Source organism: Podarcis bocagei (genome assembly GCF_964188305.1).
Source record: "Podarcis bocagei genome assembly, chromosome: 2".
Taxonomy (NCBI): domain Eukaryota; kingdom Metazoa; phylum Chordata; class Lepidosauria; order Squamata; family Lacertidae; genus Podarcis; species Podarcis bocagei.
Window position 1 is genome coordinate 45,382,793 of NC_138126.1, and position 72,089 is coordinate 45,454,881.

A 72,089-nucleotide genomic window follows, 5' to 3' on the forward strand; every position below is an offset into this window, starting at 1 on the left:
CTCCATAAAAATATTGCATCACTGGACAGAGCGGGAAGTCATTCACCAGTATAAGCTATTCACACATTTGTATACAGAGGCCATTTTTTTGGGAGTAATTCCACCCCGCCTCCCCAACACGACCACTAGCATGCTGTTAGCCCTAACCCAGCATGGAAACAATTTGTTTTAAATTAAGAAAGTCATCTGATAGTGAAGGATACGGAAAAGGACTACAGCCTTGCATCTCACATGTGAAGACTGCTGCCCAGAAATTGCAGCTGGCCACTACACTGCAAACTGGGACCAGTTGCTGATATCACCACTGACTTCTGGCCCACTTCTGAGCAAAATTCAAAAGTTTAACACCTTAAATAGCTTGGGGCCTAAGAACTTGAGACCGTATCTTTTTCTTTCCCATCACAGAACCCAAAGTAGCATACATGGGATCAGGTCCGTCTTTAGCATATCCGGTGCCATTGTGCAAAGATCCCTCTGGCGCCCCCCCCTTCCCAGAGTTGTCGACCTATTTTTAGGGCTGGAGGAGGCGGGCAGCGGCTGGAGGGCAGCTCCTCTGGAGGGGAAGAGGCGGAGGCTGGAAGTGGTGTCTCCCGGCTCAGCTGGCCACTTTGTGCCATGGTGGCCACAGCAGGCAGCACACCGAGCAAGCGGGCCTGCGCTGGGCGAGTGAGGGCACGTGCGCCGCTCCCTCTGAGCGTTGGCTCGGTTTTTTCCCTTTTAGCCTTCTGGTGCCCTGCAGAATTCGGCGCCCGAAGGCTAAAGGGGGGGGGGGACCGATCTAACGCTCGGCGGGAGCGGCGCACACACCCTTGCTCATTCAACACGCTCGTTCAGTGTTCCCCGGACTCTTGCCTGGTGCCCTCCAGAACTTGGCGCCCTGGCACCCCACGCCACTAGCCTCTATGAGTAAGAAAGGCCTGCATGGGGTTCCCAGGAGATTTCCCGTCCAGGTACTGACTGGACTTAGACCAGCTTAACTGCAGCAAGATGGCAGCTTCCTCTGCCTCTGAACAACACCCTGGGACCATAAAGTAAGATATTTCTCCAGGGCACTACGCCAGCTGACTCTGAAGGAAAAGGTCTTGTTTGGTTGTGGTGTCTTCTTTGTGGAGCTCGCTTCACATGTGATACACAAATAAGACAAACTGGCCAGTTTTGGGGTTTTTTTAACAGCATGCAGATCAATGTGGAGACAGGCACCCAAACATTAGAGTATGATGTTTAGGTACATGTTCCATTTAGGTACAGGATGTTTAGGTAGCCCTGCTAATAACGTATAATCTTAGTCACTAAAGGACTAATGATTGAAAAAGACCAAACAGTTTTTATTGCCCCTTTTCTAATTAATTGCATAACTCTCAATAATCCTGCTTGCCTTTGCTTCTCACCCAACAGCAACTCAGTTTATTGTTAAGTACATGGAGCCAGAGGAATCGCAAGCTGGCCTTGGAAGCAGCAAAAGCCCCAAGGACCCAGCATTTATTTGTATGCACATTTAAGTATCTGCCTGTCTAGCAATCAGTCAGTCCATGTCTCCTTGAAATCAAGGGGTTTTAAATACTCCTGATTGGGGATATGTATAGAACACGGCTCGTAGTGAAAAGTATGCAGAATGTTTTATTCAAAACACTTTGAAGAGTCAGGCTAATTAAGTATTTGACCTACTTTACTTAACCACCAACATATGAGTGAGGGGTGCTCCCAAGAGCAACACTTTCTCTTTTATTGAGTGAAGAATGGCAAGCGGGGGAAGAAAGGTAAATACACACACACAACGTATTTTTTGCATATGTCCCCAGAAATGGCGGGAATTTCAATCGTTTTCTGTAAGCTCAGATAAGCACCAAATATGATAATTCAAAATACCGGTCAGTCCTAATATATTCTCTACCCGCGAAGAGCAAGGATTAAATTTCTCATAAATAAGAACATTTTACATTTGTGTGAACAAAGGGAGCACTAGAAGAGTTTTAACGTATGTCAAGAAGAGGACAGAGGAATCTGTCAATCTCAGAATCTCATTTTTTAAAACAAAATATTAAGTTCAGTTCCTCACATTTTTGCATCAGTTTGCAATTTTTTAAAGGCCTCATGTAACTTCAGCTGCATCTTAATACGAATTTCTCCTAACATCTGTATGCAATGTTGCCTGCTGTGCGCATTTCTGCAGCTGCTTTCCCTAATACAAATGATCTCCGTAAGTTATTTCCACTAATATATGCAACTTGTGCAGACTTTCCCCTAACATGCACATTTTGGCACACATTGTTAAGTTGGAGATCTGCATCACAAAATTCAGAGAACTCTAAAGAATAGCTTTGGTTTGGTTTGCATAGTCTTTCATGAAGTGCAAATTGGATCCAGACTGAATTTCTCCCCCATCTTTAGTCAAGTATTAATTGATGAAAGCAGAAATTCTAGATCCTCCAAACATGGGCTTTGGTTCAGAGTTCTGCAAGGCTCTGACGTGTGCCAAAAATTACACACAAGCTGGAGAGGCCCTGTTCTTCTCAACATTCCAGCTGGTAGAAAAACAATCACCCCAACATGGAAGGAGTATATTGAGGAAGGACAGTTGAGCCTCTTGTGAGAACTGTACAACAATAATAGAACCATAGAATTGTAGAGTTGGAATGGACCACAAGGATCATCTAGTCCAACCCCCTGCAATGCAAGAATCTCAACTAAAGCATCCATGACAGATGGCCATCCAGCCTCTGCTTGAAAATCTCCAATGAAGGAGAGTCCACCACCTCCAGAGGGAACCCATTCCACTGCCAAACCACACTTACTGTTGGAAAGTTCTTCCTGATGCTTAGTCAGAAGCTCCTTTCTTGTAGCTTGGATCCATTGCTTGAATCCATGCATCTAAAGCATAAAATGTCCTATGATAATATTTGTAAATCCACAGTGAAACTTCTAAACTTTTACTTCGTATATGGAAATGTCATTCTAGAGGGGCATTGTGTATATGTATACATGTGCATACTTCTTAAAGTGCAATGGAGGAAAAAGATACACATTTGCCATGCTAGTTGCTCAGTTACATGACATCTGATGTCAACAACTAGCTCTCAGATAAGAGAAACCTACCGGTAACTAAGTTAGCATTAAAATATTTGCTTCGTTCTTTCATATGTTCATTCTTTCATATATGTTGGCCCTGTAAAAGAGTATTGGGAAATAATTCATAATGAATTGGGGGAAAATGTGTAAAAGTACTTTTTTGGGGGGGAAAGACTGAAATTCCCAGGTGTCAAAAAAGGCTATTTATGTATACCACCACTGTTCTGTTAGCCCAAAAATGGAAAACAAGTGAGGTCCCAACTAAAGAAGAATGGCGACTTAAACTGATGGAATATGCGCAGCTTGCAGACCTAACATAAAGAATAAGAGAACAAGAAGAACATATGTTTAAAGAAGATTGGAAAATGTTTATTGAATGTATGGGGGGGTAATTGTGTACACTTGAAAATGTTGGCAGCAGTAAGATAAATTCAACAGTGTAAACAAGCTTTGATGGATGTAATAATGGAATACTGAATGGTTTAGTTTATGTAAAATATGCAGGGATTTAGGCTGTGCAAAATGAACCATTGAAAGAGAAGAAGGGAAGTCATTAACATTTTAAGGTTGTTTAAATGAATATTCTAAAGTGTAAAACAGGAAATTTAATAAAAATTATATACCAAAAAAATAATATTTGCATGGACAGAGGTTAGAGGAGGGGCGGAAGAGAAATTCATTTCAGTTTGCATTGGAAGGGGAACCTACCTATGTCACAGTCATCCTTCAAAATCCACACTTCTCCACATTTTGTAATGTAGTTCACCAGCCAAATAACATGTGTAAAATGCAAGTGCTAGGCTAGGGCAAAGTGCATGAATAATGCATATGTTAGTGAAAATAGCATTTAAAAATGCATTATTTACAAAATCTCTGTTTTACCTGCTTAGCTTTTGTGTATTTTTACATTCTTTCATTGGCCTTAGGTTGTGTTTTTGTTTTAATGGATATTGTTTTTTACATTGTACACAGTGTACAGCACACATGGAATTTTTTTCTTTTTAAAAAAAGAATTCAAAAAATGATATTAGGGAAGATTGCTTTGCAAAAAAAAAATACCTATATTAAGGGAAATTGCTTTTCATAAATGTGTGTAATAGAAGAAATTCACACTAAAATGCTGATGAATTTTCATGAGGACTAAAAAAAAAGTTAAATGATATGGAAATATGGAGAGTTATATTTCAGAGTGGAAAAATAAGGAAGTGTGTGTGTGTGTGTGTGTGTGTGTGTGTGTGTGTGTTTAAATACCAAAACTGAAAGAGTCACTCATTCCTCCTGGAAGGCACAGTGCAGATGCAATGGTGGTGGTAGAGATGAATGCTTTCTTCCCTGCCATCACTGTTGCAAATAATCCTCTGTGACATACAGTTGGATTCATTGCAAGTTTCTTTCTTTGCATTGTTGCTCATAGAACATAGAAGGCTGTCTCATACAGAGTCAGATCAGTGGCCCATCCTAGCCCAAGTAAATAAGACTTAAAGGGTGGGGGCAGATGGCTATTCTCTCCAGAAATTTTAACACGATACACTGTATGGGCCAAAAGTTGACTATCTTAAAAAAAAAGGAGAGGGCCCTATTGCTAGATGCATCCTTAAAAAATGGATGGTGAATTTGAATTGTGGGATTTTAGAGTTGGAAGGGAACTTGGAGTCCAACACTTTGCTCAATGAGGAATCTATGATGCAAGATGCAACTACAGCATCCATGACAGTGAAGGACAGTCCACCATCTCCCCAAGCAGTTTGTCCCACTGTCAAACATCCCTTACCATTAGGAAGTTTCTCCTGTGTTTAAATGAAATCTGCTTGCTTGCAATTTCCACCCATCAGTTCTAGTCCTCTGGAGCTACAGAAAACAAATCTAGAGGCTTGATAGGATGGCTAAGTGAACCTTTGGCAGACAAAATGATCTATCCCCATGCTTCTCCTCCTACCCTGTTCCCTGGATATTCTTATTCTTGTACAAAGCCATGAGATTTCTTTGTTGTATCACCTAAAAGGAAAGCAGGGCCCAACCTGGCGAAAACAGAATAAATGATGCAAGGAGGGAGATGTAGATAAAGATAGGAAAAGAGGTGGTAAGGGAACACCTATGAATTCAAATCTCTAGGGCCTGATGAGCTGCACCCAAGGGTACTAAAGGAAATTGCAGGTGTAATCTCAGAGCCTCTATCTATAATCTTGGGGAATTCTTGGAGAACATGTGAGGTCTCTGCACACTGGAGGCAAGCAAATGTTATCTCCATCTCCATAATGGGAAAGAAGACACAGGTATCTACTGATCAATCAACTTGGCAACAATACCTGGAAAGGTCTAGAACAAATAATTAAGCAGTTGGCCTGTGAGCACTTTGAAAAGGATGCTGTGATTACTAAGACCTAACATGGGTTTCTCAAAGCCCATGCCAGATGAATCTCACTTTTTGATAGAATTACAAGCTTGGTGGATTAGAGGAATGCTATGAATGCAGTGTATCTTGATTTCAGTAAGGTTTTTGACAAAGTCCCCCATGATATTCTTGCAGAGAAGCTGGTAAAATGTAAGCTTGACAAAGTTACTGTTATGTTGATTTGTAGCCTGTTTTGCTCCCCCTCCATCTTTTTCATAAGATGTGAAGAATTATGTATAATTCATTAACACATTTGTTTTAAGTTTCACACTGGTGGAAAGGGGAGGGAGAGGTGGCAACATCTAAGGTGCTAAGTAATATTAATCACAGTTTCCTGTGTGTTCAATTCTGCTACATGTTGTAAGTTATTAGAAGCCAAGCCTATTTATGAATCAAACAATGTTTCTGGTGATGAAAGATGGATTTGAGATCCTGAAGATGAAGAATGGGCAGTGGGGATGGGGGTGAGTTTTTAGATTTTGGATGCAATTGTGGAACTTACTTACAAGCTCATAAATCCCATTGACACAGTGGTATTTATGAACTCAAAAGTATCAAGATTGCAACACTAGATTCTATATATTTTTGCTAAAATACACAAACAAAATAAAGCTATAGAGTATGTCTTGCAAATATTGAGTCATAAAATGCCATCATCAATCAAATGCAGAAACATTTCTTATATTCTGGATGCATTTGCAGTACACAAGACGTGTTACATAGTCAATGTGGTCTCCTGGGTGGAATTTTATTCTTTGAGGTATGGATTCATATCCTTTCTCTGAGAAGCACCCACACTGGCTGGCCTTGAGCAACTGGTCGGCCATAGTTCAATGCGAGACTCTGACACAACATGCATTGAAAACTTTGTGAGAAGGGGGCATCTGACTCCCATCTCAGAAGATGCTCTGTGAGCATGGAGGCATTCCCTAATACTGAAGGGTTGGGACATTCTCTTTGTCACACACAGCTCGCTGTGACTCCGAATTGCAAATTGATCATCTTTCAGGGTAACTTTGTTGCCACCATGTATAAAACATGAATAGGAAGTATCTCAGTGAACAAGATAAAAAATTGTAAAGAATTTTACACTTTGTTTCCAAATTATAGGGGTCCTTACAAATGAGGCTTTATGAGCACCATGGATTAATATGAATTCATTTTATAAGTCGGTTACCTTGGAGAATTTATAGTGTGCCTCTATCCACACCTGAAGAACACGTCTTCACATTAATTAAAATGAAAAGCCGTTAGCAAAGGACTGCAATATTAAAGGGGAGCTCGTACCTTTATGATCTTCATAACACAATGATTCTCGCAGTCCAGCAGTGTGAACCTTCCCAGACCAAGATAAAAACAGTTTGAGCCTCCAAAAATTAATTAAAAGTAATAAAAGTAATTGTCAGGGAAAGAGCACCATTGTCTTTCCCTCCCACCATTATTTAATATGTGAGAACACACATGGACTTCCTCTTGTCAGAAACTGATTTGGTGAAAAACGGTGCTCCTGCCCCAAATAGGTACTAGGCAAAATCTTAAATGTTTCAGAACTGATTCCTACAGAAAACCCTTTGTTCCCTTTGAGGCTCTTGCTTCCCACTCTTTCCACCTAGTGTGCTGATTCATGCACAGCCTCACTTATGAACATCCTCCTCCTTAAACTGCATAAATCTGAAGCATGAACAAAATCTGTGACAATTTGTTGCAGGGAACCACAGGCTAGCTGTGGACAAAGGACACATCTATTTAAAGCACTGTGATGTAGATTTAAACAGTTGTGGCTTCCCCCAAAGAATCCTGGGAGCTGAATCCAATGCCTTCTGGGGATTATGTATATTGACTGAGAACCATGCCCAATTCCCTCTTCATAGACAGATATGTGTACATTCTTGGAGAGATTTGGTGAATGCTCACAATGGCCATTAACTGCTCAACTTACATCACTTCACACACACACAAACACATTATATTATCAAAAACAAGCACACTCATCTGTGCATAAAGCTGCAAATGTTGTTTGTATATACTGCACTTGCTATTAATTAAAAATGCTGTTTTTTATGAAATAAAATCAAAAAGCCAGAGAGACATTGCTGATAGCATTCCTTGACTATTTCACTCTTCTATTGTGTGTATTTCCTCCCTTAGCTCTCTGGGAAACAGTTGTGTTGCTAGCTCTGTATTTTACTTTGGTTTCTTCTTGGTGTGCTAAGCCAATCTGAGCGAGATTTCTTGTCAAAATAAAATGGTGCTGTAATTGTACCCTGATCCTAATACTTCCATGAAAATAAATTTCATTGATTTTCATGAAACGTCCAGGGTTTCTTAGCATCATTCATTTGTCATTCCAGCATGAGGCTAAGAAAGAAAGAAAAAAGAATAATGGGTAATGTGTATTAAGGGGTGTTGAAAGGTGAGCTTTACACAGTGTGGCGAGTGGGGCAGAAATATGGAGTAAGGTCCTCCATCTCCTAGTTTCCTTGTAGTTTTTGATGGCTTTAATAAGAACAATCAACGACACGTTTTGGAATTCGGGTGTGAGTAAAGGGAGATTACAGCTGGCATTTTGAGGAGAGTTAGAAATGCTTAAACAACACAGGGCATTTTCTGGTCCTCCTCCTGCCTCTAGCTCATGTGGAGGGAGCAGATAACAGTGGCAAGAGGGTGTGCAGTCTACTCTGCCACAGAACGGCATGCTTTCTGGAGGGGTAGGGAGGAGGGGGAAGAGAGAGCGGCCATATGTGCTTCTGAGGCATCTCTGGCTGCTTTGAACCTTATCAACAGGGACTGTGCAATGTGGTTTCTCTTCTCTCTCTCTCTCTCTCTCTCTCTCTCTCTCTCTCTCTCTCTCTCTCCTTCAAACTCTTCAAGCAAAACCTTTACGTGCAAGGAATCTCAGAGCGACAACAGGCCGGGAGATAGTGAAGAGAGCCAGGGAACTCAGAGATAGGAGCAGCTTTGCTTTCATGAAAAGCTGGGGTGGAGAGAAGGTAGGAAGCCCGACCGTGCTCCAACTTTCTTTCCTGAAAGTCTGGGCTGTTGATCATTTAAGGCAGCACTCTTTAGGGAAGCTTTTAATGTTTAACAGATTACTGTATTTTAATACTTTGTTGGAAGCCGCCCGGAGTGGCTGGGGAAACCCAGCCAGATGGGCGGGGTATAAATAATAAATGATGATGATGATGATGATGATGATGATGATGATGATGGGCCACAGTATTTACCTGAACGCTTTCTCTTTTTTGGAAAGGAGAAAGTTACAAGGAAGGATGTCAGAGAATTCTGACAGAAATGGAAACAGGAGCAGAAATTTTCGATGTTTGCTTATTTGTCCCACATCTGAGACAGAAATCAATCCAGTGAATATGGTTAGTATTTGCTGCTGCTGCTGTTGCTTTCAGTCAATATGTAATTGATTAAGGTCCCCCACATCAGCACTGTGGCCCCTTTCTATTGAAATGAATGGAGTGGAATAACGGAATGATAAGGTACTTTATGTAGGGTATGTAATTAGTTACGTAAATTACGTAAGTTATGCAATTTTGACACAGCGGACAGTGAGACAAATTACATAGTCTTTGCTGGCAGATGAATCGCAGTGGAATGGAAACAGTGCGGCATGCAGTGTGAACACAGGGCAGAATGGAAAACAATGCTTCCTTACATCCCTTTGTAAAAGGGTGTGGTGTTATTTGCAGATGGGGTGTTCACAAGCTGCAAATGCCTCTTCATGTGACATTACGCTGTGAGGATGTTGAGTCGCCTGAGTATGCACTGAGTGTGCCAAAAGCGGTGGTAGGGGGGCAAGCTTGTGACATATACACCCCTGCACATTTGCACCAAATTTCAAGTCCAAGGCTCTTGAGTCCAAGTTGGACTGCTCCCCCAACCCTCTTCACAAGCTCAGAAAAGGGAGGGAAGCAACCATCAGCAAATGGAAACATAGGAAGTTGCCTTACACCAAGACAGACCATGGGTCAATCTAGCTCACTATTATCAGCAGTGACTGGCAGTGGCGTTCCAGGATGTCAGGAATGGGTCTTTCCCTAGCTGAAGATGCCAAGATGCCAAGGACTGAACATGGCACCTTTTCTATGCAAAACATGTGCTGTGATAATGAGCTGCAGCTTTTCCCAGCTCTCTGCCCAGGGAGCTCTCCATGCTGCCTGCTTCTTGGCTGCTGAGGTGAAAGGGACGACACCATAATGTCTAGTGCCTAGGCTAACAGGCCTGCCTGTTAGAGAACTGGGCTCTCTCCCATTTCTAGCCACCTCTTTCCTTGCAAACAAAAGTCAGGGGTGGGCTTTTGTGTTTTTCCTTTGCCTGAGAAGGGGCAAAATTCTTGCAGATGGTGTGGGTTTCAAACGTTCTGTGCAAACATTTGCAAACCTTCTCACTGTTTTGTCATCACTCATGAAGAATGCTTGCAAACCCCCAAGTTGTTTTTTGAGGCAAACAGGAAAACACAGGTGGCAGCAGAATTTCTACGGGGAGGGTGTTTATAGCCAAGATAATAAGGTATTTTATTTTATTTTATTTTATTTTTACCCCGCTCATCTGACTGGGTTGCCCAGCCATTCTGGGTAGCTCCCAACATATATAAAAACATAATAAAAGATTAAACATTAAACAAATTTCCCTATAGAGGGCTGCCTTCAGATTTCTTCTAAAGGTTGTATAGTTACATTTGATGTGAGAGTGTTCCACAGGGTGGGCACCACTACCAAGAAAGCCCTCTACCTGGTTCCCTCTAACTTATCTTTTTGCTATTGGAGAGAATGACCAATCCATGATGACGTGCTAAGAAGGGTCTTCCTGACGGATTTCAACTCCCAGGCACTCCTTCCAGTATTTAAGCTCTAAGAAATTTAGGGCATTGTAAGTTATCAGCAAGAACTGCAATTCAGACAGGAAATGTATTGACAGTCAGTACAGTCCCTTAAGGGCCAGTGCAGCATGCCTCTGCTTTGACAAGTTGCTGGGCATTGGTGGGGTTTGATGGCACATGTTGCTCATGCTATGAGTGGAAGGTAGGTGCAGGCAAGTTACTATGCCAGTCTGGAACTGGTGCACTGTTCAAGCCCCAGTTGAGTCTGATGATGTTAAATGACAGCAGTGTGGCTGGTTCAGGGTCCCGTGAATCCCAGGCTGGCTCACCCCTCTCTGTCCCCACACCAAGAACACCTGATTTGGAGACTTTCTGCAGCCTACTGTCAGCAGCACTTCTGCCCACATGTTTGGCTAGCAGAATGGGGAGTACTACACTTGTGGAGTGGCACTGACAGCACTCCACAGGAGGAGGACAGCAGGTCAGGGGGAGGGACACCTCTGACGGATGCAGCCCAACTCAAAGGGAGTTCGGATTCAGCCATTGTTCTCGGGAGTATGGGATCAAATCTCTACATTGTTTTTGTCATTTTCTTTCTTAGTTTCGCCATGCTTTGGTATGTTTTTTAAGCATATCTGATAAACAAGTGTTGACTCTCAGAATTCTAACAAGAGTCTTCTGTCTGCCAAAGTGTAAGGTTAAGGAAGGAATTTGTACAACGTATGCAAAGATCTGATGCTTTAAATTTAGATGTTCTTTACTCTCTAGAGAAGAGACTGGGAATCAGCAAAGTTTAGGTTGATCAACCTTTTCTTATTTATTCAGTTTCCTACTCTCTTGTTCTTGGATTTTTCTACAAATCAATAGACATTCTGGCAGCAAAACTGAATGTTTCATTATTAAATGTTCATAGACAGCATCCTTATCAAGTAGGCTGGAAATAGTCATTAAATAACAACTTGAAACTAAAGAAACCTAAGTTCTTCCACTAGTTTTTACTCTCCTTGCCAACCCCAAAGCAGCTGTCAGAACCACCAACCTTTCCCCTAACCCTGTAAAAGAAGCTCAATATTGATGTTCCTTGGGAGTCATAAGCTCAAAGTTCCTACTCTCCAAGACTGTGCTTTCAACATACTGATCGATGGGTTCATAAATAACTATGGTGCACCAATCGGTGATGTGTCTGGTCGTGCCTTAGCACAATAACCTTACTCGGTTGATTTGGAAAAGAAGTGGTCTGTATTGTTTCTTCTAAAACTAGACTAAACTAGACTAAAAGGGAAGAGGAATCGAATTAGTATTTTTTTTATTATTATTATTAGGAGCTATTTGTGAGTTTACAGTTTGTATTCATCCAGATTTTGAATGCATGCCACCATGCATGCATGGATATATGGAGAAGCAATGTTTCCATGGAAGTGACTAGGCAATTGCTTAGGGAGCTGGGTAGCTGAGAGACAGAGTCTTTATTTATAGTTTATAAGAAATACTCATACCCCACATATTACATCCAAATAGGGATGGATTGTTTTTCAAAGGTTTGGAAAAGGGCATGGAACCCAGAATGGTCAAGGGGGTGGAGCCATTACCCTATGAAGAAAGGTTAGAAAATTTGGGACTTTTTAGTTGAGAGAAAAAATCAAGTAAGAGGGGACATGATAGACAAGCATAACATTCAGAATGGCATGGGGAAATTGGATCAAGAGACACCCAATGAGGCTCAGAGTTAAACTATGGAATTTGCCCCCAACAAGAGGTAGTGATGGTCACCAACTTGGATGGCTTTAAAAGAGGATTAGACAAATTCTTGGAGGGTAAGGCTTTCAATAGCTACCAGCCATGATGGTTGTATTCTGCACCCATGGCTGGTGCCAGTAAACCTCTGAAAACCAGCTGCTGGGGACTGCAGGTGGACTGAGTGTTGTTGCACGCAGGTTCTGCTGGCAGACTTCCCATGGGCCACTACTGGACTAGATGGGCCAGTGACCTGACCCAACAGGACTCTTCTTATGTTCTTTCAGTTCATAAAATGGTTTGCAACCAATGTCAGAAAAAACCAATAAAAACCAATAAAATAATTTTGCACACTTCCCCATTCTCCAAGCTGCGCAAGATTCCAGGGGTTCTAAGCGCTTGCCCAGGGTTCACGTTTCCTTTTGGAATGAGGCAGAGTGGAGACTGTGGTGTCTTTAGGATATATGGTTTATTTACACACACACACACACACACACACACACACACAACCTGAGCCTGTGATGGAGGGCTTCACATCATTAATACCACAATACAGTAGTGCTTCTCCCATAGCCACGGTGACAGTACTGCACCTGCTACACAGTAATTTACCGCAATTTTATTTATTTATTGTGACATTTCTATCCCACTTTTTCCTCCAAGGAACTCGAGATATGGTGGCAGGCCCAAGGCCATCCAGGGAGCTTCATGGCTGAGCAGGCATTTGAACTTTGGTCTCCAAGGTCCTAGCCCTACATTCTAACCACTACACCACAATGGTTAAACCCATGTAAATTTTTGATTCTTCCATTTCTGTTTCTAGTGTGTTCCAGACAACATTGGGGTGTTTTAGCTTAAGACTAGTTATTAGTATAATAGTTGGGTTCTCATCCCAAAGTAGAATGATATATGCTGCTTGGGTAGCTTAAAAAAAAAATGCATTTACAATGGTACCTCGGGTTACACACGCTTCAGGTTACATACGCTTCAGGTTACAGACTCCACTAACCCAGAAATAGTGCTTCAGGTTAAGAACTTTGCTTCAGGATGAGAACAGAAATTGTGCTCCGGCGGCGTGTCGGCAGCAGGAGACCCCATTAGCTAAAGTGGTGCTTCAGGTTAAGAACAGTTTCAGGTTAAGTACGGACCTCCAGAATGAATTAAGTACTTAACCTGAGGTACCACTGTATAAAACTTAGAACAAATGTACATTCCTGTAAAGTAAAAAGTCCTTTGAAAATTAATATTATTCACAAGATATTGGGAATCAGGACTTGATTAGGAACATCAGGATCAACCCACAACCACACCCTCGTAAGAATCTTCTTTCAGAAGAATCTTCTTTCATTCTGATCCAGGTCTCTTTTTTATCGTTCCAGCCACCAGCTTTGTTCACTAGACCCTTATCTGGGAATGGAGATATAATTATTCTGTGCATCCTTCCTGATGTCCTAATGTCTTTGAGGCTAAAGGCATTGCCCATTATACACAGAGCAGATCTGTCAGAGTTAAATACCCTGTCCATTTTCCATTTTTCTTTCAAATACCAGAAGTGATTGCACCACATTATGGACTAATCATCTGTCAAATTTAATTTATTAAGTTGAATCTGTTATAATGCCATGTAAATGAAGAAGAAGAAAAATGTCACATCCAGACTTGGTAATTCTGGAAAGCATTTCACAGGCTGCTAATAAAAACAGCATTGGATCTTCAGCCAATATGTTAGCCTGAAACAAGGTTCTCCTCATAACTCCATGTGAAAATGAAAGCCAATAATCAGGGATGGGCAGATTTTTCCCATTCTATTCCTCCAGCCATTCCGCCTGCATTCCAGTTTTAACTATATTTGTTGGAAGCCACCCAGAGTGACTGGGTCAACAACAACAATAGCAACAACAACAACTTCCTTGATTTAATTATACCAGTAGAATAGCATGCTGCAGCTGTCCATTCCTTCAGATCATTCCCACCACCACCCCCACCTTTGTTTCTGGATGTGCATGGATGCATGAATGAAACACTGCAAAACAACAACAACAACAACAACAACAACAACAACAACAACAACAATAATAATAATAATAATAATAATAATAATAATTTATTATTTATACCCTGCCCATCTGGCTGGGCCTCCCCAGCCACTCTGGGCGGCTTCCATAAAAACCCAAAATACAATAAAATATCACACATTAAAAACTTCCCTGAACAGGGCTGCCTTAAGATGTCTCCTGAATGTCAGGTAGTTGTTTATCGCTTTGACATCTGCTGGAAGGGCGTTCCACAGGGCGGGCGCCACTACCGAGAAGGCCCTCTGCCTGGTTCCCTGTAGCTTTGCTTCTCGCAATGAGGGAACCGCCAGAAGGCCCTCGGCGCTGGACCTCAGCGTCCGGGCAGAATGATGGGGGTGGAGACGCTCCTTCAGGTATACTGGACCGAGGCCGTTTAGGGCTTTAAAGGTCAGCACCAACACTTTGAATTGTGCTCGGAAACAAGCCAACTTGATCATGCATATTATGGATCTAAGATATTCTTGTGCACAATTGCAGAGCATCTGATTTCTGCCAGCTGAGACCCTACCTGCCCACGGACTGTCTCGCCTCTCTGGGGCTACCCCTGCCAGTCAGTGTAGACAATGCTAAGCATTAACAAAAAGAATCATTTTTGTTGTTGTATTGATTGGAAGTCCTCACTTAGTCCCTAGAACACAGGAGGTTGTATTAGACTGAGCCAGACCACTGATTGATCTGCCTCAATATGGTCCCTGCACTGACTGGCAGCAGCCCTATGGCATTTCAGACAGGAATCTCTCCCAGCTCTACTGAGAGTTGCCAGGGATTGAACTTGGAACCTTTTGCATGCAAAGCAGAGCTCTGCCACTGAACCACAGTCCTTCGCCTACCAGCCTCAAATTCAACACAGCTCAAAAGATCCAGCCAATAATTAAATGCTGAAGTTCTGATCCTAAGTCTGTTCCTTCTCTTTAAGGAAATTCATTTACTTTATTTTTGTTTTTACTTAACATGATTTGTATACTGCTTAATTGTTAACATCTTTAAGCAGTTTGCATAAAACAACCTGCTTGCATCTTGGATGTGACCACATCTATTTAATTATTTTAGATGTATGCTCCAAACTATCTCAGGATGGGGAAACAGAGATTTAACATAGACAATGCATCTATGCTATAAAATGTGCTAAGCTTAAAGTGATCATTTTTATATACCCATAGACATCCAACAAATATCAGAACTAACAGAAAGGGTGTACATATTTCCTGTAGATATTATAACATTAGGGATTCTGCTCCATATTTTAAACAGAGTAGTTCCAGTCCAGGATTTACACAAAACTTGGGAACGCAGGAGCCTAGGTGTGTGGGTGGGGAGCAGCTGCAGTTTTCGCTTGGGCTTTTCTGTGTTAGAGTTTGTTCTCAATTAAACAATTTGATCACCATCCTGCATGTAAAGATTACATCTTACACCTCCAAGAAGCATGGTGAGTTGACGTTCGTCATTAAGACGCACTTGGTTGATCTTAAAGATCATGTGTCAGAGGGATCCTGTTTGTACTTTTAGGCTGACATTTTAATAATCCTCTGTCTTGCGGATGTTTCTTTCCCTTGCCTTCAACACCTGGGGGAAAACCTGTTTGTTCGCTTTGCTCTCTCACTAATGTACAAACGGTTTGCTCATTTAACAACCAAGTGTACCAATTTCCTTCTATCAAATGTTGGAAGATATCAGTCTGTTTCCAATTTGGGTTATTGAATGCTGAATTCTTGCCACCCGGTGCTGAGTTTTTGCATCCTTTCCTCTGAGCTCAGTTATAAAACTTACCCCATGCAGCATTTTATATTTGCTCCTGCTAATTTCCCGTGCTACAGAATGGATGCCCATCTTGACAAGATTAGTATAAATCAGCATTAGTTATTTTGAAATCCACACAGTTGATGCACGCAAAACCAAATTTGTCCCAGAATGAGAACTAACTATATTCTATATTCACACATTAACACTGAAATCTTATGCATACTTACCAGGGAGTAAGCCCCACTGGACAAAGTGGTACTTACATCCAAGTAAAGAGGCATAGGATGGGGGGGGAATCAAATATGCTCCCCAAGAGATGAGTAACCTCTGGCTCTGGCATCTGTGAACAAGCTATTAAAATGACTGAAGTAAGCCAAGCAGATGTCCATGTAAGAGTGAATTTAAGTTAATTCCTTAAGGTAAGGATCTGCTGCCCAGGGTGATGCTAGTCCCTAAGTTTTAGAAGAATTTCCTGTATTATGGATAATCTTGCATAGGGATATTTAAGACGTCAGAATGGAAAAAAGTGAAGCATAACCTATATTTATCTGAATTTGGATTCATGCATATAAATCAGGATACACAAATTCTACACAAATCTGTGTCCTCTTTATAATTAAATTTTAACTTGTTATTTACTTTGTATACGGCTTAATTAGACAGAGTTGTTCCACCTGGCCCTTTGGCTTGGAGCCAATTTGATTCCCTCCCCCTCTTTCTTTTTTATTTTTCCTTTCTCCTCCTGTGATGAGGCTGCATTTTAATATTTCAATGTTTCAATATTTTAATGTTGTATTTTAATCTTGTTTTTAAGTTGTATCCATTCAACTTGTTTTTATTATTGCTTGTTAGCTGCCCTGAGCCTGGCCTTGGCTGGGGAGGGCAGGGTATAAATAAAAATTATTATTATTATTATTATTATTATTATTATTATTATTATTAGCTTCTCAGGATGTGCAAGTGGCCACCCCTATAGGCCCCATTTTGGGGAAGCCAACATGATGGCTGGATGCTGTTGAAGTGAAAGCCCTACTACCAGCAAAAGCCATTTTGGATCGGGACCTTCAGCCATCTTCCGATCCCCAGTTTGGATACTTTCATTTTATGCTTCTGGGTAACACTGTCATCTCTGACCCAACAGTGTTGGCAGGTTTTTGAATCACAGCATGAACCTGCAAAAATCTGTTTTAGCAGACGTGGTAGTAGGTCAAGGATTTATTCACACTCATGAACAGAAATGCCCCTCCCTTGCATCCTTCAACACTCTGCAAGAATGGGGGGAGGCACCTTTCATATCTGTAGCTGGAGTCAGCCTGGCAACAAGGAAGCGCTCAACTTTCATGTGAGAAACAAAATATAAATAAACAAAGACACCAGAAATAGCAACACAAAAGCGACACCCACCAATGCAGACACCCACCAATAGCAACACCCACCAATGCAGACATTTCCTTACGGGTTTGGAATAATGTCCACAAACGGCAGCTCAGGATAGACTAGAGAGAGATGGGTTGTACTTATCAGGCAGGGCAAGGAGAAACTGCTGGCCCATGCAGAGAGGAGGAGGGAGGGGAGGTGAACCAGATGGGACCTAATAGGTCTTTCCCATCTCTGATTTCTATGATGTACAGCACATAAAGCTAGAAGCAGCAACGGTTGAAATCGATGCTGAGCCAGAACTGAGCAGAGGGTTTTTAATCAATCTCAAAGGCCATTTATTGTGAAGATTCAACAAAGCGACAGAGATTATCGCTACGACACAAGGAGCCAGGACATGGAAAGCAAGAAAAGAGCACAGAGAGGTTCTCTTGGGAAGGTCTGAGTGTGCTGCCTTGGCCCCTTTCTCAGACTTAATTGCAACACCGAGGGAGTGGAAATAAAGATTTTGGGGAGGGCATAATTTCTTCCCAATTCCTGATTGCTAAGGATTTCAGAAAGGGAAGCATTTCTTTCTGTCACAGGAATGGGAAAGTTACAACACAACAGCTTGGTAACCTACACACACATCCACACACCACTTACAAGGTTCTGATTTGTGATTGGAGATCAAAGTAAATTATAGCAATATCATAACTTTATGCCAGACTTCTCCAGCCTGGTGTCATCCATATATGTTGCTGGGCTCCAACTCCCATCATCCCTGATCACTGGCCATGTTGATTGGGGTTAGGAATGGATGAATTTGTCATTTATCCAAGTTCAGTCTTCTACATTTCTATATTGCTTTGCAATATTGCTAATCTTTTTAGTGTACGTTTCTCCTAATACACACATTTTTTTGTATGCAAGTTTGCCTAATATACTCATTTTAGAAGCAATTTTCCATAATAGAATGTATTTCCCCATGTTATTTTCACCAAAATATGCATTTATACTCCTTTGCCCACGTTGGGAAACTGCATCGCAAAATTCACAGCAGTGTGAACATTAATGAATGGCTGCTTTTCGGTTTACGTCTTTTTATGGAAAGTGCAGGTTATGTAGCTTCACATGTGGCACCCCTCAGGTGAGTGGGGGGTCATGGGAGTTGTAGTCCATCAACATTTGGACAATAAATTTGACCACAAGTGTATGAATAAAGGTTTCATTTAAATCTAGGAGAAGTCTCGCCCTATTTTCTCAGTGGTAATTGGCTGGACTGAACCTTTTGTTGTGTAACGCTATGGAGAATGAAGAGGCAAAGCTTCTCATGACATGATTACTAGGTACGTCGCAGTTGAGCTTCGGTGGTTTTAGAAGTGTCATAATTACATTGATATGGTATTTCTGAAGAAAATATCGGCAAATGAAAGAGGAAAGGTAAGAGTTTCCAGAGTTGTTAGCAGGTAAGAGACTCTAATGCTGCTCCTAACTGTGCTTCTTCCACACTTGGGAACTCTCAAATCTTCTGTTTCTTTGATATTTCTTTGCTCAAAGTTGAAAGACATTGCTTTCATCCATAAAATACTAAGATATGAAATGCATATTGACACTAGAGCTGTCTACATTTGTTCTCCTTCTCTCATAATGCTAGAATATAGAGTCACCAAATAAAATTGAGTGGCAGCAGGTTCAGGACACACGATGCATAATCAGTTTATGGAATCCACTTCCCCAAGATCTGATAGTGATAGCTAGCAAGCTAGATAGTTTCACAAAAGGGCGAAACACATTCTTGAAGCATAGCTTTATCAAAGGGTCTTAGCCTTAGTAGCTAAATGAAACTCGGATGGGCAGATCTGCCTATTTTTTACAGTACTTTTGCAAGTTTTTTCACATTCTGTTCGGCGCCATTTTCACATTAATCTGTAAATATTTTTTAAAACCATCTTGAAATATTTAAATAGCACTTAAATGCTGTGTATTTGTCTCTTGCTTCAATTGTCTCCTTTGTGCCATATTCGAGAGATACCGTTTCAGTTTCTTTCTGTTTTCAGACTGTTGGCATGTGGTTCTTTGAGAAGTTTGTTTCTTTGTTGAAATGGGTACAGGAATGTACTGATTCATCACTGATATGTTGTATGTCTATGATTCGACTTGTGCTCTTCAGGTTGGCTCAATGTGTTGTGTTATCTGCTCTCGCTTCCCTCTTGCTTATTGTGTCACCATTGTGCTCTGAATTGTGTGGTCTGTGGGAGTTAAATATATGTAGCTGGTTCTGCTATATGGCTGGAACATAAGCATACACAATGGTTGCGTATCTTGGGTGAAGAGGATTCAGATGTGGGTGAAAAGGATTCAGATGATTAAAAAAAAAGATCTTAAACGGTTGTTGTGTATAGCCTACATTCTTATAAAAATGGCAGGGTCCTCGGGCACCATAAAAACATTTTTCAAAAAGAATAACCACCACAGTGTTGACAAGTTGGATACAAGGAGCCATGACCAGAAATAAACTTGGCAAAGGGGAGCAATCCCATGCTCTCCTTGCAAGCCCCACCACTGACAGTGCCTTCCATGACCCCAAAGCTTCTCCAGAACAGCATGGGATAGGGCACAGAGGCTGCAATAAATGCTCCAAAACAGGCAATGGCCCTCCATGCATGGAGGTCTCTACTCTTGGAAGGTACTTCTACCTGAATTTTGCCACTACCAACACAAAGCAGAATAAGGTGGCAGTTGCAGGAAGTGGGGGCACTGAGGAGCAATGGTGAGGTGTTGGAGAAAATATCTATGCATTATGTGACTTGCCCTAAATCTGTCAGGGATTCTTTAGCTGTGATTCCTGAACTGCATAGGGTTAGACGAGACGATCCTACTTCTATGATTCTGTGATTCTATACTGTTGAGTCTTGCCCCGTTTTTGATGTCCGCTACTTGTTTATAATTCATTCAAATGAACATTCTGTTACCCCCTACCCCCAGGGAAGAAAACCATCATGGATCTACCACACCAATGTCTGTGTCATTTTGTGATGAGGTTTCTGGGACCGGTTCTCATTTCCACAGCTAGAAAACCAGGGAAGCTGCAACAGAAAAGACAGAGAGAGCACTCCCAGTTCTGACATCACTTGACAGAACATGTCTACTTGACTGTCTGCTTGACTCACTGACAGCTATCTCTCTCCTTGGAAGGGTGCTGGGGCATTGAGTGGGTGGACTGCACAAAACTGAAAATGGCTGACCCTTTCCTTCTGAGATTGAAATCATCTCACGTTTCCTCACACTAATAAGATACCCTAACCTGCTGCCTGCCAGCAGAAATCCTCATTAAGCCACCTTGAGGAAGAACATCTACTGAAAGTTTCTTCATCTCTTCACACTTTCTGAAAGACATCCAATTAAGTATACCTATGCTGTCATGTGCCAATGATTCACCTTAACTCTCAGCACAAGGTACCCACTTCTCCAAATGTGAACCCTGATTCCCACTTGATCAATCAACTCCTCAACGGGAAACCAGTGGTAGCGTCACTTGACTCGAAATCTTCACTGACAGCTCTCAGAAACATATGACAGGTTTCTCTCAGCTTTCTAGAAAAAGAATTCAAATGTTAGAAACACTGTAGAGCTATAGTATATTGTCCTAGAGTTTATAGGAAGCTGTAGTAGCCTCCTGTGAAGATAGACTCTTTAGGGGGGGGATGACAACAATCCTTTAAAATCAGGAAGTAATTAAATTAGGGACATCTGGCATGCACCTGGGAGGCCTTTCTGCCAACTATGGGGGGGGGGATAAGTTTCTCTCCTGATTTTGATTTAAATGGAGACAAATTGCAGTCCTGTAACTTTTAGATCCTGTATCTTTCAGAGTTGCATAGAATTGAGAAATACATTAGGCATGGATTTCCCATCACAGTGCAGGGGTGAAAGAGCCACACCTATTTTAATGTTCCTTTAAGGTAATTATTAAAGGTAGAATACCCCCTTCCCATATCCTAGCAATCTTACATCAGCATGGGAAAATAACAGAATTCATTGGGACCTCTGCCCGTATGCTTACAATATGTGCAGGAACAAGAGGAAGTGGGGAAACTATTTAAGGGCTACTATGTTTTCTTTAAATGTGAATCAGGAAAAGGTAAAGATGACATGAAGGCCCTGTCTCCACACAATATGGACCTCCCAGCCCTAACCTGGATGGTCATAAAACCTCAGAGCACCTTACAGAAAGTGTGGCACAGTCTAAGACTAGGACCTGGGAGACCAGGCTTCAAATCCCCACTTGGCCCTGAGGCTCACTGGGTGACTTTGGACCAGTCATTGCTTCTCAGCCTAACCTACCTCACAGGGTTATTGTGGGGATTAAATGAGGAGGTGGAGGACCATGTAGGCCATCTTGAGCCCCTTTAGAGAGAGAGAAAAGTGGTATATAAATGCAGTAAATAAATAGAATTTTGAATAAATAAAATTATCAGTAAAAACATATAAAAACAAATATTTAAAATAATCAACAATAATTAAAATCGGCAATAAGCCAAAACCTGATGAAAGCATTTGGCAGCTTCTATATGTCTGAATAGGCTTGCCTAAACAAAGATGTTTTGAGTCAGCACCAAAAAGAGTTAGGTGCCTGCCTGCCATCAATAGGCCGGGAATATAGAAGTGCCCCCTCTTTGCTTATGTGATTAAAAGCCTCCTCAAGGACATTATTTTTCAGCTAGGCTTTCAACCTGCTGAGCATAGATGTTTTACCAATCCCTTGATTTGAGTCTCTTTTATCTTCTGTGACATGTTTCTTCTCTGCATTTTAAATCTGGGTTATTAGGTGGGCAGAGTGTGCCTAAGAGTCACTGTGGTGAAGGAAGAGCTGCTGGTAGAGCCACGGCCACCTCCATTGCCCCACCAGTTTGCTGCAGTCAGGGTGGGAGGTGAGCGGGCAGCTATTCCTTCTTCCCTCCTGCCTCTGCACCATCCCAAGGATGGCATATATCTCTGTGCCATTCCAGAGGATGTGTCATGGAAACATAGAGGCCTACCCATAACACTCCTTCAATGCACTCAGTTTTTCCTTTCACCTGTTGCAGATATTAATATTGTGCAGTTTGGAGCAACTGAAAGCATAAGAACTGACTCCTTTTGGAAATAAAGCATTTTCCAGGCCCATAAAGATATTATTCAAATTTTACTAGCAAACTTTCTTCATAACAGAATGAAAACATCAAATGTACATAAAAATACCTGTACAATGACTTGTGCTGTCCAGCACAGGCTCAGCATCTTAGAAAGTTTGAAAGGTCTCTGTCTCTCTATCCATAGCCTGCATTCCTGCCTTCATTGGCCTTAGGCTGTTTACTCTCCCTTCAGGAAAGTTTCACTTGATTGAGTTTGGGAGACAAAGACTAAAGGAAAGTCCCTTTCAAAATGGAGATTTGCAACTCAATACCTTCATCACATGATCTAAAGTTACAACACTCACATGTTAACTACCAGAGAACAACAATCAGTTACTTAATCATCAACTTAGAAAGAGCTCAGTGTGCTCTACTTGGCTTTAGTACAGCTTCATGGGAAAGCAGCATGTTAAACTTTCTGCAATAAACCTTTAGCCATTTTTCATTTCAGTGTCAATTAAACAGTCATACTTAACATTCCAATCGCTGGAAAATGGATGGAACATGCACTGATGGAACATGCACAGCAGCCAAGCTCTCTGTCCACGTGCTGAGGATATGAGTTGCATATGAGTTGCCCTGCTAGTAGTCCTCCCTCCCCACCAGTGGAGTAGCACCTCCATGGCTTCCTGAGGACCTTCATAAAAACAGCCTCAAGGTAGTGATAGGATTGCTTCTGGGCTTGTTCCTTAGATGCTGTAAGGCATGGGTAGGCAAACTAAGGCCCAGGGGCTGGATCCGGTCCAATCGTCTTCTAAATCCGGCCCATGGACGGTCCGGGAATCACGTGTTTTTACATGAGTAAAATGTGTCATTTTATTTAAAATGCATCTCTGGGTTATTTGTGGAGCATAGGAATTTGTTCATCCCCCCCCTTCAAAATATAGTCCAGCCTCCCACAAGGTCTGAGGGGCAGTGGACCGGCCCCCTCCTGAAAAAGTTTGCTGACCCCTGCTGCAAGGCTCCCTCAACATTTATTTATTTATTTATTTATTTATTTATTTATTTATTTATTTGATGAAATAAACCCTTTCAATAAATAAAATCAACAAACCAGAAGATTTTATTGTGGTTCTTTTGGGCACCAGCCTGTTGCTCAGTGCCTTCCTGGGACAGTGCTTCAAAGCACCACTCCACACACGGCGCTTGTAGCAAAGCCAAAGGTTAGCTGTCAATAGATAAATTGTGAAGGCAATGGAAATTGGTCTTGCCAGGCAGAACGGTGGGCAGAGTAATGCTATTTTCCCTTTCTATTCCCTGTTCCGTTCCAACGTGTGTGTGTTTGCATTTTTCATCACCACTTTCATTTCAAAAACTTTCATGCCTCGGCAATGAAGAATGAATAGTAGAAATAAGCTGCTTGAGAAGTTGAAAAGGGGAGTGGGGTGGGGGAGAATCCAAACAACAGAAATAGTCCCTAATCTTTCTTTAATGTATCTCTTCTTCTTGCTTCCTTTTTCCCCTCTAGAATGGAAGAGAAAGAGGAATAGAGGGCAACGGAAGAACCTTGCTGAATAGCCCAACTATAAAAACACAACCACAGTTACTAAAAGCCCAATCTATTTTCAAATGATTTGCTCTAATGGAATGTTGCTGTACATCTTTTGATGAGACAGGAGTCTATTTAAAAAGACAGGCGCTTTCAAATGTGCTTTTAAACCCCGTCTGTCAATTAGAACAACATCAAGGGTTCAGTGGCTGGGAAAAAAGATGACAGTAATGAAGCGCTGGGAGGGCAACAAGAGAGAAAAGACATGAATCCAGTGGCCAGAGAGAGGGAGAGAGGGAGAGGGAGAGAGGAGAGAAGGGGAAACAAAACTGAATTTCAGAAAGGAAGGCAGGGAGGAAAATAAAGCGGAAAGGTTTTGCATCACAGGTAAAACAAAGCTTCTCGAGTATTTGTTCCCCCTCAAAGAGATATAGCTGGGCAGAGAACAAAAATATTTTATAGTAACTACAAAAGTCTGCTGCTGCCAGCTAAAGTGTGTAGTCCTCTACCCAGAGGCAGAACTTCATTTCAGACCAGTCTTCCTAGAGCTAACATAGGAGGGTGTCGCAGAGCACCTGGAAAGTAGCTTTCCTTCACCACTGGGTCATCACAAAGCACCCTCTATGCATCTGCTGTCGGGAAATGACTCAGAACTCTTGAACCCCACTGCCTCTTACTTTGGAAATTAAGAAATAGGGCCAATATGAAAGGGGAGAAATCTCAGCATCTTAATGGATACCGACAATTTCCCTTCCAATGGCTTTACTGGAATTGCCAGTGTTTAAATTCAATGAAGGGTGGAAAAATAATGTTAAGAAAAGCTCATTCAACTTTAAAAACAACAGCAAAAGTCCCATTTATATGTGTCTTGTCTGCTAACATTTTAGGTATTTGAGAGAGAGAGTAGGTGCAGGCCATTTTTTTTGGGGGGGGATGATAGAAGTTACTAGGGAACCTCCAACATTGTGGGAGTGAACTTCTACTGATGCAATGGGACTTCCCTCTCCCCTTCTCCTCTCTTAAGTATCACAGCTTTGCTATGGAGGGTCCCCTCAATCCTCTGGAGCAGATTTAGGGTTACACAGGGGAAGGGGGAGGTCTCACTGCATTAGCAGAAATCCCTTCTGCTGACAGATGGAAACTGTGTGCAACCCATCAATAACAAGAGAATGCATCCCCTTCCCGAGCATGTTACTTCTTTGGTGAAAAACTAGCAATCTGCTCTGTAAGACACAGCTACTGTATAATGAATTTGTGATGGTGGCATGGACAACTTATTTAGATACATGGCATGCATACATACAAAACTGTCTTCTGGATGAGATTGGCATCTCCTGGCCACTGAGTTCAACAGGTAGGCACACACGAAAGTCAAGATGGCAACATGTTATGTTATTTTCACTAATATGTGCATTTATTTATTTTTATTTTCCCACCTAATATACTGTCAGGATGCTGTCAGCAGCTCCCAAGGAAGTACAAACATAAGGGAAGGTTTATTACCATCCCTTTTTATTCAGTAATTACAGAGAGAGGCTATAGAACCCAGCCTCTTGGATAACGGCATTGTCCCAAGTGAATTTCGACCCCCCGACTCTCCCACTTGCTCATTCATCACTTCTACGGGTGCTGTTATATGCCCTCTGTCTTCTAGCTCTTTGCTCTCCTACTTTCAAGGCTCACCGGGTTCGGGGGGGGGGGTTATCTGGAAGGCTTTCCAATGACACCGTGTCCATCAGCTATCACCTCGCTTCCTCCTCCTCCTCTCCTATTATTTCCCAACTTTGCCCTTCATCTGCCTCTGAGCTGTGACCTCCCGCAAACCACTGTTGTAAGTCTATGCTGTTTTCCTCTTCCTCCTCCCTGGAAGGGTCAGGGTGGGGAGGCGATCTCTACCATTCCTCCTCTGTCTAGTCCCTGACATATACACATTTTTGTACATATTTTTGGGTTGTAGAACTGCATCGCAAAATTCAGAGAAGTGCAAATAATTCCTGCATTTCACGTTAGTATTGTTTCAGGAAGCATAGGTTAGGTAGGATTGCAGTAAAATGTGGACCATTTCTCTCATTTCAATAATAATAATAATAATAATAATAATAATAATAATAATAATAATAATGGAAATGTCTGCCAGTCTTCATCAGGAAGCTGTTCCAACCCTGCCCTAACAATTTAAGTTTGTTGTTATCGATTATTTTTAGATGCCATTTGTATTTATTTATTTGTTTGTTTGTTTGTTTCACAACGTTTATATGCCACTCGATTTCAATAAAATCTCAAATGGTTTACAAAAATAAAAAATTAAAATTATCTGTAAGAAATCAGTAAAAAAAATCACAACCCCTTTTCACACTGTATCATCTCTTTCCTAAGTGGTTGAAGCTAATTCAAGGCCTCTGCAATGGATTGAAGCCTGCACTTTTCTTGATTAACTAACAACCTAGGTGAGGTAAGATGGGCCCAGATTATTGTTAGATTTCCCCTTTTTTGGGGGTGGGGCTCAGACACAGAAGCAGAGTCTCTCTGCCCTTGAGTCTGAGCCCCTCCCTGTGGAAAAGGGTGCCTCGCTGGCTGCAGCAACAGGCACCCACAATCCTGAGGGCAGGTTGGCACCCCTGCCCTCCAGTGTTCTTAGAAACCAACCATGTTCACACACACAATCAGAAATGTGTGTTGGCAGGGGATATTTATCATTTACAAAACTATGGACCTGTATCCAACAGGAAATAAAGCATTGTTTCAAACAACCATGTGTGGGCAGAAGGACATTTCATGTACAATTAAACGTTCTGTTCCTCTCCTCTCCCTGCATGGCCAATAACCTTCCCCAAAATCTTTTTTGGGGTTCTCCTAACCCTCCAGAGCAGATTGTGGGGGTTGCAGAGGAAAAGGAGAGAAGTTTTGTCACATGAGCAGAAGTTGTTCCTTTCATGTGATAACTTCACCCGAGTCAACCCAAAGTGTCTTTTAAAAAATAAAATCCAAAAGCTGAGAATACAAATGGAATTACAAAAACTGGATAAGAGATTCATGAGTTCTAGATTTCCATCCCTGTACTAAGTAATAACAACAGGACACCCACAAATTACTCTAAGCTTTCCTTTGCTGGGCTCTGATTTAATCTCTCCTTTTAATTAGTTCCCAGAGCTGCACATTATTTATAGGTTGTGTTTCCATGTGCCTTGAAAAGGCTGAAGCTCTAACCTATCTTGCTTAGACAAACTAATCCCCCATTCCTTCCCACTCTGTTGTATTCGCACCACAGACACACAAGAACTGCCTTATCACATGCTGAGTTGTTTATAAAAAGCAGAACATGATTCCTCCAGACTTAATTACAGTCATTTGCCCAGGTTTTGGCATGTCATGATCTCAGTCAGCCCCGCGAAGCCTTCTCTGGTGTCTGAGTGCTATAAATATTTGCTTTACAGGTGGCTCTTCAACACATCTAATAGAGATTTCCTTGTATTGTTGATCACTGGGTGAAACTGCTTCCAGACACTTTGTTCTTCCAGTAGTAGAAGCAGTAAAACTGTTAAACTGGGAAGGAAAGGGCATTTAACAGAAGAGAAGCCAGCCAGCACAGGGGAAGGGTGGTGTAACTGTGGCTAATGAAAACTGTATGTGTGAAGGGGGACTAAATGTGGGGCAAAAGAAGCAGCAATTCTGACAGAGACCAGGCCACATGGGAGCCACTTCCTCAAGATGCTCTTTGGTTGTTATAGAGGAGTGAGCTTAGAGGGATATGTGATCTCACTTTGTTGCATTCCTCACCCAATCTAGGATTACACTTCATGCACCTGATGAAGTGAAGTGTGGTTCATGAAAGCTTATATAATAATAAATATATTAACAGAGTAATTCCAAGCCCTGACTTACCATTGCAGAGTTTGGATGAGACTGAGGTGTCCCTCCACCCAGCTTTGCCCAGTGGCCACTGGCAAGGGGAGGGGCTGTCTCTGCCCCTTCATGCCCCTGCTCAAAACTGTGGGTAGAAGCTACAACTGATGGTAGCCCTGCTGGTGGTTGCTAGCATAATCCCCCAAATGTGCCATTCTGGAGTGACAAAGGGGCAGAGCTGCGCTAGTGAAGGAATGTCTGGATCCTAAGCCAGCCCTGCTGCTGGCAGGTTGAGATGAAGGGCCCAGACCACTGAGCTGGCACAAGAGGAATAAAATATATTTGTCTTTCCCCACTCACTTCCACCCTAGCTGGCCTAAGTTTGACTGCTCTGTTAAGCCCCACTGCTGCCATGATGAGCTAAGAATTTCATCCTTAGTCTCTGAGGCTCAGTTGTGTTTGCTACCCCAGACCAATACAGCTATGCTTCTGGAAAGTTCCATATGTATCTGTGAATGATCAGCACAGCACTGAGTCGCATCATTAGGCTTCTTCACATACACGGAACAATTGATGATAACACAGTTGCTACTATCTAAGTCAGGGGTTAGGAACCTTTTTCAGCCATGGGCCAGTCCACCGTATCTCAGACCATGTGGTGGGCTGAACTATATCTTTTTGGGGGCGGGGGGGGGGTGAACAAATTCCTATGCCCCACAAATAACCCAGAGATGCATCTTAAATAAAAGCATACATTCTACTTATGTAAAAACATGCTGATTCCCGGACCGCCTGTGGGCCGGATTTAGAATGTGATTGAGCCACATCGAGGCCCCGGGCCTTAGGTTGCCTACCCCTGATCTAAGTCAACACCACGAATGATGTGTGGGACATAGGAGCATGGCGGGGAGGGAGGCATGACCCAGAATTCCCTGGAGCTGACATGCCTTCCAAGATACTGTTATACAGAGCTTTTTTTCAGCCGGAACTCACCAGAAGTTTGTTCTGGCACCTCTCAGATAGGTGCCATTGCCATTATAAGAGAAGAAGAGAGGCGGTCATGGTGAGTCCTATGTGCAGGTTACATGTATGTGTAAATAAAGTCATATATCCTAATGGCACCACAGTCTCCCTTGACCTTCATTTCAAGAAAACCAAACCCTGGGTCACTGGGGGCTCTTGGACATTGGGATGTGCACAAAAATATTTTCAGTTATTTGGAGTTTCACAAACCTTGTTTCCTAAAGGTGCCTATGATTACAATTCATTTTGGGGTGGGGCGTGTCACGTGAATTGGCCAACAGCTCCACAGAGATTCCATTGCAAAGTGACTGCAAGGGTCATTTTGTGTGGTAGGGGAGAAAGAGCTGGACCATGAATGGCTCATAGCAGAATGGATTTCATAGTCTTTTTTCCTCTTCCCTGGGGGACCAAAACATACACATGCCATTTGCTCTGATCAAGGTGCTGGGCCCGAAACCAGGGGATGTAGTTCACACCACACCTTTGTTGCCTGCCGTCTGTGAATGCAACAGAGAGCTTCTTTAATCTCTTTGTGCCCCAGAGTCTCTTCTGTAAAATCAGGGTAATAGACTTCCCTACTGTTTTGTGCAGATATACATTTCTTCATGTTTGTGAGTCACTCAGATATCCCAGTAATGAGGCCCATAGAAGTGCTCTAGACAGAGCAGATGCGTTTATGGAACTGCGGCACAAATCCCCAGTCATCATTACCCAGAAAAAAACCCTGCTGTTCCTTTTCTATTTATGTTTCTTTTCTCTCTCTTCCCACCCACCATCACAGTCCCCCCCCCCAGTCCACAACTTACCTCTCTGTGATTCAAACCATAGTCTTTAAAATGTGCATTATATTGACATTTATATAGTACATTTCTTACACTTACTCTCAAAGCTTTTTACAAAGCTATGAATTACATACCTGTCACCCACTGAATTCATTCATGCAAAAGAGAGGCAGTCATTACATGCTTGGCAATAAAACTCATAATGCCACCCACCATTGAGCTTTTATATGTGCACACCAAAGATATAAAGTTACCTCCGTGCCCTTGACACCATGAATACATCAGAGGAGGATAAGCACATAGGGAGTTAATGATGGACGGGAGGGACAGGGTCTCTAGCCACTCTGAGATGTGAATATGAAGCATATATTTATTCATAAGCGGCTATGGGTACAGGTTTAAAACTGTCTGATTAATGGCCAGGTGCCTTTTCCTAAATTGGTGAAGGCTACTGAGCATGATACACTACTTTGCTTTTATATCTCTCCCTTCAATCAACAATTCCAAAGCACTTTGCATGCACTAATTAATCCCCATGTTTATGTACGTGAAGATATCATTCGCTTGCATTGAGACTAGCTCAAAGCTAAACACTGAAATAGGGAAGGCAGGTGGAAGAGGACTGCATGATCAAGAAGTGGAACCAATCCCAGGCTCTGGCCAGAGTGAATGGGGTGCAACCTCAGAGTAGGTCCGAGAGATAACTCTCTCTCTCTCCAGCCCATCCCACGGGCAGAAATTAAGGACCATTCCCCAGCACCATATCATTGTTTGTGGTTACTTCACCTACTTACCCTCAGTTAAAAATGGCCTTACTGCAGAGTCACTGGTTAGCAGTTCTGTCAAGTTCTGTTCTCAAGTTATTGTACTGTTGCAACTTTAGGTGTTGTTAGAGCAGGAATATTGGACAGGATCTATAGTCAAACAGGGAGAAACCCGTAATGGCCCAGAAGCACCGACTTTCACCCAAGATTGTGAGGGCCCAGCATGTGGCCAGGGGCAGAGGAAGGGGGGGTGCGGTAGGTGCGGGCTGCCCCAGATGTCACCACTGAGGGAGGTTGTGACAAAATGCTGGCTGGCACTCACTGCTGGGCCTGCAGCGCACCCAAGCCACACGTCTCTCCTAGGAGAGATGCAGTGGCTGGAGCGCTTGCAGGCACTGCGCTGCCCAAACAGTCTGCCCGCTGTCTCACCCTCAGCTGTAGGGCAGCTGAGTGGGAGGAGGGAGGCAGACTCCAGAGGCCCTGCAGTGCGTGCTGCCCCTTGGCACCCAAGCGGCTTCTTCTGCCGCTGCATGTGGTGGCATGTGTGTGTGTGTGTGTGACATAATGCGTGTATCATGCATCACGTGTGTTTGACACAATGTGCCCAGCATGCAACATGTGAGCAACACTGCATCATCGGGAGAAGGTCAAGTGTGGAGCCCAGCATGGGGCAGCTTCAATGCCCGGAGGCTCCTCCTCTCTCACGCTCATGAGAAGCCAGCCACTGAAGCTGCTCCACACTCAGCTCTGCCCTCCTCCTCCTCCACCCCCTCAACATTGAGGGGGCCTGGCCCCTTCCTAACAGATTTTGGGTGGGCTGAAGACAGCTTGGCCCTGGAGATTTAGCCTCCCTGGCACAGCCGCAGCTCTATTTCAAAGAGTTGAAGTTGGTCACCACAGACCCAGTTTCCACGCAGGCGCCACTGGAATGGTCTACGCTGGGGTGGAACCCTAATACCCAGCAACTTCCAGTGCCCAGCCAATAGGCTAAGCATGAAGTTTCAGCCAAAAGACAGGCTTCCCTCTGCAGAATCCATGCTCTGTGGTAGCACTAACCTTTATTACGACCATAATCAATAAAGCAGTGGGCATGTTTGACCTAATATCAGTGTCTTGTGGGCTTCTCAGAGGTATCTGGTTGGCTACTGCGAGAACAGGATGGGGCTTTAATCTGATCCAGCAGGGCTCATCTTATGTTTTTATCTACTGCAGCTTGTGCAACAGGGCCTTTCTTTCCTCTACAGTTCCCTGCAGCCCTTCCACATGCCCCCCAATTCTACGCTATGCAGTTGCTTGTGTGAATCCATGTTGATACCATAGTGTCCAGATTTGGCTCCTCAAAGAAAAGCCCATCGAAACTGTAGAGCAAAATTTGTTGGGAAATTACAAATAATTGAATGATTAATAATTGACCATTTGCAGGCTCGTTTTGCAAGTTTAGTTTGGGTTAGCTATGGTGTTTGATGAAAACAGAACAGTATCAATAATTCACATATCCATCAAACACAGAAATATTAATATAACCTCTAGGAGGAGTTCCAGGTTTTTTTTAAAAAAAACTTTTGATATTTTCATTTATTTTATTTATTCACAGAGCAAAACCTTCTAGTGAGGACAACAAATAACAGGTAAATAATCATCTCACCACAGGCATATTGGTTTTGCTTCCAAGTGTCCAATAGTTTAAATTGGTGATCAGTGGGTCCAACCATTTCCCTGAGAAACTTCAATGCACTGTATCTTGTGGCCTCAGACCAGTTTATTTGAACGATCACTTTGCCCCATACATACCTACTCAATTGCTTTGATCTATGGAACTTTCACTTTTACAAATGCCACATGTTTGTTCCACATCTGTGAAGACTTGATCTTTCAGTGTGGCAGCACCTATGCTTTGGAATGCCCTGCCCTCCCTTTGACAGGCACCATTTTTTTAGATGCCTGCTAAAAAAGAAAAGAAAAACTGCTTCATTTCAGCAAGCCTACCCAGACAACAAGTAGCTATGCATACTTGGTTTGGGGGGTTTTTTTTGTTAATTGATAATAATAATTATTATTGATAATTATTTTATCTTTTGATTATGCAGTTCACACATTTTGCTAAATAAAATTCAAATAAAGAATACCCATCAACAATGCACCAAACATTCTGTGAGCTTCAAAGCAGATGGGCGTTTTCGTCATTCCCACAAAAGACTGCTGGGTTCTCTTCCGAAAATCATAATCTTGCCGTAACCTTTCTCCAGATGCAGTGCGTTTTAGGGCCAATAATTGAAAGTTATGTTCCAAGTAGTTCTGTGTTTTCCTAAAGGGAACAAAGGTACACTTTAATTCTGTAGACCTATAAAGAGCAACTTCTGTTTTATATGCAACAGCTTTCAAACATGTCAACTAAAAGACAAGTAACAGATGGGTGATGCCACTATAAGGACCCAAGGAAACAAAAGGTGACTGAAGGATGGGAGCGAGGGAAAGATGAAGTGCCGGAACTGAGTTCCTGCTGGGGCGGGGGAAGCCCTGTATATATAACTTTTAAAATGGGGAAAGATAATGAGATGGTCTCATCATTACAGTGGCATTTTATACAGCTATATTCTTTAATCTCTCAGTAATTTCCATGTTATGTTTCAAGGGATGGGATTCTCCTTGTTCAGCAGGATAGGGCCCTCATTTTTTAGTACCTTCTCCACGCTAATTAGCTGCAGGCAGTCTTGAGGCCATCTCACCAAAGGGAATGAGCTATGTGTTTCTGGTGCATTTAACTACCACAGTGGGCATACGTAGAAGGCACTAGACCTTTTACATGCAAAGCATGAGTCCTACTAATCAATTACGGCCTTTCACTCAGTATATACTTCTAATCCTTCCTCTTCCACTGCATTTTCATAATATCTGATGCTGAGGTTGCCTTGAGATAGGAATAAGTCAGTGGTAGGAGTGATACATTTGTGGGCCGGCAGTCCCCCCCCCCAAAAAAAAACATTGTCAGTTAGAACAATGTGTCCATCCCCCACATCTCATTCTCTTTGAACCACACTGAGTATGTGTGTAAAGAATTATTTCTTTCTACTTCACTTCCAAATTAACATTTTCATTTCCATCTGTCAAAATGTGGGGCTCTCTGAGATGCAAGATATTGTCTTGTTAGTGTTCCTGTCATAATCATTATATCTCCTCTAATTCTTACCCTTTACAAGCTGCCAATGGTACTGAATGCTGAAAAGCTGATAATAACTGATCCAAGTCTCAAAACAACAGCCACCATTCTAGGGGAAATCTGATTAAATATCAGATACTTTAAAACATACTTTTTAAGCTCCCAGCGGAAGCAACCAGGTTTGAATCTTATGGTATTTATGTTATTTGCAACACATCAGAAATTGCCTATATATATATATTAGGGCCCTCAAAGTAAGAAGTGTCTTATCACTGGTTTTCATATCAATAGGATATGTTTCTCAAGAAACCTTCATCTGAAACCTTAATTGGAAACTAAATTGTAGTTTTTTTGGTCAGAGGACAGTGGCAGACCTTGGAATCTGTGTGGTACCAAAATTCAGTGCCCCCCCCCCCGCTGCCGCCTCTCATGCTCTATTCTAAATCTTCATTGTGGCGTCCCTGAGGCCCTGCTCCCCTAAATCCACCTTTGACTGTAGAGGAAGAGGAAGTTCCATTGTGTGCATGGGAGTCTTGTGCAATCAGAGCTGCAGCCCTGAATATAACCCAGAGTCGGTACTTGCATTCCAGTACAGGTTGAGTTTGTGGTCCAATGAAAGGAGCAAACGTTTTCAAGTATCATCCATTGCATCTACACAGGGGAAGGGTTCTCCTTGTTTTTGAATTTTCAGTTATTGATTTCCCTAGAGAAGAGTTCCACCACTAGCATTTTTAGTAGCTAGAATTGGTGCCGTTGGTCTTGAAAGAAACACCAGGAAGACAATAAAGTGAAGACCTCCAGCTTGGAACTATTCTACACAACATTTCTATCTAGGCATGGAGGAAATGGCTTATCTTCCGAATGTAGAACCTGTTTTCTATGGAAGAAGGTAAGGGGCAATCAAAACTGCAGAAAGCAGGTAAAACCAGCTCTAGTTCATATGATGACAAGTTGCAGGAAATGAAAGGGGTAAAAGTGAAGATTTATGGGAGAAATGGTGAGTGCAATTACTACGTGTGCTGTATTGATTTAAGAGGATTGTACTGCTCCCAGATAGAAATGGCTTTTATGCGTTTGGGCCTATCCCTGACAAAAACACTTTCTTCTCCGTTGACAAGGCCTTGTTGCTATGGAAATGTACGGCTGGATACAGGGGCACAGGCACGTTTTGATAACACAGGCCTAATGGATGTATTTTTGCAACATTCACAGCTCCTTTCTTCTTATTTTCTCCTGAGCAGACGACCATTTCTTCTATTTGTTGCCACTTGATGAAAAAAATGTCTCTCTCTAATCTTTTAATTTAGCTTAGATTTCCTTCTCCTTCCGAGCAATGCAGTCTGGCAATTAAACTACTTATCTAGAGACTCCATGCTGGGGCTGGTTGCCTGTTGCCTGTTTTTCCTGTCTGTGAATCTTCTTACAGATGCCTTCTCATTGTCATCATTCTAAAAGCATCATACGTCTTCTGGCTTCTGTTTCATGAAGGGTATGAAAGACCAGCCATATTATCAATTTGTCCCTTGACATGGGGACATTCCCAGGGGAACTGAAGGAAGCAGTGGTGCGTCCACTCTTAAAGAAAACTTCATTAGATCCCTTAGACCTATCCAATTACCGCCCAGTTTCAAATCTTCCATACCTGGGTAAGGTAATTGAGAGAGCGGTTGCTGAACAGCTTGGTAGGTTTCTGGAGGAAACATCGGCATTAGATCCATTTCAGTCCGGTTTCCGTCCTGGTTTTGGGACGGAGACGGCTCTGGTTGCCCTAACAGATGATATCCGTAGACAACTGGATCGAGGCGGGTCAGGACTGCTGATCCTTTTAGATTTGTCAGCAGCCTTTGACATGGTCGATCATGATCTTCTGGACCATCGCCTTGCAGACGTGGGGATACAGGGCATAGCCCGTAACTGGTTGTGCTCTTTTATCTCTGGTCGGGGACAGAGGGTGGCACTAGGGAGGGAAATGTCGTCACGCCACTCCTTGGTGTGTGGAGTGCCGCAGGGCGCAATTCTCTCCCCAATGCTTTTTAACATCTTTATGCGCCCTCTTGCCCAGATTATCCGGAGCTTTGGGCTGGGCTGTCATCAATATGCTGATGACACTCAGCTCTATCTACTGATGGATGGCCACACCAACTCGGCCCCTTACACACTGACCAGATGCTTGGAAGCTGTGGCTGGATGGTTTCGTGGGAGCCGATTGAAACTAAATCCTTCGAAGACAGAGGTCCTATGGCTAGGTCGGGATAGCATGGGGATGAGGGACCAACTCCCTTCTCTTGCGGGGGCCCAATTAGTGCCATTGCCTTCCGTTAAGAGTTTGGGTGTAATCCTTGACGCCTCCCTTTCCATGGAGGCGCAAGTCACAGCAACAGCCAAGGCGACATTTTTCCACCTTCGCCGCATCAAGCAGTTGGTCCCTTACCTTTCCCGCCCCGACCTGGCCACAGTGATCCATGCGACAGTCATCTCCAGGCTTGACTACTGTAACTCGCTCTACGCGGGGCTGCCCTTGAAGCTGTCCCAGAAACTCCAGCGGGTACAGAATGCTGCAGCGAGGCTCCTCACAGGGTCTCTGCCATGGGAGCATATTCATCCAGTGCTTTTCAAGCTGCACTGGCTCCCGGTAGAGTACAGGGTCAGATTTAAGGTGCTGCTTTTGACCTTTAAAGCCCTTCACGGCCTAGGACCCTCGTACCTACGGGACCGCCTCGCCTGGTATGCCCCACGGAGAGCCTCAAGGTCCATAAATAACAACACCCTAGTGGTCCCAGGCCCTAAGGAAGTTAGATTGGCTTCAACCAGAGCCAGGGCCTTTTCAGCACTGGCCCCAACTTGGTGGAACGCTCTGTCTCATGAGACCAGGGCCCTGCAGGATCTGATCTCTTTCGGCAGGGCCTGTAAGACAGAGTTGTTCCGCCTGGCCTTTGGCTTGGAGCCAATTTGATTCCCTCCGCCCCCTTTTTCTTTTTTCTTTTCCTTCTCCTGCAATGAGGCTCCATTTTAATATTTTAATGTTCCATTATTTTAATGTTGTATTTTATTTTTGTTTTTAAGTTGTAATCACTCATCTTGTTTTTATTATTGCTTGTAAGCCGCTCTGAGCCCGGCCTTGGCTGGGGAGGGCGGGGTATAAATAAAAAATTATTATTATTATTATTATTATTATATTTCTGATCTATAAAGATGCCAGCTAAATCGTAAACAATATCACGATGCCCTACGTGTACTGTTACACAACCTTTGACATGTGCTTTGCTTCTTCATGAAAGATCAGTTCCTCAGAATACTGCAGAAAGCAAGCAGGGAGAGGGGGGACCAGCTGTTTATATAGGATTTGGTGGCCAGCCAACTGCCCTCCACAAATGCCTTGCACTTGGGTATTTTGCAGAGTACAGTGGTACCTCGGGTTATATACGTTTCAGGATATATACGCTTCAGGTTACAGACTCCGCTAACCCAGAAATAGTACCTTGGGTTAAGAATTTTGCTTCAGGATGAGAACAGAAATTGTGCTCCAGCGGCATGGCAGCAGCAGGAGGCCCCATTAACTAAAGTGGTGCTTTGGGTTAGGAACAGTTTCAGGTTAAGAATGGACCTCCAGAACGAATTAAATACTTAACCCGAGGTACCACTGCACAACACAGATCCACTTTCAAAATACAATAATCAGAAATTTGAAGCTGTGCATATATTTGCAAAGTTATTGTGGTATGAAGATATCCAAGTTGGAAGACATAGATAATACACACATTAAGAACATAAGAAGAGCCTGCTGGATCAGGAAAATGACCCACCTGGTTCCTAGAGAAGTCCACTAGCACAACCTGAGTGTAAGGGCACTCTCCCCTCCCAGGGTTTCCAGCAACTAGTATTCAGAACCATATTGTCTCTGATAGTGGAGGCAGAACATAGCCATCATCACCCTAGCTAGCAGGACCAGTGGTCAGGGATGGTGGGAATTGTAGTCTTAAAACATCTGGGGGGCTGAGTTTGAGGAAGCCTGCACTACCTGAAGAAATGCTTTCTTTTATCTATCCTGAATCTTCCAACATTCAGCTTCATTGGATGTCCATGAGTTATAAGAGAGAGAAACTTCTCTCTATCCACTTTCTCCATGCTATGCATGTTATGCACTTCTGTCATGTCAGCACTTAGTTGTGAGATAAATCAGCCTCATATAACCAGCATGCTTAGCTCTAGTTAAGACCATAGAGAAGCTGTTTTCCTAGACTTATCTGGGGCACATCCCTCACCTTGGAAGGAAGGAAGTCAAGTTTCTTTGCTTCTTCTTCTTCTTCTTCTTCTTCTCTCTCTCTCTCTCTCTCTCTCTCTCTCTCTCTCTTCTTTTCTTTTTTAAAAAAATAATATTTATGAAGTTTTCCAGTTTAACAATCCAATAAAGGCCACATTAAAGACATTCTGAATTGTAAAATAATCAAACAGTCCAAATATTAAGCCAAATCATAAATCTTTGTTTGACTTCCCATGCTCTGAGGTCGGAAGATCGCCATAATCTCACATTTGCACTGCTTTCTTAATTAGTCCAGGTGGTTCCCATAAATCAATCCAATGTTAATCCTTCGTTCGTTTTCACAGCCTCTGAGTTCATCCAGCAAGCGAGTTATATCAAAACTCCTCTCTTTTTTCCACCATGTAAACGAGCAGGATGGATGTCTGGGAGATCACTCCAAGTGTGGCTTTAGCAAATCCATCTTCGTGTTTCTATACAAATAATTTGGAAACACGTAGTCTACTGTGTGAAATATTTGTGTAATGGAGGTTAGGACTTGATTGCTCTCGGCTCAGACCACATGCATGGCTTACAAGTCATACTCCTCAACCTATAGTACTGAGATGCTGTCTAGTCAGAGGGCTTTTTGATATTATTATTCCTCCTAACTTATAATGAATAAACTTGGCTGCTGGGTTTTATTCTTCTAATTATTTTATAATATTGTCATTGTAATTAAAGGCAGCATTGCAAAAAAGCATATTTTTTTAAAAAAATGTTTGTTTGTTCAGGAAATTTCTTTGGCGTTCAATGACTCCAAAAATACCCTGCTAAAAAAATGCAACTACAAATGAATGAAGATGAATTTGGTATTTCAAATTTTGAGCCAAACCATCATGTTTACTTATTGTCAAGTATAAAATATTGGAAACCTATATCTGATGCTAACTATCCAACTTGGGCAACTTTAGAATATACACATACAACACCTTTGATTGGTTGGACCAAAGATTAGGATCAAAATATTTGAGAATTTGGGAGACTCTTGAAACAAGTCCATTAGAAAGATATGGAATATAATGCCTAATAGAAACAAATTTGAGCCATTTCCCCACACTAAATTAACTTCGTGGAGAAATCCAATTTTTAAAACTGCGGGGAAAGATGGTAATATGGAAAAATTGGGTGGAAGCAGGCATATTGACTTTGGATCAACTGATAGATGAGGAAGATGAATTTTATATGTACAGTGTTTTAAGAAATAAATATCATGATCAGATGCATCCCAATGGCAATAATTGCAGCTACAACATCTTGTAACAACAGTGTTTGGACCAGCAGCTTTCTCTCTTGTGGGCAGGGGGGGTGACTAAAAATCAGTCCTCCTGTCAGGGAAATATCTCCTCACTGATCCAATGTAAGATATTCCACCTTCTCCTTCTTTAGCAGAGTTTGTCTTTTCATCCTGTGAAGTAAACACACACACATGCACACACCAAAGCTTTAATAGTAGAAAAATGTAACATAGTAACATACTAAGAGAAATGAAACATCTTGAGGTAAGTGGCAGTTATCCTTTTTTAACTGACAACTGAAGGGAGGGGCCAATTCTAGAGTACAGCATAAAAGCCCCGCCCACTAGAGGCCAGGTATTCTATTAATCAAATTTGGCTTCCATGCTTTTCCTACATTCTCAGCTTCTGAGACACAGGAGTTATTAGAACAATTGGTCAAATCTTTGGAAAGAAAAAAAGCAATCATTTCCTATTTGTTATTAATTAGTAAGTTTGATACACAAACTTTAAGAAACGACTGGAATAAAGAATTGGATGTTCTCTACTACCTAGACAGTGGAACAGTCTCTTAGCTTCCGTAGCAAAGGTATCGATGGATCTCAAACTAAGACTTACACAACAGAAAATAATATTTGGAATCTATTGGACAACTCCTTTGAATTTGTATAGAGAAGGACTGTCTAACGCAGCTCATTGTTGGAGATGTAATAAGGATAATGCCTCTTCGAAACATACATTCTTACAGTGTCCAATTCTCACTAAGTTTTGGGAGAAAGTGTTAGACTGTATAAATATGACTGTACAGAAAAACTTAAAAGAGTACTCCTATGCAAGGAAGAAACTCTGAAATAAACCTATAGCTCTACTAAGTGTAGTGTGAGTCCAGATCCTGCTAAGATTTGCAGACCTTGGAACACAGCATTCTCCTCTATGAACTTGCTTGGAGTTTAAGATCTGCACCAGAGATCCTTCAGGTTTCCTTTGTCAGGTGAAACCAGGCAGGTGGTGACCAAAGAGAAGACCTTGTCACTCTTTGAAGAGTGTCCTGGGAGACACCAACTCATTCAGCATTCCATAGATTTTCATAAAACGGATTTGCTCACTGATGCCTTAAATGGCTCTTAATAGTTCTTTAATTTTATTGTCTTAGCGCTATTTAATTGGGTTTTATTATTTTAAAATGTGTTTTACTTCTGCTCTTAAATTTTATGACATTTTACGAGGTGGTAATTATTTCTCGTTCCTGCTACCTTTATTTGTTATTTTGGGTATGTCACTTGGTATATTATTTTTATTGACAAAACTGCTCATAAACGTTTGAAATAAAACAACTAGGGATGTCACAGAGTTTCCAGAGTTTCTCACCATTAGGGAGTTACAGCACCTGCTGGGCCTGTAGAAACAGATATGAGACAGGCATTTATATGGGAAACCCAGCCAGATGGGTGGGGTATAAATAATAAATTTTTATTATTATCAATTATTATTATTATTTATATAAATAAATGATTGTGTATACCTAAATGGTTCAATATACTGTTTCTATAAAGTAATATAATACTAATTTTAAAATAGAAATATACCAAATCATGCAAATCTAATTCCAGTAACACTTTGCTAAAGTTGTGCTAGTCTACAACTTGACATCAGCTTGAAAATATTCCTTAATGGCGTGAATTTCATTTCCTCCAGAGAGGTTTTTCTCCCTCTCTCATAGTACTGGAAGCTGAGCTCATCCAATAAAGATGATTGATGGGAGGTTCAGGACAGAGAGAAGGAAGTACTTCTTCATACACCACATCGTTCAGGGGGTGAGGAACCTCAGAGACCTGGAGGGCTGTATTGGCCTCCAGGTCTCCTTGACTGGCCTTTGAGACTCTCCCCAGGTTATATGCCAATCACACCACCTCTCCCCAGGATATACCCCTCAATGGCCAGGATCAGGGGCCACATACCTCTCAATGCCATCTGTTGGGAAATGAGAACAGCAGAAGGGCTATTGCCTTCCTATCTTGCTTGGTTCTTTCAGAGGCCACTATGGGAAATAGGATGCTGAACTAGATAGCCCTTAGGTCTCATCCGGCAGGGCACTTAGATTCTTAACCGTGATGGGATTATTATGATTTGATCGGTCCTATGAATCCGTTACTCATTGCTTCGGTTGCTGGTAAATGGCTGGTGTCCTATAGGCTGCTGCCTGTTAGAGTACAAAGAGGCAAGGAAGAGCACTGAGCATGTCAGATTAGCATATCAGATAGCAGAATTCAAAATTTATACATTTGATTTTTCAAAAGTTGACTGGTGTGTGTGTGTGTGTTACACACAACGGTTAAAACACACCCCCTAAAACAAACTCAGTCAGAACTCAAATGTTCTCAGATTCAAAATATGGATTTCTTTCCTTTCTTTATTTTGACACTTTCTCATTTTAACTCTGTAATAAATTCTCTCTATGTCTCTGCATATTCATATTTGGTCACTGTATCAAGCAGATGCCCTGCTTCCTATGATATGCTACTTGTCCTTTCATAGATTAAAAAAATGATATGCACACATTTATATGTAGAAATAACTCTTTCATTTGCTCTTTCAGAAAGTGCAGATGAACTGATGCTCATAAATACCCTATTAAGGCTGCCATCCTATGGAGAATTAGGTGCACCTAAGCCCGCTAATTTCAATTAACTCTGCATAAAATTAATCTGGAAACAGGACGCAGAAGCAGGAAAAAGAAAATGCACAATTTTTGCACATGGGCAATTTTTTTGTATCGTTCCAAGTGGGAAAGACTCTCTTCTACTAGTTATTTGATGGAATAAATACAGGAGGTGTATGTTTTATTTATCTATCATATTTGCATCCAAGGTTCTTGGGTGGTACATGTGGAAATTATGCTGTTATCTTAACAGTATTTTTTTGAAGTAGGTTACAGCACAATTCAAACCAAAGAATCACTGGGGTGAGAGAGCTTGGAATAGGCAGATCTTGAGTTGTGTTGGTTCAGCTGGGGCTAGACCAGCGTAGCTATCTCAACCGGGTTATGCTGGCTCACCCAGAAGAACTTTCACTTAAGTCCAAAAGCTTGGGCATGCAGGAGGTGGGAGACTATTCCAAACCAGTTTCAGTTCAGGCACATGACCTGGTAACTCGGGGGAATTTATGCTAGTAAAAAAGGGTGGTGTAAGTCAAATTCTGTTTCAGAGCCTTGCTTTCCTTCTGCCAGGCTCAGGTTGCCTCAGCAAGCAGTACACTGCTCCCAAATGGAGTTTGGAATAGGGTAATTTACATCACTGCAACTTAAACTGGTGTAAACATGACCAGCTTCCTTTACTTGGGAATGCTCTGCTAGGAAATGAAGTGGTTTCTGCTCCAAGGTTGCTTACAGAGCTTCGTGGCATGGCTCCTCTCTCCTGCCAGTCCTGGCTGGGCATCACATTGGTTGTACTTACCAATGGACAGAAAAGGCTATACTCCTGGGCCAGGGAGCCATTAAAGGCAAAAGAGCATTTGTCCACATTAAAGAGTGGCATTCTGGTTACTCTAGCTAACAGCTTTCTGTCTTCCTTGTTCAGAGATAGTGTTGGGTGAAGCACACTTCTTTTGCCAGAGGCACACTTCACTCCTACATCTGAGATGATTTACTTTAAGGGCAACATGTGAAATGCATGATCACATTTGGATTCATTTTTTAAAAAATGGGGGGGGTGGATTCCAGGAGCTCCCTATCCAGTTTGAGACTACAGCACAGGGAAGTGGGGTTGACTTTTCTCTTCAAACTGTTTTTCTGACACCCCTCCCCTCCCTAAAACTGCTATTTCCTCAGGAGGGAAGTTGTGGAGGGCTATAACTAGCAGTTCCCCTTCTAGGGCAAACAGTAGCTCTGGAAGTATTTACCTCCACCCATTACAAAATGACACAGCAGGAGTGCCAACTTGTCCCTGCAACCATGGGTGCCTGGGGCCATGTCTCTGGCACTGAAATTTGTGGGTGCCCAGCCTATTCATGGGGAATTTTGTGGGTGCTTGCCCAGGGAGTTGACACCTATGTGACACAGTATGACAATTATCAATGCAAGAACCCAACCTCTATGTCTGTGTGTGTGCTTTCTCGGGTGGCGTTGTGTGCACGCTGCTGTTCCTCACTGCTCCAACCAGCTTCAACCGTCACTCCATCACCTAAGTTTAAGGTGCTTCAGAGTAAGGCCCCGGACAACACGCAGCCTCTTCTGAGAGAAAATACTTTCTCTTCCTTTCTAAGGCCACATCCGCGTTATGTAGCTCTCACAGTGGTTCAGTAGTAACTCTCTTTTCACAGTAGTAGATAGGTAGCCGTGTTGGTCTGCCATAGTCAAAATAAAAAAAATCCTTCCAGTAGCACCTTAAAGACCAACTAAGTTAGTTCTTGGTATGAGCTTTCGTGTGCATGCATTTCGTGCGTTTCGTGTGCATGCATTTCGTGCATGCATTTCGTGTGCATTTCGTGTGTGTATCTGAAGAAGTGTGCATGCACACGAAAGCTCATACCAAGAACTAACTTAGTTGGTCTTTAAGGTGCTACTGGAAGGAATTTTTTTATTTTCTCTTTTCACAGGAAACCCAGCTTTGCAGCTTTGTGAGGGGAATAGGGGCCTCCTAACAAATCTCAACACTCTTCCCAAACTACAGTTCCCAAGATTCATTGGAGGGAGCCATGACTGTTGAAGTGGTATAATAGTGCTTTAAATTTCTGGTTCAGATGTGGCTTACAACAGGAGTGCCTGAATGATCCATTAACACCCGATGCTGCAATGGCAGCCATTCTTCGTTGTAGGGCCTTGTGCAAAATACATTTTGTGGGGCTCTCCCAGTTTAGCCATTTGCCTTTCAGTCTCTGCTTTCTTTTTATGCTTTGTGGCCCTGCTCTCACACATGCTTTTTTACATTACCTGCCATAATTCAGAAAGATTTAATTAAAAAAAAAATTAAAAAAGCTAGTAATAGTGCCATATGATGCAGTTCCATACGTAAGCTTACCACTTAAATCTTACATCCAGAGACTATCCCAAACAGATGTGGACGAGAGGGAGCGCACACAAAGCAAAGCAATTCCATCTGTCACTTTGGTCCGCTCTGCTAACAGTGACATTTATATATGGTAAGCCCTTGTTTCTGGAAACATCCACAAAGTTCCACTTTGGAGAGCAATCATTCGAGGAACTGTAATAAACCAAAAGTGCACACCAGCAGTAGGAGAGCCTTTACATTACCACTCTGCTCTTAAACATAAACAACTGAAGTGCTGAGGGAGGGAGGGAGAGAGAGAGAGAACAAACAGTAGGTAGCACAGGAAAGTCTACAACTGGCGATGAGGGCTCTTCATGGCAAAGCAGCCAGAAGCACTTCAAAACTCCAGGAAGTCAGGATGCATAGGACATGCAAAACCGATAACACTATGTCAGTGCATGTCTCTGGGAAATTCAGACATGGCACATATCTGTCAGAGAAAAGAGAATGCATGGCAAAATTATTGTATATGATGGTCTTGCGGATTTGGTGGCTGGTCTGGAGCCTCCATACACCACACACCTCATGGGGTCACTACTGTACTGCAGAGATTTCAACAAGAACATAATCCCTGCCCCACACACTGAAGGCCTGCTGGAAAGAAGTGAGCCCCAAACAGCTCGTATGTACAGTGACTTAACAGTTGGGAATCCTCCCTTGCTGTGGGTGCCTTGTAATTATTTCATTTATTCTTCACGGCGCACGAACCCCGTTCTGTCAGTGTGCCGCACAGATTGGCAGTCGTAGTTCTCGGGGCTATGGAGAATGCGCTCTGCGCGGCTGTGCCGGGGTCTCTCTGCTTTGTGGCTTAGAGGAGCGCAAGCAAGCTACAGCTGGTGTCCCCAACCGGGAGCTGTAGGCGTAAGCGTAAAACACACTGTTATGACTGGAGGTGAAGTGTAGCAGAAGATGATGATGTGGGATGGTTGAGTGGGTGTTTATTAGCTTTTTTTAACCAGTTTGGCATTTCCTTCCACTGTTGTACATTTTTAAATACTGTGCTGCCTCATTTAACTAAATGGCCCTAGGGAGAGCCAAAACATTTGGATAATCAGATGCCGAGATAGGCTAACATTGATCATGGCAGGATGTAGAGGTCACGTAGGAAATTTCAGCTATCCAGGAATTTTGGTTCTGTGAGCTATGTATAATGGAGATCCGACTCTGAAATGTTTCTTTCTGCAGTAACTGAAGAGACAAGACAAAGCTATTTCCCTCTTTAGAATTCTCCCCCCCCCCTCCCCTGCCACCTACTTACAGTTTCTGTCACAAAAGCCATGAATTTCTAGGGAGTTGCTTTGTTCTCTGAGAGAAGGTAGCATAAAACGGGTGTGTGTGTGTTCTTAAATGTATTACATTTCTTGTCATCCTTGCTTTAGTTTTTTAAATGCATTTATTCGTTTATAAAAAAATATTTATAAACCATCTTTTTGGTCTTAACAAAGCCCCCCAAGGCAATGCGTAGAAGTGAAGACGTTCAAGGCAACCGTTAAGAGTGAGGGAAATTGTGTTTATGGGTGTGGGTGGGTTTAAGTGGAGGAATGTGTGCAGGTGTAGCCTGACTGAGGGATGGGTGCCTTAGTAGGTGTTGAACTTGTGCAGGTATTGAAGAATAGAATCCTATCGTATGGATTTTGATGCACTATCAGTTTTATTGTTTTCTACACAGTGTTTACTTTTGATTTGCTTGTAAACTACTTGGGTGGGTTTTTTTCCCAATGAAAAGTTGAACATAAATAGTTGAAATACTTGAAGAAGAAAGCCATTTTTAAACAATAAGCCAGATGAAGGACAGAGCGGAAAATATCTTAGAACCAGGAGGAGCAAAATCAAAGCATCGTTGAAACTATTGAAAGCTATGCAGAGCCAAACCTTTTTACTGCCGTTCTAAAAGTAGGCAGCGATGGAGGGCAGGACTCCTACAGACAAAGGCCTGTCCTCTGTTCCCACCAAACTCACATCCCAATGTGGTGGGTCACAAATTTCCTCCTTTTTATTACACACTCTTAGGCTACAACTACACCAAACCTTCAAAGCGCTATTCTACCTCTAACAGTCATGCATGACAAAAGAATCATTGGAACTGTAGTTTATTAAGGGTGCTGAGAGTTATTAGGAGGCTCCAAGTCCCCTCACACAGCTACACTTCTCAAAGTATTTTAACTATCAATTGCTCTACCCAAGGAACTGTGGGAATTGTAGCTCTGCATGGGAGCTCTCAGAATTTGCATGAGTAGGGACATACAATACCGAGGTGCCTTTAGGTAGGTTTTGTGCAAAATTCCAGGAGGATAGACGCAGGGTTTAGGGAGTGATGAATTTCAAAAAGTGTAATTAAAGCTTTTAAAAACAACTTGCCATATTTTTTGCTCTATAAGACTCACTTTTTCCCTCCTAAAAAGTAAGGGGAAATGTGTGTGCGTCTTATGGAGCGAATTCAGGCTGCGCAGCTATCCCAGAAGCCAGAACAGCAAGAGGGATCGCTGCTTTCACTGTGCAGCGATCCCTCTTGTTGTTCTGGCTTCTGAGATTCAGAATATTTTTTTTCTTGTTTTCTTCCTCCAAAAACTAGGTGCGTCTTATGGTCTGGTGCGTCTTATAGAGCAAAAAATACGGTGCTTTGTTTTCTGCTCAGTCTGTACTGAAGTCAAAGTCTTTCTACATCCTCCCCAAAGCACTGTGATTTGAAACAAAAGGGCAGTCTTAATGAAGTAATTCTGTCCGTCAGAGCTGTCCATCAAAGAACTACATTCCTCTTCAGGATTCCCCTTTCCTCTCTGCCTGGAAATTTCTATTTATGGAGAATTTGGGGATGTTGCAAAAATGTATAAACAGTGGTAGTGATTGGGGGGAACAGGTACCAAAGTCCTCCCAAGTGCTAAAGCAGCTTCAAAGCCTCGGAGCTAGCCTGCTTCACCTTGGACCACTTCTGATTCTAAAATAGTCTGAATATCTCCAGGCAGATATCCTGACCTTGTTGCTGTTCCTTTATGTAAGGCTAATGCACAGTATGCTTTTAACAGTTAAGACTTTTGCATTTACATTTACTAGGGGCCTTACTTCAGAAGCTCTGTTATTCATCTTGCTTTCCGCCGTGACGAAATAATGTAATTTACGTAATCTATTTCATAATTTACACCAATGTCATACCTTAGGTCATTATGTGATTCCGCCCCATTCATTTCCATGCAAGGCCAATGCAAGGCAAATGGAGGCAAACATAATTAGTTGTGTATCATTTGTACACTAGAAGCAACAAACGCCAGTTGTATTCACTGGACTGATTTCCATTTCGGAGATGGGACGAACAAGGGAACACCAGCAATTTCCACTCCTGTTTCTGTTCTCATAGTGATTTTCCAACATTCCTAATATTTACACATATTTACCAATAAGTCACTTATAGTTTTGTTCTTAACTTGTTGAGAATTGCCTCTGAAATTTAACTTCAATGTGAGTCTCTTGAGCTCATACCCCAAATAAATGGATTTTCAGTCACATTACATATGCGCCACAAATCACAGCATTATAATTCAGGACATATCCAGAGAAGAGCTTCTGGTGTTCTGAGTTTGGCTTCTTTTAGGGCCCAAGATAAGCCCAGGAATTAATTAGCCACCACCTCCCTTGCTTCCTGCTTTTACTTTTGATTTTTGTCTTCTGCCACTGTTCTCTATGCCTACAATGGCCTCCTCATCTTTATCCCTTAGGATACCTCCTTTAAAATCTTCCTTCTTGAGTTTCACTCACTTTTTTTTTTACTTTGCTGTAGCCATACCTGTCAGCACAGTTAACCATGATGTAGTTAACCCATTCATCTCTGTTCCTTTTTCAAATCCTTTCTTCCACCTCCACATTACACGTCTGTAATAAAAGGGAAGCAAACATGTGTGCAAGTACACTGATTTCACCTATTGATATATTTTTCAACAGTATGTTCAAGACAACATATGACTGAACAAGAATAAAACTGTAAAACCTCATGGTAGAACAAGTGAGAAATGCTGAAAACACGGGGGGGGGAGGCAATACAAAGTGTGCAAAAAGCAACATTGCAGCAGTTAAAACCAATTAAAAACCATCTGCCAAGATTTCAAAATATGTACACAAAAAAGTTGTTAGGCAGGAGAAAAGGCCACCTGAAAAAAAGTATCTTTAATTCTTGGTGAAATAGCAAGGGAAGGAGCCAAAGAGATGTCTCTGGGAAAGGAATCCCATAGCATGGGTGCTGCCACTGACAAATTTCAGTAAAAGAGGTGACAAAAGAAAGGTGCATCAATTGGTATTTCTAGATAGGAAGGAATATATGGTAGAACATGAGTTCTGCATGTGCTTCAAGAGTCCACTAGTTGGTTCTGCCACATTCACGTGTCTGAAAGATCAACTCCATCCCTACTGGCTTTCTTGGGTGTTAAGATCTGCAGAGGGGCTCTCTTGGTATTCCGCCACCCTCACAAATGTGGGGAACAATGGCTCAGAAAAGGGCTTTCTCTGTGGCAGCTGTTAAACCGTGCAACTCCCCCCACCCACCCACACAGTTGCATCTTGCACCTCCCTTGTACAGTTTTCACCACATGCTGGCCTTTGACAGTCAGGGCCGTCTTATCCATAGGCACTAGGGGTGCAGGGAATCCGGGTGCCGGGCACTCAGGGGCGCCAGTCCGAGAGTCTGGGGCTGAGAGTTGTGTCTGGGGAAGTGCCCGCCCATTGGTTGGAGCGCCGCGGCAGGCGGCTCTGCTGCGGGCGGCTCTGTGCCGCGAGTTCGGGGGTGACCGAGCCAGCGAGGTGCTGAGGTGGCCGGCCAGCTCGCCCTCCTGTGCGCCTGGGATTGGCCAGCTTGGGGGCGCTCCGGGTGGATCTTTGCACCCCGGCACCGCATATGCTTAAGACAGCCCTGTTGACAGTTAATGTCTTTTATTTTGTGGGACCCCCTTCTTTTGGTAAAATTCATACTGTTCTGTTCCATTTTGAATGTTTCATAATTGCTAACACCTTTATTGGTTCTTCCAGTTGTCTATTTTATGATTGTAATCCACCTTGGGACATTATGGTGAAGGGCAGGTAAGAAATCTTATAAAGAAACAAGTATTGTTTAATAAATTGCTTTTATCTCCCATAATGTGTGAAGAACCCTCTGATAACAATCATGCAAGGAGCAGAGACCATGAAGAGTAGGAATGTAAGAAACTGTATTAGACTGAGTCAGACCTTTGATCCATCTAACACGGTGTTGCCTATACTCAGGGCCGGCCCATCCATGAGGCCAGGTGAGGCAGCTGCATCAGGTGGTAGGATCCACCAGGACAGCAGATCCCAATGTCAAACTTTCTTTCCCCCTTGTTCCTGATGTGGTTCTTTCCTCACCCCGTGGGGAAGGGGTCACCATGTTGAGGTCCATCTCAGATGCCAATATGCCTTTGCTGGCCCTGCCTAAACTGACTGGCAGTGGCTCTCCAGAGTTCTTCTTCTGTCATGCCTGGAGATGCCAGAATTTGAAACTGAAGCCTGTTGCCTGCAAAGGATGTCCTCTGCCACTGAGTTATAGCCCTCTTCTGCTTCCATGTTTTATTCAGCTGCATGCATTTTTTATTATTATTAAATGTTAAATACTTGTAGTAAGTAGGAGTAACAGCAATTTGTAACTTTGGGGGCCACTTGAGAAGATATCCTTTGTGCTAATTTCACTCCTAAAGGTGACCTGTAGAACTGTTTTAAATAAGCAGAAATAAATTAATTTATTAAACTATTTCAAAACTGCCCTTCATGGAATGTCACCCTCACATGGCAGTGTGTAAGAGAATAACAGCAAAATATAATGCCATATAAAAGCACAGATTAAAACCACACTGCACCCTTTTCAAAAAAAGCAGTAACAATTAATCAAAACTTAAAGGTAAAGGTAAAGGTACCCCTGCCCGTATGGGCCAGTCGTGTCCGACTCTAAGGTTGTGCGCCCATCTCACTTAAGAGGCCGGGAGCCAGCGCTGTCTAGAGACACTTCCGGGTCACGTGGCCAGCGTGACGAAGCTGCTCTGGCGAGCCAGCACCAGCGCAGCACACGGAAATGCCATTTACCTTCCCACTATAAAGCGGTACCTATTTATCTTCTTGCACTTAGGGGTGCTTTCGAACTGCTAGGTGGGCAGGAGCTGGGACCGAAAGACCGGAGCTCACCCCACCGCGGGGATTCAAACTGCTGACCATACGATCGGCAAGTCCTAGGCACTGAGGTTTTACCCACAGCACCACCTGTGTCCCTAATCAAAACTTAGGTGTTAATAAAAATCACATTTAAATACTTTTCCTAGAAGCTAGATAGGAATGTATGTTTCTTTAGGGTATGGGTCATTGTGTTCTCAGGACAGGGCTCAAACTCCCCACAAATCAGGGCCCTTTTCAGCTAGAACTTGCAGAAACTCAGTTGCGGCACCTCTCAGATGGGTTCTGTCACCTCTCAGGTGGTCACTATTGCCATTCTAAGAGAACAAGGGAGGTGTTCATGGTGAGTTCTGGCACCTCTTTTTCTAGAAAAACAGCACTGCCACCCATCATTATCAAAATGGCTCCACCTTCTTAGAGTGTCATCTGTAAATAATATGCCAGACATGTTTCTTCCTTCCCAAGCAGGATAGGACGTAACTTATTTCCTAATTACAAAGGAATATAGGATAAAAAAGAAATTATGACTGCCAGATGGTGAATTGCTGCTTAGCAGGAACAAGCAAGGAGAGGACTCAGTCAATCACCGGGTAAGTGATAAGGCAGCACAGTGAACTACCAAAGAAAAAGGAAGCTCATTACACCAGACACTAAATTATTCTTATAGAGACTTCTACTTCTTTCCCTGCTTCTATTTTTTATTCTAAGCCATAAAGCAAGCAATTCCACCAAGGCCCTCTTTTAAATGATTAACATTTTCATTTTAACTTTTGTTTTTGATTGTATTCCAGCCATTAATCTGACTTGTGTCTTACCCTGCCCTTCTCCTCTTCCCTTCTTTTAAACAGGCTTCATTCATCTCAGTGTGCTTTTCAAGCCACGGTAGTCTGTTCTGAAGGTGTGGAGCAACACTGGGTTGCTATGGCAATGTGGGCTTACCACAGAGCAAGGCCATAGCTGGATTCCACCGTAAGCAGGACTTGGTGGGAAGCTGAGCCATCTAAGGGGGCTTTGTTCAGAGAGAGGCGCTTCTCTGAAGATTATTCTGAAATGGCATCAGTGTGACCTCTAAGCAACAGAGTTCATGAAACAACTTCAAATGAGCACGCTAAAAAGGTGTGCCTGGAATTATTGGGAGCCTTTCCTCTTGTGTGTAACATGATGCTTTCTCACCTTGGATACAATATCTAGTGCTCAAAGAAGAGACAAAACTAGGTCATTAAAGGAAAAGGGGAAAAAAACTCTGGCAAGAGCTAAGGCATATTTTCAGAGCTGGCCTGAGGAGTTATGTGTCTAACTAGTTTCAGGGTAGGGATCAAGGCTAAAACCCTAAATGAAACTGTAATGCCCCCCAAATCTGGGAAATTGTATTTTTTCCAGCCTCTGATGTCCTAATGACTGGACCTCAGAAACGGATGGTTTGTTGTCCCTACAGTGCCTCTGTTCTTGTTTGCTCTGGCAGATCCCCCTGGCAATTTTTATTGATTACATTTATTATATCCCACCTTTCTTCCAAGAAGCCCATAGAGGCATACATTGTTATTCCCCTCCAAATCATATCCTCATAACAAGCCTGTGTGGCAGGTTAGGCTGAGAGACAGCACCTGGCCCAAGGTCACCCAGTGAATTTCACTCTTGATTGGACATTGAACTCTGGTCTCCCAGGTCTCAGTTATGGCTTCCTGAAAAGAATGCTGGGAAGCTGTAGTTTGTTGATGGTCTCCCAACAACTCTCCACTCCCCTAACAAACTACAGTTCTCAGAATCTTTGTGGGAAGCCATCGCTCTTAAAGTGGAATGGGATTGTTTTAAATGTATAGTGCAGTTGTGAACTAGTCTGTAAAAGGGGCAACTGGCTTGTTCATTTGTAGTCCCATTGGGGGGAAATGGCTTAAGGAGCCCCCCTCCCCACCCCCACCCCGTTTGACTCTGGAAAGTAAAGTTGGTTTAGATCCACATAAACCTTTACCTGGTTGGTTCTGTGCTACTTGGATAAAATTCCCTAGGAGGTGGAAAGTGTGGCTGTGGCTCAGCCCTGATTTAATAAGACACACCCAGACTGGATGTGAGAAGTTTGGTGGGCCCAACTAAGCTTGATGTATAGCAGGAGTTCCAAGTTCACTCAGATCAATTTTTGATAACACTCAATTGTTACACTAAATACAGCTGTGGTTGCACTAATGATACAGTCAGAGCTTGATATGCTTTCCTGGGAAGTGAAAGGACAGTCTATTTTCCAAACTAGCTGCAGACTCTTGTCCTGAGCTGCAAAGCAATACATCTCCATTTGGGTGCAACGGAGCAAAATGGTTCTTCATAAGTAGGAACCAATTATTCATAGTTGTGGGAACCAATTATTCACAGCTGTAAGACTCTGGAGGATATATTTGGGGAAGCTTCACTTTCTTTTATCTTTATAGGAGCTGCTGTTTCTTGAAAATGCTTTGTGCAGGGAGCAAAAGCAAGCATATGGCAAGGGGTTTCTTAATTAGAAACCAAATAATGGTATATAACTTAGGATATGAAGCTAATACAGCATTTTTTGTTTTTGCTTTCCAAGTCAAACCAACATTTTAATAAGAAAGATTCAAGTCAATGGGTCAATGGGCATAAATTATTTTATTGAAGCTGGAGCACTTTAGGTTTTAACGGCAAGGGAGAGCAAGTTAATTGCAGCATATCACAAGTATGGATACTTTACTATCAATAAAAAACAAATCTTGTGCTTGAAGTGAAAACAAATTAAAATTAATTAATCAGTGGAAAACACTTCATTTGATCAGGGAAAAACAACTGAAAATATTAAATCTGTGTGGACATACAGGATAATCAAATCAATACACACACTCTTGTATTGGCTTGATGCCATAGGCTATGTTGTAGACATACACGTGAATCCAATTAAATTCCTATTAGCTGCCAAGTGGTTATATTATTAAGTTGAATCCACTCCTGAAGAAGAACCATGCCATTTCTTGAATTTAAATCCTATTTTGTGCAAGGGGAATAACCACTTCATGCTTTGGGTATCACTTGAGGCAGGTTTCCTTAGAGTAGCATTTCGTCTTCCTCAAGCCAAACCCATCATGCAGGATTCACATCCACTTCTTGAATTTCGTAGAATTATAGAATTGTAGAGTTGGAACGGACCACAAGAGTCATCTAGTACTACACCCTGCATGCAGGAATCCTTTGTCCAACTTCGGGCTAAACCTACGGCTCTATTCACTGAGCTAGCCATGCATTTAGAGTGTGCGTCTCCCCCTGAAATAATCCTGGGAACTGTCGTTTGTTGAGGGTACTAGTAATTGAAGCTATGTAAGGGGTAAACTAGAGGCACAGGTGGCACTGTGGGTTAAACCACAGAGCCTAGGGCTTGCTGATCAGAAGGTCGGCAGTTCGAATCCCCGCAATGGGATGAGTTCCTGTTGCTCGGTCCCTGCTCCTGCCAACCTAGCAGTTCGAAAGCACTCAGTGCAAGTAGATAAATAGGTACCACTCCAGCAGGAAGGTAAGCAGTGTTTCTGTGCACTGCTCTGGTTCGGCAGACGCGGCTTAGTCATGCTGGCCACATGACCCAGGAGCTGTACGTCGGCTCCCTCAGCCAGTAAAGCAAGATCGCCCATGAATGGACCTAACTGTCAAGGGTACCTTTACCTTTAAGGGGTAAACTACAGTTGCAATAATTATTTGGGTGAAGACATGACAAATGATTCTGAATCCTGGCAAGACAGAGGCACTATGGGTGGGTGAGTAGTTACCAAGTCTGGAGAATTGGTCAATTGCCTGCTTTGGAACAGATCATGCTACCCCTGAAAGAGCAGGTTCATAGTCTGGGGGTGCTCTTGGAGCAATCTTTGTTGCTAGAGGCATAGGTAACCTCAGTGGTTGAGGAATGCTTTTTACCAGCTTTGGCTGGTAAGTCAACTACAGCTGTTTCTGCACCAGGTTAGCTTGACCACTGTCATTCATGTGCTGGTAACCTCAGCACAGATGTCTCACTACTGTCAGCAAATGTGCTGCAGCATTATGCACTTACTGCAGCTTCCAGATCATGTGCAAAGGCAGCCTGCATACAGCACATTGCAGTAATCCAGTCTTGAAGTAAGCCATGCATGAACTATGGCCAAGCCTTCCCATCCCAGGAAAGATCATAACTGTCATACCAATTGCAATTGGAAAAATACACTTCTCCAGGGACAGCAAATTGTGCCATATTGTGAACCTGTTCCTTCAGGAAGAGTGCAACTTGACCATAGAAGTAGAAAGATTAGAATGGCAGGGTGAGGAGGGCAGGCTGCTGAAAAGAAAGGTGTTTTTTTTCCCATTTCAGTTGTAATAAATCAGAATCTAAAGTGACGTGCTTATTCAGCAAGGAATGGAAATATCAAGAAGCTGCTTGTATTTTGGTAGCATTCTCCCTTCTTTTCCTGGTAGCCTCCAGAGAGTTCCCTTGAAAGTGCACCAGAGTCCACTGGTAGATCACAGTTTAAGAACCACTTAACTTTTTTTTCTGACAACGGCCAATTTCACATGTTATGGAGGAAGATTACAACATGGCAATAATGGAACACTCTGCTGGGAACTTGTTCCAAGAATTAAATCCGGGAATCCATCAAAGAGAGTGTTGGCTAATCCAGTTTTAAAACTCTTTGAACTGTTCATGGTTCTCAATAAAGATGAATTACCTACGTGTATGTCTGGAAAGAGAGGGGGGAATACGACCATGTTTATTCCTCAGGCTTTCAGTGCCATCAGCATAAGAGTAAGAGAAGCCCTGCTGGATCAGGCCAATGGCCCATCTAGTCCAGAATCTTGTTCTCAAACAATGCCTATGAGAAGCCTGCAAGCAGGACTGGAACAACAACACTCTCCCCACTTATGATTCCCAGCAATTGAAATTCGCTGCCTCCAATACTGTACTATCCTTCTGGGTTGGGGACTGGAGATATCATGTTAAGATGGTTCCATTCCTATTAGACAACCTATTGACACCCAAGGAGTTGCTGTTTTTTATAGGGAGATGTTTTTCAGCTCCCTGACAATTGTCCTATGGGTTCTCACCAAGTTCTATTGGTTCTATTTAAGTCCCCCATATCATTTAGCACCAACTGCCAACTGCTTCCATTGTGGACTGAGATCCAGCTTCTCAGTTCTACTCCCTTGACCCAGAGCTCCCTTGGTGGGAGCTACTGTCTAGTCCAACAGCTGGGAAGAACAGAGATGAGGACAGGAAATGCAGTTTGAACAATCCTGGTTCTATGTGGGTGCCATGTAATTTCTCTTCCTGTGTTATATTTGAGTGTGTTTCAGTTTGGAGAACCTTTTGCAAGTGGCTCTTGGGTCTATAAATCATGAGGCAAGTGTTCTTTTAAAAAAAAGATTTGCAAATGAAACCCAACCTTTTCATCCAGTTCAGGTGAGGCAGTGATGGTGCTAAACCACATCCTGTGTATGGTAATGCATAGAACGAGGGCCAATAAATGAAGCTCAGACCAGACAAAGATGAGGATCTTATTGGTAGGTCCTTTCTTGTTTTGTGAATTACCACCATTAATTATGTTGTTATCGCTGTCTGCACTTGAACCCAAAGTGGCCTTGTTGATTTGTCTCTTTGGCCTAACACCAAATGCTGACCTCAAAGCCTTTCCCAGGGCAGAAGGGTCTCATGGCAAGGAGAATGGAAATGTTCTGAACCACAAAAGTGAACAAAACTTCCTCTGTTTGTGCTGCATCTCTCTTTTCCTGAAGGTTCTGCTGGTAAAGGTTCGCTGGGGCGAAGGATCACTGGAAGCTGGCAATCAAGTACTCTGTAAAGGAACAAGAGGAATAGAGAGCTATCTTTGGTAATAATGTTCTGTACAAAAACCTCAGTAATACTATATTAAAGTAAAGAGCACATTCTGTGCCTCATCACTGCATTCTTTTGTGTTTGCTATCACCACTGATGGCCATTGAGATGTAATAGTTTCCTAAGACGTATGTTTTTTCAGTCCCACTGTGATCTGCCTGGAATAGCAACCAGCATCCTAGCCATGAGCATTAATGTATTCCCACTGACCTCAGTGGGGTTGCACTAAAGTAAGCAGTGAGTAATCTTTATTACCTGATCAGAAGTTGAGGGCATACAGTGTGACCTGTGCATCCAATCAAGGCTCCTCGAACTGCACATTTCAAATGCACTTAATTCAAATGCAATTTCATGCGATGAAAAAGCTACAGACCAAGTGCATTTACATAAATTAACTCGGAAATGATTTAAACTAATGAATAAGCACTGCTTAAGCACACATACATTGTGAACTTTGGATAAAAACAAGCAGCAAAAAGAGGTTAAATTCATGTAAATAAATGATTCACCGCAAATAGTTTATCCAGTACTATTTTCTGTTACCAAATTTCATTCCTGTGTTGTTTCAGGAATGCGTTGTTTGATCTTTCTCTCTTTTGCTCCTTTCTTATAGATTTTCTTCGTTTTAGAAAATGCTTAATGCATAATATTAGCATGTATTTCACCTTTGGTGGTCTTACATCCATAAGGTTTGCTTGATATATGCATTCATTTTAAAATAAAAAAAAAACCATACTGTGAGATGCATGATCTGTACAACATATTTTAAATTTATGTATGCACAAGGGTGGGAGGAAATAGGATGAGAGATTGTGGATATTCACATGTTACAGGTTTTTTGTTTTTGTTTGTTTTTTGCATGATATGCCTGAGCAAATGCTCATGTCATTGGTTCCTGCCTGATTCTGTTTTCCTTTCACCCAAGTTCTAATTAGAGCAAGAATGCACTGGGCTGCCTTTTGCTCCGTTTCATCTCCTGATTTTTTTTTATGTTAAATCCACCAAGGAAATCTCCTGAAGGCTTTGAAGTCTTGGGGTGTGTGAATAAAGATGTCACAACTGCACACACAGCGCTTCTTAATGAGGACAGAAGGTTTGATGTTGGAATACTCCAGCACCCAAAGGGAAGAGATTCTCTCCAAGTTTGCCTTTTCTCACCCACTCCCCTCTTTGCATTCATGCTTCCACTGCCATCTTCTTAGTGCCGATTTTATCTGAAAGCTAAGGTAAGGCTGAGACAGGGAACTGACAGTAATTTTGGCTGACAGTTTGGTGCAGTTTAGAGAATCCTGGCTTCTCTAACACTGTCAGGGCTATTTATTTTATTTTGACTGGAGCTTTACCAACAATAATGAGCGCCCTTCTGAACCTGACTCATGATATCTATGTTCCTGCTGGTTTGGAAATGCAGCTACTGACTTGTGCAGCTCATGTGTTCCAAGGCAACCTCACCCAGTAGCGGAGGAAGGTGGGGGGGGGGGCAGGCCGCCCTGGGTGTCACCACTGGGAGGGGGTTGACAAAATGCCGGGCAACACACCGCAGGGTCTGCAGAGCACCCAATCCAATCTACCGCCTCCCCCTCAGCTGTAGAGCAGCTGAGTAGAAGGAGGCAGGAAGACCCCTTAGAGGCCTCGTGGAGTGTCCTGCCCTGGCTGGCCCCACCCCCACACACAGGGCACACACGCCGCCCCAGGTGCCCAATCGGCTTGCTCCACCACTGACCTCACCTCTCTATTGTAGCATAGCTCACAGTCCCAGAACATGCTGAATACTAGGACTCAGTAAGGAAAGGCAGAAGCAGTGTTGCTGGATAGAAAAGGCAGCACGCTAGGTGCTAGGAGCTGAAGGAAGGAAGGAAGGAAGGAAAGAAGAAGTCCATGATGAGTGGAGCTTTGAAGGTTGGGTTTCCTCCACATCTTCTCCAGGAGATTCCAGAAAGGAAGGCAAAAGCCTGATCTTTCCACCCTTCTTGGAAATCAGTGACCTTCATCTCCCAATGACGTCAAAATTTCCCTGACCTAGCTACTAAAAAGAGCCATACAACACAAGGCCACCCTATACCACATCAGAACATTGATGCATTCAGTTCGTTATGATAAACACTGATTGGCAGTGGCATCCTAGGCTTTCAGGCAGTCTGACCTGGAGATGCCAGGGACTCTATGCATGCAAAGCATGTGCACTACTGCTGAGCTACAACCCTTCCACCACTATAACTGGTCTTCAAAATGATCCCATTAAGCTGCTCATGGTTCTCGGCTGTCCCAAGAGGAGTCCAAGGAGAATCCCCCCCTTTTTTAATGTAGCCAGTTGGTGGGGTAGAGCAGGCGCAGCCATGTTGCTCACCTGCCGTCTGAACACTGCTGGTTCCTCAGAGGGAGAAGAGTGCATAGCAAAGCAAATCAGATACTCCTGCCAAACCCTGCCCCTCTTCATCTCAGGAACCAGCAGTGGTGCTTGGTGTTCAGAAGGCAGATGAGCAACATCATCGAGAGCCAGTGTGGTGTAGTGGTTAAGAGGGGTAGACTCGTAATCTGGGGAACCGGGTTCGTGTCTCCGCTCCTCCACATGCAGCTGCTGGGTGACCTTGGGCTAGTCACACTCCTTTGAAGTCTCTCAGCCCCACTCACCTCACAGAGTGTTTGTTGTGGGGGAGGAAGGGAAAGGAGAATGTTAGCCGCTTTGAGACTCCTTAAAGGGAGTGAAAGGCGGGATATCAAATCCAAACTCTTCTTCTTCTACCTGTAGTGACTGCTACGAGTTATGTAACCGCTATAGCAGTTTCTCATCTCTGATGCATCTTAGGCACTGACCAACATACCTACTTCAATTCTATGAACTTCCTTCCCTGCTCAGAGGCAGCATAACTCTGAATATCAGAGTGCTGGAGAAAGACAACAGGGGAAAGCCTTCATGTCTTGCTTATGTGCTGCCCAGAGGCTATCTGGCTCACCACCGCTGGAAGCAGTATGTTGGACTAGATGGGCCCTTGGTCAGATGTTCTTATTACTTGCTATTCCTGCCAGTGATCAAGGCAATGCCGCTCTAGAATGTTGTGGCCTAGCTTGAGCCCAATAGAAACACACTGAGGATTGGCTTGATTCCTCCCCATCCAAGATAAATTGGACGAGGCCAGGTCATGATAGTTTGAAACTGGTTTTCCGCAGGGGCTGAGACGTATGAAGTTAGACAGGAATATGCAGCCTAATGTTATACAGTGTATGAGGCAAGATCCTCATAAAGCTTACCACATACAACTTGAATGCCACTATGTGGAATCAATTTCCCTTATGGCTCCATGTGTGGGCTACAAAGTATGAATTGCCCTGACTGTCAAGTAAGTGCCTATGCCAATTTCAAGTTTAGTATTTATGCATGGCCAGAACTGTCCTTCATAGTTTTAATGTTGAGAAACACAGCAAGAAGGCCCCATATATTTTTTTGCCCTGCCTTCTGAGCTCCATACTAGTATCCAGTTGTGTTGGTTTCATTTTTCTTCCTCCCCTGAGCAATGCTGTAAAATTAATCTGGTGGCTGCCGAAGCTAATACTGCTCCTGAGGAGCCAATCTGTGGCATTTCTCATTAAGCTTTGACATAGCTGGAGTGGAGTTTTCAAAGCAGAGCCTGGAATTTCAGGCTCACTGTGGGTCGATCCTGAAAGTGCTGAAATATTTAAGTTTCTTTTGAGCCAGGTGTCGGATTTATCGACAAGGAGCGCATTACTGCATTTTTTTCATCTAAGGGGCCCTGACGTTTGGGCTGGTTATTATTATTATTATTTTAAATGAAACTTTGCATTGACTGGCTTTGTCTGCTCAGCCTCACACTTGGCTAAGCAGGCAGGCTTCTTCTCCCCATCTGATCAGAAATTCTCCATGCAAACCAGACAGTCGATATGTGGGCCCCTTTTGGCTGCTGTTGCTATTAATGCATTGGGAAGTGTACAATCACCCAATTCATTTGCAGGTTCAGGCACAGACTAGCTGACCGCCATGAGGTGTATGCCTGTGGGGTACCTACAGGGGCCCTGTATGCAGTGAGATGTGAGAAATGAGATAAAATCAATGGAACAGCAGAGCTGCCAAGCAGCTACACAGGTGCTGCAGACATTCACGCACATGGAACAAAAAAGGAGGCTTTGCCTGTTTTTTGATCCCATCTGGACCATATTAAAGAAGATACAAGTTGTATTTCCCTTTCCAGTGTCTAAACCAAAGTCCTGTTGGACATCTGGGAATAAAAAGAACCTAGAGGGGGAGTGGAACCTGCAAAACATTTGATGTGGTTCATGCCTCAGACATTAAGAAAATAACAACAATACTATGCTTGTTGTAGTAAAGCAGGAAAACCATGAATATTATAGTTCTGTCCTATTCACTGAGTACTCCTAAAACTGCATAGCTGAAGCTTGCTGAGCAGTTTCCAGTTTCGGCACTAAGGACAGCACCAGCTTTTATATTTTGCTGTGTTTTGCTGCTCTGGGGACCAATATTATGCTATCTTTATTCATTGGCAGTTAAGCCAAATGATGAAAAGGTAAATGTGTGTGAAAGAGTGAAGTATGGGATGTTTGATGTTTGGGTAACAACAACAACAACAACAACAACAACAACAACAACAACAACAACAACAACAACAACAACAACAACATTTTTTTATTTATACACCGCCCATCTGGCTGGGCTTCCCCAGCCACTCTGGGTGGCTTCCAACAAAGTATTAAAATACAGTGGTCTGTTAAACATTAAAAGCTTCCCTAAACAGGGCTGCCTTCAGATGTCTTCTAAAAGTCTGGTAGTTGTTCTTCTTTTTGACATCTGGTGGGAGGGCGTTCCACAGGGCGGGTGCCACTACTGAGAAGGCCCTCTGCCTGGTTCCTTGTAACTTGGCTTCTTGCAGTGAGGGAACCGCCAGAAGGCCCTCGGTGCTGGACCTCAGTGTCTGGGCTGGATGATGGGGATGGAGACGCTCCTTCAGGTATACTGGACCGAGGCTGTTTAGGGCTTTAAATATCAGCACCAACACTTTGAATTGTGCTCCAAAATACTGCATGATTGGTTAATAACACACAGCATGATATTGCCTTCTTAATTGGCTTAATTTCCTTGGGTAGTGTCGTTTTGATTCTGATCCTATGAAAGTTTCCAAAAGAGCCAAACTGAGCTTGGTTTAAAAACCCAAAAGAAAACAATGTTGGCTGGTTATTTCAAAGTTAGGTACATTCTTGGAGGATTGCAGCCTGAGCTCAGGAAAGCTAAGCCAACTTTCTGTTCTCAGGAAGTAGTGCAGTCAGGCTGTCAAAAGGCACAGAAGCACACCTAATAAAATTTCTTGCTGATGACTCAGTGCATGGATTTTATTGGTGCTTAGATCTGACTACTATAAATAGAGCTGGGGAGGAAATTGGTCCACAGGTCAAAGTGATGATGCCAAACTTACTTTGCTTTACTTGGCAGCATATGGATTTGCTCTGATATCTGTTTATTACTTGTTTATTAAAACATTTAAATACCACCTTTCCAAGTCATATAGAGAGTCTTAGGGTGGCTAACAATGGTATAATTAAAACAAGCCTACCATAGTCTAAAAACAACAAAACTAACATGACAATAAAGTAGCACAACCTAATTTATAATTTAGGAGCCAAGATTGAAGAGACAGCCAACATATATGTCTGGAGGCCATTAGAAAAAGAGCCAATTGTACCTCCCTGATTCCAAAGGGCACCTAGGTGGAGAAGGCTGTGCCCTGCATCTTCAACAACTATGCCTCTGGTGGCAGAATGGAGAAAACAGAGGTTGTGATAAACCCAGGATGGGCTAGAAATCTTTGCCTCGTTAATCTATAGCTCAGAAACAAATCTGGGAGGAAAATCAAACTCCAAAGGAGCTTGAGATGGCATACATAGTACTCCCCCTCTTCATTATAGCTTCCCAGCAACATGGTGAGGTTGGTTAGGCTGAGAAAATGTGACTTAGACCAAGGTCACTCAGTGAGGGGACCTTTGAACCTCTCAGGTCCAGCACCCTAACCACTGCATGACCCTGGCTTTTTATCCCTCCCATCTCTGCCCTTCTCTGGTTAAGTGGCTCTCTGGTAAATTTCATGGCAACCTGTATGAGTTTAAATAACTAGTACAGCTTGAGATCAATTTAAAGCACCAAGGAGATAGGAAGCCTCACATTTGTTATTGTTTGCATTAGTTGGTACTGTCTTATTACTGGAACTAGCTTGAAAAAAAACCAGAACAAAAGCAGGAAAAAGGACATTCGGTGTTTTTTGGGAAACACAGATCCAGACATAAGACTTCCAGATGTTTCTTCATGCTTCCATATTTTTTTTAAAATGTTTTAACTAAGGGAGGGGGGGTGATGTAAATGGAAATTGAGCTGTAACAGAGCTTGGAGTTGACCCTTATACGTTACTTGGAGTTAATACAAAAAGTGCTATCACACCTATCATTTGAAATTAAGTGCAAAGCGAGTGCATTTTGAATGTGTGGAGAGACTTCTATTGTGAACTATTAAAAGACCTATTAACAGAGAAACAGAGCAGCCAAATAGGGACTGATGATCATTCAAGCTGAGTTGAATATGTGGGGCAGAGGTGATAAAGAGTCTCCTTCCTTTGCCAGTTCTGACTCCTTCACATGCCTCATAAGCAGATCATGTTGTTGGGCGCAAAATGCAGGTGATTTGCAGGCAAACAGAAGTGACTGATACCACTGTCCTCACTGATTGATCTAACTTAGTCTGGATTTAACCTTATATTTGGACGTATAAAAGCATCACCTGGGGGAGGGGAGTTGGAGGAGAAGGAGGTAATGGTCTGGATTTTCACCACACACAAAAAAAGGTCAAATCTCCAACATATTTTCATTTGGCATGTCAGTGAAGTCTGAGAAACAGAGATTTTGCAGCTATACAGTTTATCGTTGGATTACCAAAACAATGCAAATATCTCAAAATCTGGGCACAAACAGAAGGCCTGACCTTGCGTATATTTCCAAAAAGTAACTCTTATTTAAATGATGAAAATGTGTTTAATAAAATTCTTCCACAGTTGTAAATGGGTTGGTTATTTGCATCATTACCATTCTGGAAGCTAGTAGACCTCTGTTGAAAAGAAAAGATGCCAGGCTAGATAAAATCCTTAGTCTGATGCTTTGGGGTTCATTTAATGTTCTTCAATGATGATGATGATGATGTTATAACATTGCAAAACAATGAAATCTCTCTAGGGAGAATCATGAAGTTTCATCATTTTCCCTGTTAATTAACTTGCCCCACTGGAACAAAAGGAGAACCTTGTCAAGAATATTTATGGTGGCTCGGATGACACAACACCCTAGGGAAGTGACCAATGACCTGTGCTATTGGAAAATACATAATATGGGTAAGGCCTTGATTACAGCATTCATAATTAATTGTGAAAATTGACAAAAAGATAAATAATGCAAGAAGCCTCTGTGGTATTAAAGCCATAAATTGGGAGTCCACCCAAGACTCATGATTGGCAGGTACCCCAACTGAAGTTGCAGAAATCACATATTGCAAAGGCTAAGGTCTAAACGATTACATTCCTTTTCTTATTAATATTCCTGTTAAATTCATTGAGACTGTAAAGTTTTAATATACTTTGAATGAGGATCAGTATTTTCAGGTAGACTAAAACTTGATCACAGAGGCTATGCAAGGAAGGTCTCAGACTATGTTGTAGGTGGTCCCTCTGAGTCAAAACGACACTTCTTCCAATTTACTGCTAAATAGAGCAGAATAACTTTATTGCATTAGCTCTTAGATTATAGCTGCACAGTGAGATGACAAAATTTAAACCAGATAAACTTACATGGAAAAATCACTGCTTGCTATTTAAAATTTAATAGTAAAATTTCATTAGTAAAATTAGTGATTAGGATAAATAATGTTAAAACATATTTATGTTAGGGGATAAACCATATCAAAACATTTTCTTAAAATAACACACATTACTTACCTAGTGCAAAACATTATAAACATATTGAGGTGCATTTCTCATGCTTTCAAATCTCCAATTTACAGCAATTGTGTCTACTTGCTTTTTCCAACACCTGGCAGCCTTTCCTGCAAAGGCCCACTATAGCACAACACCCAGCTTCTTTTTAGTGTTTCTTGTAGCAGAAAAACTAATTTATATTTAGCATACCAAAATTTCATCTTCTTTAGAAAAGGATCTAAGTAATGATCTTTGGTATCTGTGTATAATCAAGGATATACATTCAAGGATATGTGCCAAATCCTTCGAGACAGGTTTCCCACAAATACACAATCTCTCTTCAACTGGAATGCCATAGAATCTACCTGATTCCGGCATTGTACTGCATCCATTTGCTCAAAACATGATTCTGTGTGAGCCCTTCAATGTTCCAATGCTGTGGACAACAAAAAGTACCCTGCAAATGGGTGCTGATGTATGATACCTGTCAACCTTATTGGCAGGGGAGGGTGATCTGGCTGTGACATTTGTCACTGCATTGATTTCCAGGGTTCATTCAGCTCATCTGGCTGGTGGGTGTCCCTCCCTCACCCCTCCATGTTCATCCCTCTTGAAGCTGCGCACACAGTCAAAGAGGATGACCATCCCAGATAGAAGGGGTGTACCATTCTTCCATAAACATGAGGATTTTTTGCTAGCTTCCTAAAATCTTAACAATTATTTGTAAGCAACATTCACTGAATTACTGTTTTGTAAATACCATGCATATATAAAGAATGATCTGTGGAGAGGGGCATCTCAGAGTAAGGGATAGTTCTGCGAATTTGGGAGGATGAAAGTTGGATGGCCTTACTTTAGAAACAAGGTCATTGAAGGAAGATTTCCCCCTTCCTTTTCACCCTTCTGCCCCTCTTTTCTCCAAGGAGCTTCTCCAGCCATGATTGTCTTCAGCGGCGCTGTGAATGTTCTACAATAAGCATCAACCACTGCTGAAAACGGAAGGTGTTTTTCAACAGTTGCAAAACTGAATGCAAATCAGGCCTAGTGTGTGCATATGTGTATTTAACACGCTATGCATGGAAGGGGAAATAGGTAGGGAAAAGGGATATGGTTACTCAAGCTGGCTAACTTGAAAAGTCAGGCCAAAGAACAGTCTTGGGAGCAGGACAGGGTCTTGCGAAGTGACCATGGCTTAGAACCCCATCTAGAAACAACCATCACATATTTAATACTGTGTGTTTTATTATTATTGGAATGGTGAACCTTAGTAGCTGACATGACCATGGGCATTCTGAGACCTTGCCTCGTGGGTTAGTAATGTGTCCAAACTACACCTATGATGAGCTATGATGTCAAAGGCAATTTGAGTGGTTGTCTACAGCTTGCTGAAGGAATGCATGGCCTATTTTATCAGTACTATATACAATGGAATGGCAGTGGCAGAGCAACATGCTGCAGCCCCTGGAGCAGAGAACGGGGGGGGTGAGGCTGGGGCATGGCAAGCAGCACGGGGGCATGGTGCGTTGTCTGTGGGGGTGTGGCGAGCGGAGCAGGGTTGCTCAGCGTGTGGCATGCGTCTCGGGAGGGCGCGGAGCGCATCCGGAGGGCATCCACGATGGCACCCTTTCCCCAAATGGTGCCCGGGGTGGTCACTCCCCATCCCCCCCTTTGTACACCAGTGTGGAATGGTAAGGAGCTCTACAGACCTTAAAGAATCATCTGCCCTCTTGTTGAAATATTCAGGATGCAATCTAGGAAAGGAAAAGGGAAGAAAACAGGAGGCTCAGGCCCAGCATATTTGGAGAAAGATGGAAATAGCCAAAATAAATAAAGAAATAATTTTCCAGTAGCACCTTAGAGACCAACTAAGTTTGTTCTGGGTATAAGCTTTCGTGTGCATGCACACTTCTTCAGATGGAAACTCATTATTGCCAATCTCAGATATCTGGAGATTATGAAATCCCCATATAATTTGGGAAGTGATAAGGGATATCTATTCTAACAACAACAACAACAGCAACAGCAACAGCAACACATTTTATTGTTCTAGCCCAAGGTTTGACAAATATATGCATCAAGCAATCAAGTGAGTCAAGTAAAAAATTTCAAAGCCCACATCATAGGAATTGAGGGTTACTCAAGGAACTAAATTTTATTCAGATTCAATTTCTGTATCTTTGCAGCAGTTTACAGAAATTTCATCCAGTTTCTTATTGATGCCACAGTTTCTGTAAGGAAACACTCCCTTAAGTCAGCAAAAGTTTTTAAAAAATCTCTCTAGAAACTACATACAGAGGGCAGAGGTGAATGCAGCTCATGGATAATAGTTTGAGAACCTCCGCCACTTGGTTTTGGCTACCAATACCTAATATCTGTTCCCTTAGCACTTTCTTATACTGTCCATCCAGAACTGCAGTTGACATGACTTGAAAATGTAATTCAATAAACACATTTCTTAATGAGATTGCTGTATCTGTTTTTTCTGGTTTCTCATTTTTCTGACACATTGAGCTCACGTCTTTAATCATTATCCTTTGGCAAGCAGATGACCAACAACGGTCACAGAATTTCAGCCTTCGAAAACCTCTTTCCCTAGAACTCCATGTCAGTATGAAGAAGATAAAATCCACCCCCCTTGGTTAATTTTATGACAACGTTTGATGGAAGTTAGATTCTCATCATGTCATATCTGGGCCATGGAAAAGACCTTGCTTTTATTGTGTGATGACATGGAAATTACTGAGTAATTAGAGGATTATCCAGTACCTTGTAAATTAAATGTTACCTCTTTACCTTTTCTAGAACAAAAAAAATAAGCATGTAATTACCTAGTGAATTAAGCTGTTCAGGTCTCATGGTAATTATTCTCGGAGTCAAAAGCCTGGGGTTTTTTCTGGTAGTCACAAGGAAGGCATTATCTTTAATTTTTTAAGCATATGTTGGCATTGGATCTCATACCCTGGACACTTTAATTTTAATAACATAATGCCATTCTCAAAGGAAAGGAATCATGTGCTTCCTTAGATGTGTCCAAATACGATGAACATGTGTATGTAACAGAGGTTGGACATGTGCGAAACTGATGCAAGATCTCACAGCACAAATTATACGGAATGAAATTCAGGTACAATTAATCCAAAAATGTTGGTGACAAAGTTTAATGCTATACTCCGTTTCACAGCACAATGGCTAGGTTTTGTGAGAATAAGATCTGAGTCAACATCTATGTGCAAAGATGGAATACAAATGGATGTTTTCTGCTGCTGTGTCAGAAACCCTGCGCACAAATAAGGCAGCCCCCTTTCGGATAACATTGACTAAGCATCAGCTGGGGAGTGCTCCTGGAACACACAGTGCCATTGACGGGTTGGGCTGATCTCATGCATGCCCCCATTGCACATTCAAACAGAATGCCTGAAGAGGGCTTCTACCATTTAAAAATGTCTGAATCAAAAAAGCATTGACTTTAACAGAATTGTGATCGACGGAGCTGGCCCACGCACAAGGCAAAGTAAGGCGAGCACCTCAGGCAACAGGATCCACAGAGTCAGCAGATCTCATTATAGATCTTTGTTCCCTTGTTCCCGGTGTAGATTTTCACCCACACCTTCTCTGGTGGGGATGGAGGTGCCATTTTGTGGTTTGCCTCAGATGCTAAAATGTATTGGGTGGGTCCTGGTGATCAGCATAACGTGCAGCTGCTCCCTCTCACCCCAATCTTTAAATTTGTCACATCCCCTCATGTTGCATATAGTGAGCACCATCCCCAATATTTGCATATAGTATATCTACTGTATTTTCCTAAGATCAGTCCTGATTTTTGTAAACCACTCTGAGAGCCTTTTAGGCTAAAGGATAGGGTGTATAAATGCCATAAGTAAATTAATATTTATGAGTCAAATGACAAATGTTAAACTATATACAGTGGTACCTCGGGTTACATATGCTTCAGGTTACATACGCTTCAGGTTACAGACTCTGCTAACCCAAAAATAGTACCTTGGGTTAAGAACTTTGCTTCAGGATGAGAACAGAAATCCTGCTCCGGCGGCGTGGCGGCAGCAGGAGGCCCTATTAGCTAAAGTGGTGCTTCAGGTTAAGAACAGTTTCAGGTTAAGAACGGACCTCCGGAACAAATTTAGTACTTAACCCAAGGTACCACTGTAATGATTTTTACATACATTTTGGAGATCACAAACTGGGCTGTCCTGAAACATATATCTCCACATAGGCTGTGTACACACTGTACCTTTAAAATGCATTCAAAGCACATTCTTTCCCTCAAAGAATGTGCTTCAAATGTGCTTTAAAGGTACAATGTGTACACAGGCATATGTAATGAACCAATAATGACAATAATGACCACATCTTATTTATTTCTTCTTTTGATCAATCAGATCCAAATTTGTACATACGTGAGAGAATAAACCTGCGGTAAATTTCAGATTTGCCCAAGGGTTTCCAAAAAGCTCTTTTGGAGAACAGTGGCAAGAAAAATTGATGAACTATGCAGAATTAGCAAAGTTAACAGAAAAATTGCATGAAAAAGACAATAGAGACTTTAAAAATGAATGGGAATCTTTTACAATTTATTTACAAAAACAACATAAAGAATTGGACTCGTTGGCAGGTTTTGAATAAACACCCACAATTTTATTTAATTAAAACATGGAGGAAGATAATATAATGACATTTTATGAATATTAACATGCAGAAGATAACAATTTTTGTAACAAACCAGAAAGGGAAGATGAGGGAATAATAATAATAATAATAATTTATTATTTATACCCCGCCCATCTGGCTGGGCCTCCCCAGCCACTCTGGGCGGCTTCCATAAAAACCAAAAATACAGTAAAATGTCACACGTTAAAAACTTCCCTGAACAGGGCTGCCTTAAGATGTCTCCTGAATGTCAGGTAGTTGTTTATCGCTTTGACATCTGCTGGAAGGGCGTTCCACAGGGCGGGCGCCACTACCGAGAAGGCCCTCTGCCTGGTTCCCTGTAGCTTTGCTTCTCGCAGTGAGGGAACCGCCAGAAGGCCCTCGGCGCTGGACCTCAGCGTCCGGGCAGACTGATGGGGGTGGAGACGCTCCTTCAGGTATACTGGACCGAGGCCGTTTAGGGCTTTAAAGGTCAGCACCAACACTTTGAATTGTGCTCGGAAACGTACTGGGAGCCAATGCAGGTCTTTCAAGACCGGTGTTATATGGTCTCGGCGGCCGCTCCCAGTCACCAGTCTAGCTGCCGCATTCTGGATTAGTTGTAGTTTCCGCGTCACCTTCAGAGGTAGCCCCACGTAGAGCGCATTGCAGTAGTCCAAGCGGGAGATAACCAGAGCATGCACCACTCTGGCGAGACAGTCCGCAGGCAGATAGGGTCTCAGCCTACGTACCAGATGGAGCTGGTAAACAGCTGCCCTGGACACAGATTTGACCTGTGCCTCCATGGACAGCTGTGAGTCCAAAATGACTCCCAGGCTGCGCACCTGGTCCTTCAGGGGCACAGTTACCCCATTCAGGACCAGGGAATCCTCCACACCTGCCCGCCTCCTGTCCCCCAAAAACAGTACTTCTGTCTTGTCAGGATTCAACCTCAATCTGTTAGCCGCCATCCATCCTCCAACCGCCTCCAGACACTCACACAGGACCTTCACCGCCTTCACTGGTTCTGATTTAAAAGAGAGGTAGAGCTGGGTGTCATCCGCATACTGATGAACACCCAGCCCAAACCTCCTGATGATCTCTCCCAGCGGCTTCATATAGATGTTAAAAAGCATGGGGGAGAGGACAGAACCCTGAGGCACCCCACAAGTGAGGGCCCAAGGGTCTGAACACTCATCCCCCACCACCACTTTCTGAACACGGCCCAGGAGGAAGGAGCGGAACCACTGTATAACAGTGCCCCCAGCTCCCAGCCCCTCAAGACGGTCCAGAAGGATGCTATGGTCGATGGTATCAAACGCCGCTGAGAGATCCAGCAGAACCAAGAAACAGCTCTCACCTTTGTCCCTAGCCCGCCGGAGATCATCAACCAGTGCGACCAAGGCAGTTTCAGTCCCATGATGAGGCCTGAATCCCGACTGGAAGGGATCCAAATGGTCCGCTTCTTCCAGGCGTGCCTGGAGTTGTTCAGCAACCACTCGCTCAATCACCTTGCCCAGGAATGGAAGATTTGAGACTGGGCGATAGTTGGCCATCGTGGCCGCATCTAAAGATGGTTTTTTAAGAAGCGGTTTAATAACCGCCTCTTTCAGCGGGTCTGGGAAGGCTCCCTCACGGAGGGAAGCATTCACCACCCCACGAAGCCCATCGCCCAGTCCTTCCCGGCTAGCTTTTATAAGCCAGGATGGGCAAGGATCCAGGAGACAGGTGGTTGGTTTCACTCGTCCAAGCAGCCTGTCCACATCCTCGGAGGTAACAGATTGAAATTGATCCCACTCAACTTGACTAGACAGAACTCTAGCACTCTCCCGCCCCGGCCCTGCTCCCACGGTGGAGTCTACTTCTTCCCGAATCTGGGCGATTTTATCTGCAAAAAACTTTGCAAAATCATTGCAGGAGAACATGTGGCCCGTACTGGGCCCCGATGTTGCAGGTGGTTCCGCTAAATTGTGAACCACCTGAAAAAGTCTCCTGCTGCTGTTTTCTGCAGATGCAATAGAGGCGGTGAAGAAATTCTTCTTCGCCGTCGCTATCGCCACTTGGTAGGCTCGACGTTGAGCTCTAACCTGTGTCCGGTCAGATTCGGAATGAGTTATCCGCCACCGGCGCTCTAGCCGTCTCAACGATTGTTTCATTGCCCTCAGATCCGTGGAAAACCACGGGGCTGTCCGGGCTCCATGCAATCGGAGAGGGCGCTTCGGAGCCAAACAGTCAATAGCCCTGGTTAACTCCACATTCCAGCGGGCCACCAGGGAATCGGCTGAAAGGCCATCAACATGGGATAAAGCATCCCCTACCACTCTCTGGAAACCATTTGGATCCATTAAGTGGCGGGGGCGGACCATCCGAATTGGTCCCACCTCCCTGCAGAGGGGATGGGTCGCAGAGAAGTCCAGTTGCACCAGGAAGTGATCTGACCATGGCACTTCTTTCATTTCGCTTTTACTTAGTGTCAGATCACCAACATCCATAGAGGTAAACACCAGGTCCAAGGCATGTCCACGGCTATGGGTTGGGCCAGACTTATTCAGGGACAGCCCCATGGAGGCCATGCTTTCCACGAAGTCCCGAGCGGCCCCTTGTAAGGTCGTGTCGGCATGGATGTTAAAATCCCCTAGGACGACCAGGCTAGGTGTCTCCAGGAGAACATCCGCCACGACCTGAAGCAGCTCGGGCAGGGAATCCTTGGTGCAGCGGGGAGGTCGGTACACCAAAAGGAATCCTGTACTGCCCCTATTGCCCAACTTCCAGAACATGCACTCAGAAAACTGGGTCTTCCCAATAGGACGCCTGGTGCAAACTAATGACTTCCTAAAAATCACTGCAACCCCCCCTCCCCGCCCACGTGACCTGGGTTGCTGTGCGTAAGAGAAACCTGGTGGACAAGCAGCGGCAAGGACAGGCCCATCTGCTTCATCCAACCAAGTCTCTGTTACACATGCCAGGTCAAATCCTCCATCCATGATCAAGTCATGAATGGCAGTGGTCTTACGAATCATTGACCTGGCATTGCACAGCAGCACCTTCAGGTCACGTGGGTATCCCTTGCTGATTCTAGTATCCATCCGGACAGGACCAGACCCGGAGGCAGGGATAGTCCTCAGACAACGACTAAACCTGCCTCCTCTGTAATGACATGGTCTGGTCTTAGCGTAACTCCTCCTCCTACCCGTGATCACTGAGATCGGTTGTCCCAGTGCATCCCCCCCTGTGGAACATGCCCCAGCCATTTTGTGGGCTGGGGCCCACTCCCCGGCAGCCCTGAACCCTCCCCCTAAAACAAAATAACACCTTAAACAAACAAAACCAATAAAACAATACAAACAAAAAAAATATAAAAATTACAAAAACATCAAAATAAAAAAATAATAATTCCCCAAGCCCAACCAGACATCCATCCCACCCCCACCCCCACATACAAAAAATCCAAAGAAA

The 72,089-nt window shown here is 42.9% G+C and overlaps 2 long non-coding RNA genes across 3 annotated transcripts; one reads left to right on the top strand and one right to left on the bottom strand.

Annotated features, from left to right (window-relative positions):
* Positions 1-15,274: 15,274 nt before the first annotated feature.
* On the top strand, positions 15,275-32,151 carry LOC308579304. Of its 2 annotated transcripts, none has more exons than XR_014004396.1 (3): positions 15,275-15,521; positions 18,434-18,540; positions 31,864-32,151. It is a non-coding gene; the product is annotated as an uncharacterized lncRNA (long non-coding RNA). The 2 variants fall into 2 exon arrangements; XR_014004397.1 differs by lacking the exon at positions 31,864-32,151 and adding an exon at positions 23,837-24,085.
* A 138-nt stretch (positions 32,152-32,289) lies between these two features.
* On the bottom strand, positions 32,290-44,137 carry LOC308579294. Its single transcript, XR_014004389.1, has 5 exons — positions 43,974-44,137; positions 40,917-41,158; positions 37,955-39,131; positions 37,689-37,761; positions 32,290-32,574 (listed from the first exon to the last, which is right to left on the bottom strand). It is a non-coding gene; the product is annotated as an uncharacterized lncRNA (long non-coding RNA).
* Between the last annotated feature and the right edge of the window lie 27,952 nt (positions 44,138-72,089).